This window comes from Saccostrea echinata, unplaced genomic scaffold, assembly GCF_033153115.1.
Source record: "Saccostrea echinata isolate AGI-Se365-2 ecotype Australia unplaced genomic scaffold, CSIRO_AGI_Sech_v1 ptg000047l, whole genome shotgun sequence".
NCBI classification, from domain to species: Eukaryota; Metazoa; Mollusca; class Bivalvia; order Ostreida; family Ostreidae; genus Saccostrea; species Saccostrea echinata.
The window spans coordinates 11034116-11106204 of record NW_026889796.1 but is presented as its reverse complement, the minus strand read 5'-3'; the positions used below and the strand labels follow the sequence as shown (position 1 = coordinate 11106204).

The 72089-nt window shown below is 31.5% G+C and overlaps 4 protein-coding genes across 5 annotated transcripts in view; all 4 read left to right on the top strand.

Moving 5' to 3' along the window:
• LOC133202426 (deoxynucleoside triphosphate triphosphohydrolase SAMHD1-like) overlaps nt 1-2888 on the top strand; it is a 3512-nt gene extending 624 nt beyond the window's left edge. The window contains exons 3-4 of the mRNA XM_061338244.1: nt 1925-2045; nt 2361-2888. Of these exons, the coding sequence (XP_061194228.1) occupies nt 1925-2045; nt 2361-2431 (192 nt within the window). The 3' untranslated portion in view covers nt 2432-2888. The remainder of the gene's footprint in view (nt 1-1924; nt 2046-2360) is intronic.
• Nucleotides 2889-7020: 4132 nt separating this feature from the next.
• On the top strand, nt 7021-19889 carry LOC133202364 (uncharacterized). The gene is made up of 17 exons (XM_061338179.1): nt 7021-7309; nt 8002-8153; nt 8353-8483; nt 11114-11249; nt 11544-11612; nt 12557-12675; nt 13060-13141; nt 13309-13476; nt 13563-13649; nt 13734-13828; nt 13998-14105; nt 16224-16284; nt 16700-16804; nt 17219-17283; nt 17449-17520; nt 17925-18094; nt 18846-19889. Exons 1-17 carry the CDS (start codon nt 7255-7257, stop codon nt 19064-19066), a joined length of 1896 nt encoding a protein of 631 aa, XP_061194163.1. The 5' UTR covers nt 7021-7254; the 3' UTR covers nt 19067-19889.
• Nucleotides 19890-26605: 6716 nt separating this feature from the next.
• Nucleotides 26606-44579, top strand: LOC133202360 (uncharacterized). The gene is made up of 17 exons (XM_061338169.1): nt 26606-26691; nt 27311-27462; nt 27651-27781; nt 29123-29258; nt 31298-31366; nt 32286-32395; nt 33509-33590; nt 33742-33909; nt 34002-34088; nt 34218-34312; nt 34766-34873; nt 35735-35795; nt 37021-37128; nt 43051-43115; nt 43264-43335; nt 43755-43924; nt 44251-44579. Exons 1-17 carry the CDS (start codon nt 26619-26621, stop codon nt 44466-44468), a joined length of 1905 nt encoding a protein of 634 aa, XP_061194153.1. The 5' UTR covers nt 26606-26618; the 3' UTR covers nt 44469-44579.
• Nucleotides 44580-48112: 3533 nt separating this feature from the next.
• Nucleotides 48113-55473, top strand: LOC133202363 (uncharacterized). Of its 2 annotated transcripts, none has more exons than XM_061338177.1 (18): nt 48113-48164; nt 48247-48318; nt 49063-49214; nt 49441-49571; nt 49858-49993; nt 50188-50256; nt 50580-50698; nt 51405-51486; nt 51686-51853; nt 51939-52025; nt 52141-52235; nt 52487-52594; nt 53094-53154; nt 53247-53351; nt 53987-54051; nt 54198-54269; nt 54351-54520; nt 54951-55473. In XM_061338177.1, exons 2-18 carry the CDS (start codon nt 48264-48266, stop codon nt 55169-55171), a joined length of 1896 nt encoding a protein of 631 aa, XP_061194161.1. In that variant the 5' UTR covers nt 48113-48164; nt 48247-48263; the 3' UTR covers nt 55172-55473. The 2 variants fall into 2 exon arrangements, with proteins under 2 accessions (XP_061194161.1, XP_061194162.1); XM_061338178.1 differs by having other exon boundaries at nt 48125-48164; nt 48260-48318.
• The last annotated feature ends 16616 nt before the right edge of the window (nt 55474-72089 follow it).

Below are 72089 nucleotides of genomic sequence, written 5' to 3'. Positions count from 1 at the left end.
CAAATTGAAGCAAATTTGCTATAAAGCAACTTTGGTTAAAGGGATTAGATTTTTTTAATGAATGGACACGACCGTCTCTCAAGAGGAAATAATTAAAATATAATGAAATTTAAAATTTAAAAATCTTCTCAAGAACCACTATGCCAGATAATATGAAACTGATGTGAAAGCCCCTTACATAGTTTAATTTCAAATTGGTTCAAATCATGGCCACTTCGGAGTTCGGTGGAACCACAGTATGGGATCAAAGTTTTACATAAGTCTGTATATAAGAAAAAAGTTTTAAAATCGTCTTTCCAGAACAGCAGGGTTAGTCATATTAATATCCGAGCATCCATTGGCCCTCCGGCTATGGATGGATCCACAATAAATGGTCAAGTTTAACATGAGAAATATAGCTAAATTGTTTAAAAATCTTCTCAAGAACAGCCAGACCATGAGCTTATTTCGGTCAACTAAATCGCCCAGGTGACCAATTGCTTTCTGTTTTTGTCCGCCGTCATGCATCGTTTTTGTTGTGCGTCGGTCGTAGGCTTTTCATTTCCAGCTTCTTCTCTCAAACTGTTAAACCACCATTAACCAATTTTGCTAAATTTTTGAATTTATAATGAGTGCATAAGCTTCATTCAAATCCTAAAAGTGATATTCTCTTGCCCCAGCGTTCAGGCCTCAGAGTGGGGCTAATTTTTCATATATTGCAATTCATGACACATTTGAGAATACTTTTCTTTAATTATGGGCATTTACGAGATAACTTATTTGCATGATTATCATGGTTATAATAAACATTTAGCCCTTTTCCTTTGTGAAATTCATGGCCCCCTGGCCCATGGTTCAAGACGCAACAAGCGAAGGGCTAAGCTGGTTATGCATATTGAAAAAAAAATATTTCAACTTTTTCTTTACCCATGGACATGTATCAGGGCAAATTGTTTGCTTGATTACAATGTGTACTTCAGCCTTAATGAAATTATAAATTAATGGCTCCTGGGTAAAGCATTCAGACCCTGTGGTGGGGCTTAGTGATCATATATTGAAATACGTTACACCTTTGAACATCTTGTTTACTGATGTAAATCTGGCATACTAGAAGTTTCTTTCTTTGTACTTTATAATGAGCCCTTTATCAAAAATTAAATGTTATAGCCCTTGGTCAAAGGTTCAGAGCGCAGGGGGGTACTGAATTAGTCATATATTGAAAGTAAATAACATGCATCTCTGATAGTCGTCCTCTTTACTTTACTCAAGGACATGTAGTAAGCAATTTGTTTGCATGATTATAATTAGCAAAAAATATATAACTGAGGCCTCCTGGGATCACGGATCGTATTTCAGGGTGCGGCTACGTTGGTCATATGTTGAAATTATCTTCTTTACTCTTGAACGTCTAGTAGACCATTGCATAAAAATGATAATAGTTACAGAGTCATCACCAAACTGGATAACTTTTGGCACAAGAGTCCAGACCAGTTCTCGTTCTCAAGTGCTCATGGCCTGAAAAACTCATCATATTTGGGTGACTGTCAAGGCCCATTCGCCCCTTGTTATATTTGATATTGATAAAACGATTAATTGGATAGCATTTGGTTTGAAACTAAGATTTTGCACTGAATAAAGACTATTAGATGAAAATGTAAGTATAGGCTTTGGATTCGACAAAACAAGTGAAGATTTTTTTCTCCATGTCATTCCTTTTTTGAAATGGTGCTTTGATTGTTAAAGTTTTAAGAATTTGGCCAAAAGCATCTGCTGTGAAGTCAACTTACTAGTACTGTCAACACAAAATGCTTACATGTATGAGGCAGTTTGCAAGGAATTCAACTAAGAAACACAATTTATATATATTTTTTTATTTTCACATAGTGTTTTACACAGTATGGAGTTTAAGAAAGATTCTGCTAGAATTCTATTTTCCTTCATATAGGTTTCTTTGATGATGCCGTCAACCTTTGAGCAGATTTATTTACAATTGCTCTGGAAGGGCTCAAGAGACGAACATTCCGAGCTAAAAGAGAAAATTCTCAAAACTTTTGAGCATTTGAAAGGTATTGACAAGTCATCAACAAGCATTTTTAACATTGAATTGTTATCTGTATTCAAACCACATACATGTACGTATGATTCAACATAGGTGTACTATATCGAACGCGGCCTCTAAATTAATTAGACTATTTGAGAGTAATTTGATCTTTTGAGCAAGCGCATGAAATAAATGTATATCGCGAAAGACCTTAACATTAAAATTGCGCTTCGGGGAATATCTGATTTTTGATTGTAACTTTTTATGATTACATCATAAACATTAAAAAGTGCAAGTAATTCATTTTTACATTTTTTTTACTGATCTCATTTTCTTGTAGAATATTCGGAGGATAATGCTGTTATTATTGAGCTGATCGACACAAGAAAATCTGGAAGACATCAGAAATGAAATTATTTCCACAATAAACATAGCGACCTTGCATTTCGTAAAGTTTAATTAATCAAAGTCACTTTACCATCATAGAGTCATCTGTTTATTTATATTTATTACATGCATGTTACATATGAATTATTAAAAGTGTATGGGATTTCGACACCTTTTACAGGAGATTTTTGAGGAAAAATTTGGAAATATTAGAAGCAAACATATATGAAATGTAGATTATTGGTTTGTTTAATTTCGGAGCCTTCTCATATAACATTTTGGACCATTATTGTGATGTAGTTATCCTAATTTATCATGACTGTTATTTTTCTTTTTACATGTAGAACAGATGACCACTTTTACAAAGTCTGTTGAATATCAAGTATATTTATAGCATATTTTCAAAATTAATCACTGAATTTTCTTTTGTGAGTGAGAAAGAGAATTGAACATTGAATTGAGTTTTTTTTTAAGTTAACAATTTTATACATCTCTGAGAAAACTTTCAGACGAATAAAAAAAATGAAATTCGAATTCGGTTTTCATTTTAATGTTATTGACATTTGCAATTGAGTTGATTTTTGCAGGTTTTGTTCTCAGTTCATATGTCACTAAACATCTGACCTTTCTTACATTCTTTAGACAAATAAGAATTTCTTCTTTTTTTTTCGATTTCGTCCTCTGATATTTTATTCATTTCGAAATTGATTTGATACATCGGATATATAATTTATATAATTATGAATCATTTATTTTCCTTTTGATCAGGATTTTTCTTTGTTAAAAACTCTTTTTGTAAGGACAGATGATGAAAAAAAAAACAAACAAAAAAAAAAAAAAAAAAAAAAAACTGCATGAATGCCTGGTTTGGTATTTATTTTTGAACCTATTTTGGTTGTTAATTATGCAATTATGAAATTTCTAAAATATCAAGAAATTGAAACTTTCTAAGATGTTCAAAATTATTCCTTTCTGCCACCTCTTTATTAATTTACACAATTTTTTGTTACTTGAAATCACATTATTGTAAAACTTACAATGAAAAGTTAAAATCTATGCGGTTAAACTTATTTATTTTACTCATATAATCATGATTTAAGTTCTTATGATCAAGGTATTTTGGTAAAAGTTTGTATGATATGTCCTTACAAATCGGTAATTGATACATGTTTTCATTAACATAAGTAATTTATCAACATATCAAACAAAATTCTTTTGAATCTTCTAAAGGACATGAAGAATGCTGATTGATCAATGATAGTAAAATCGGATTAAGCCGGTGCGAAGGTCCTTTAACTCAGCTTATTTTCCTTTCTCTTTAATGTATACATGAAAAAACCTGAACGAATTACACTGGTTTCAATTTCTACGAAGTGGAATGTCGGTAGCCCGAGGATTTTGATAATCTTCGAAAAAAAAGATAATCAGAACATTATCTTTACCTTCGCATGCCCCACTTCCATGAATAAAAATAAGAATTTAAATATTTTAAAATATTTTTTTGAAACTTAGTATTTATAAATATGTCATCTCGAATTAAATCGGGAGACATTTTATTGTTCCACCCAATTTTGTCTGCATGAGTTCCCACAGAAGGCTTCGGCAATCTTCATGATTTACATCAAGAATAATCACCAAATGTGTGCAATATTCAAAATAACCACTGACGGCTTGAAAAGAAGGGTTATCATCTCGGGGTGAGATATGCTTTTGCTTGCAAAAACAAAATATATTTAGCTGTCTCACATTTTTTGAAACACACGTAAAATTCAAAATATTTTGGATAAAAAGTTTTGAAAACAATTTGTAGCTTCTAGTTAGTTTATACTTGTCTCTCATGTATATCTAATTTTTCTTTTGCTTTGACAAAACGATATGATTTTTTTCTTATTTATTACTATGTTTAACCTTCATCACCCATAGTGCCCCTACCGCTGGTGGGTGGGGTGGGGCCAAGATTTTAACGAAATTGAATAGCAACACCAGAGAATGCGTGCATATTAAAATTCACTAATCATGGCCCTGCTCTTCTTCAGAGGATTTTCAAGGAATTGTTTTTCCTATATATTTTGTTTGAAATCACCTTTCCTCCAGTTTGACCTCACTCTACTCCTGGGGTGCATGATTTGAACAAATTTGGATCAGTACTACCTGCAGATATTTTTGAATACTAATATCATTTAAAATAATATTACTGTCCTGAGGAAAATTTTATATGAGATTTTTTCCTCGTAAAAGTTTTATCCCCTTTTGTGGTCCCATCCCATGCCTGGGGGTCATAATTTGAACAAACTTGAATCTGCACTACATGAAGATGTGTGAATGCTCATATTTTTAATCAAGATATATCTCTTTTGAGGTAATTTTTAAAAGATTATTTTCTCAATATATTCCTATGTAAAACTTTGATCCCCTTTTGTGGCCCCATCCTATGCCTGGGGCAATAATTTGAGCAAACTTGAATCTGCAGTACTTGAAAATGTGTGAATACTTATATCATTAATTATGATATTGCTGTTTGTGAATTTTTTTTAAAAAGATTTTTTCCTATGTATGTTCACATGTAAAACTTTGATCCCCTATTGTGGTCCCACTCTACCCCCTGGGTCTGGAAATTGCTACTCGGTCCTCGACTGACATTTATGTCTTGGGCTGATACAGAATGTAAGGTAGAAAAGTGTTTGTACTATTTTCTATATATCATTCTGACTTTTATTTTGTAAATAGAAAATAAAATTCACCAACTGTATAAAGAAATCCTGTTACTGCTCCCTATCATTTGTGCCAACAATTTTCATCGCCTTATCAAGCTGTAAAGGGAGCTGAAAAGGAAAAAAAAAAATTGTCAAAGCAATAGAAAAATCACATATACATGAAAGACAAGTAAAAAATAACTAGTAGTTATGAATGGTTTTCAAATCTTTTTAAAAAATTCAAATTTTTTACGCAAAATATATTAATTTTTACATGTGTTTGAAAAAATGAGAGACAAGTTAAATTTTTGCTTTTGCAAACAAAAGCTTATGTCATCCCGAGATGATAATTCTTCTTTTCAAGCCATCAGTGGTAATTCTGAATATTGCATGCACACATTTGGTGATTATTATTGATGTAAATTATCATAAATATTGCCGAAGCAATCTGCGGGAACTCATACGGACAAAATTTGGTCGAACAATAACAATGTCCCCCCGACTTCGTTCGGGGTAACGTAATTATTGATAAGATATATCAAGTATATAATTTAAAAAATACTCGTCTTTGTAACATTTTTTCTTTTGATGACGTTTAAATTTCAAAAAGTTTCTTAAGTGACTCTACATAATTATGTACCCCTTGAGCAGAACACATTAAGAGTAAGACAAATATTCGTGCTTTGTACATAGGTGCATATTTTATTAAGACGACCATAAAATAGTTTCATAAACATTTATTGGGGGGATTTAAAATACCCCTAATATGATCATGCATTTTCTTATGCGATTAATGGTAATATAATACATGTATATGTCCTTGAACGCTTACCAAACATTTCCGTAAGGCGTTTGACTTCTTTCAAAACAATTTCTGCCAGCCATTTGGACTATGAGTTTTGGCCAAACATGCAAAGCTGCATTTCTTTTTAGGGAAAAGAGTTAGAAGATCAAAGAACAGGGTTTACGCGACTAAAACAGTTTTCTGAGTATTTTTAATTCAAGTCAGTAGTTTTGAAACATTATCGCACTGTTTTAATATTGAACCTTCGAATGGAATGTAAAACAACATACAATCAATCATTCATTCATATTGAACCTTAACCTTTCCAAAAGGTGTTTACAGAATTTCTAATCTCAATTCCTTATAAAAATCAAACAAAAAAAAAAGAAGACCTAGTATCCGTTAAATCGACCAACAAAATTAACACTTGGAGAAGAAAGTTGAAATATTTAAGATACAATCTGAAGAAACGATTTCTGTAGAATTGAGAGAGAACAATATTTTTAATTCAATACCCTTCATTGATAATATATGTACTTAGAGATATGTCGATTTAGTTTATTTGCTTCAATCTTTTTTACGACCGGTCACCTCCTTTAAAGTCAGCATTTTGTAAGGTGTTATAATGACCTTGCTAGCGAATATATACCAAATATAACCAATCACTGAGTCGTATGTTGACTGAGATGTTTCGTATCAATTTTTAGACCTTTGTTTTTATACTGAATTTGGCTTTGAAATATCCCGACACCTGATCAGTATATAGGGCTTACGGTGGACGCTTATTCCTCCTATCTGTAGAGATAATTTAGCAGCTGGTCCCACCTCTGGAATTTCCGGGGGTACATGTTTTACGCCTTGTTCACAGATTTGTATTGTTTGTGGAATTTTATTAGATCGATCACTATTCGTTATCTTCAGCCTTTTTTTCATTATAAGCAATCTCTTTAGTTTTTAATTTTTATGACGTAAACCTAAAACGAAAACACGCATCATATATGTAAAGCCTACATTTTCTCTGCTCTGGTTCTGTAAATATGTACCAAAGGCACAACTGCAATCTTTGTGTCATTTGTGTCATTTAACATTTATTGATAAGCAAAGTTTACCTGCAAGTTTCTGTAGAAATTTTACAACCTAGGTATTTATACACATTGAAGGATCATTTGCTAATCTGATAAACTGAATAAAGGGAAGTCTGTTGTACAACCCAGAAATAGTGGAAAGGATATCACCAAATCCTCGAGAAGACTTCATGTAAATCGATCGCAAATAGGTCTTTAGAAAATTGTGATGATAAAATTTTTCTCTACATTTGTTTGAAGAAAGAAAAAAAAAATATTTTTCATGATTTTATCATTCGGGGGAAAATGAAATTGGAATGGATGTTCATTACAATTCTTCTGACAGTTCTTATAGACGGAGGTATGTGGTATATTTCATTTTCTTTACTCTCTGCTTTAATTTTCATGCTTATCTTACAAAACATTGAAGTTTAATTTAACTATTCGGTTTTGCGCTGTTTAAATTATACATTTTGCATGAATTTAACTTGTATGTACTAATATCTATAACATGTACATGTACATCTACTGAAGTTCATAACTATAATTTCTTTTACTATTTCTTTTTCGAAACACAATTCTCCTTGTTAAATTTTCAAGCAATTAAGATTTCATGTAACCTCAGCAATTCCTCACCCATTTATATAATGGTTTATGAACTAATATAATAAACTGTATACTGATTGCAAGAAAATTATGTACTAACTACAATGTTATCTTTCATTTAACAGTAAATATATAATTCTAGTTTTACAGTTTTAATGCAAATATAATTCGGAACCAAAAAATTAATTCATAAAAATATTTGATATGATATCGTTCTATCGACTCACATTTAGTACATTTAACAGTTCCCTAAGGCTAGAATTTAAAGAAAAAAGTGGTATCATCACAGGGAAATGAATGTAAACAACATTTTGGGATGTGATAAATACATGTATTTGAATTAGATAACATGTTCAAGAATGATATACTGCAAAGTAAATCGAAGTAATTCATGATAAAAATGACTCTGTGGTAAAAAACACAAAAGAGGATGTTTAATTTCCACAGGTGAATATTTGTCATCTAATCTTGACGACCTACAAAAAGAGTACGGAGAATGGCGTCTACAGAAATCTCCTGATTATCCCACTTCCATAGGCATATACAAATATAACGACCAAGTAGAGAAATATTCATATTCTGGATTTGATGAAGAATATGTATGTACCAAATCAAACCTGTTTATACTATTGTAAAGGTGGTAGATTTAGCTCTGATTTTTACGACATGAAGAGCTCGTTGTTTAAAATTGAATTGATTAGTATTGAATAAAGGTCTACGAATTCAGATAAAGAAATTAAATTCCTTAAAAATTATTTGTGGATCCTTTTCATGCCTTATCATTTTTTCTTAACGCAGAGGAAATATGTGAGCCTTCAAAGCCGTTTGAATTCGATTGTATATGACCAACTTTCACCGAAAGAAAAGACTGATTATGATATATTCAACGACACACTATCAACGCTTATTAGAGGATACAGATGGAAAGAGTATGTAAAAACTTTAACTCTGTCGAACTGTACTTTATTAACGAAAAGTCACAAATATTGTTTTAGAAAATTAAACATCTTATCAAATTGATAGGATTGATGGTCTCGAGTAGCCTGGTGGTTGAGAGCTTCGTGACCGGTGTTGTAGAGTGAGACTTCCCCTTGCTCAGACCCCCCCCCCCCCCCCCCCAAGAAGTCATGCTCTAGAGCGAGCCTTCCCCCAGAAGTCTGGCTCTAGTGTGAGACTTCACCCTAGGGGAATTCTGACTCCAGAGCGACAGGCAGGACCTTCGGGGTAATTTCACTCTAAAGTCACACTTCCCTTCAGGAAGACCTACTCTACTACTTGTTGTAGAGTCAGACTTCTCCCATAGCAAGTGTTCCCCTTTCATTTAATCTTGCTTTTACTAGTACTACAATCACCCTATAGAGATAATTCAGTTAACAAACCTTAAGGTCAAGATCTAGTAAATGACTTAAGACTGTCTTTTTGGTGCTAGGTCCATTATGACGTCATAATCAATTTAAACTTAATTTTTCCCGTACTTTACAGCTCTAATAGAATTATGTAGAAAATACATCACTTTTGTGGAATTCAATTTGAAATCATGTAAAAATTAATCCCGATACCTATATTCAATTTGATTTTATTTTAAAGAAAAGGCTAAGAACACACAGATTACCATTTTCTGAGAGACTGTAGGCAATCTGGATATATTTTATTTGTCTGATATGGAAAAAACTTCCATATTCGTGACTGCTTTTCTTAATTTTCATTGCAAATGACAGTTTAAAGTATGGTTTTTCGTCTTGTTTATCTACAAATTATGCCCCGGTACACCTTATTTGACCAAGCTATAGTTATAAAGCATCATTAAAGGAATTTATTTCTCAAATTTGAGAAATCTTTAGGCTCCTTTCATTTACTAGATCTTGACCTTGATTGCCCCATTTTCACTGAAAATGAGGGATATTAATTTGGGTCTGTCTGTCCGTTTTTCCGTCCGTCCGACCGACCTACTAGCTGTTACATGTATTTCATACTAATTGTTATAGGCCATTATTCTAATCGTTAAAATGATAATGTCCTTCGGACCCGGTTTAATGATAGAATGCGTTCTATGTATTTGGCAATGTAGCAAAACTTACATGAGCGATAACTCGAACTCATTGCATTTACCATGAACAATCCAGAGAGTTCCAAATGTGAACATGGCGTGTAAATTTGAAGCGAGTAAAAACCTATTAGAAAAAGTGTTGAATTCTTCCTTTATATGGATTAATTTTTTGGGTGAAAAGTTTCCACATCACAAAAAGGTTTTTTATGATTAATTTGATGGTTATTTTCCATGCAACTTCATTTGATTTTCTCCAAAACCGTTTCGGAGCCATTCTGCAATTTTCTGCTTCTTTGCAGGTATATGGGAGGCATTCTAATTTGGTGAAGGCCTGTCCCCGAAACACAGTTAGATTATTCTAACTAATCGTAACCAATTATTTATATAAATGTGTTAATAAAGAAAATTGTAAAAAGTTTTCTAAATTTAAGTGTTTGAACGTATATTGCCTAGGCAACCTTCGCTTCTGAAGGCCGAATTAGTAAATAAGTGAGATTATTATGCATCATTATAATTATTCTATACAACACGCTTTATGATTGGTTCTTGACAGTCAAGTGACAGAGCCAGAAAAATTCATATTTCCCTGTTGTTGTTCGGAGACCTTGTGTGTTTTCTCGAGCGAACCTCCTGAGAGCAGCACCAAACTTACAATAGTAGAAAGGTTTCAGTCCACCAAGCAGTGACGAATTAGAGATATTCTTTCCAAAAAGATGCTTTAAAAGAGTCAAAGAAATCGAAAATAATTGTCTATGAAGGGTTCAAGACTTCTCTTAAAACATTTAAGTGACTTCTTGAACTATAAGTGAATTTGAGAGCGGTGCCAAATTTGAACGTTTCTGATTATTTTTAAAGGCTTGTCAATTTCGATATAATAAACAATTTATTGCATGAATGTTTGGGAACTATGAAATTTATTCAACGAAGAAAAATAATTGTTTCTCTATAATAAACAACGTGATGTTCTGGAAATATGAAGATTTATTCGGCCAAGAAAAATCATATTCCTCTCGGGGGAAGACCTAAATCTTCATATTTTCATCACAATCATGCAGTGAATGTATGACAGGATTTGGTAGAAAGGGATAGGAAGAATCAAGCTTGTTCGCTAGATTTCCAATTAAGAGAAGAAATTAATTTTCGATACGTTTGCCTCATCTTTAGTCCACAGTATCAGAGAAACAGGAAATTCAAATTTTTGTTTGGTTTGTGCAATATATGTTTAAAATTAAGTCGAGAATTGGAGAGGAATAAAGCTAAGAATGTTCAGTCTGGAACTTTGCGAACGATACACGACATTCACAGACGGACAGGAACAGATCTAGATAGAAAGTGATACGAGTTACCTAAAACAATATCACTATAAACAATTCTTTAACTTTGGTTGTTAATCCTGGTAACGAAAGGAAATAAAAATTGTTTTAAAAGTCTTTTACTTTAAATAGAATGACAGAATATATACAATGTAATTCATTCACAAATTCACTCTATATGAAAGTTCTTACTTTATAGCTACAACATCCTAAACCCGATTAATTTCCTGGAAGGACCACAAATTGATCCATCTTCTCTTCCAAGTATTACCCCATTCGACACAGTAGGCGACTATGAAAACTATGTCAGGCGCTTAGAGCTGTATCCTAATCAGGTAAGATAATGTATGTATATTTTTGTTCCCAAAAATAATTTCATAATAATTGTATGTTATCTGTTTGTTTTACAAATGAATTTCTTAAATGTATATTCATGTTTACAAAATTAGGCATATGTCTTTTATTTGACATCACTTCATATAACAAGAACAATTATTAGAAAGTTCATTAATCAACACTTACAAACTGTATATCAATATGACATTTTATTTTTTGCTAAAGGAAAAAAACCATTGTTTCCAGTCGTTTGAGATTATTCTTTTAATATATTGCTGAACCTTTTCTTTAAGATAGGAGAAATGATGTCGTTATTTAATAAAGCAATAGAAAAAGGCCACACGTATCATAATGTTTCTGTGGTAAGTATTACATACAGCTAAGTATAATAAAAAATATGTGTTCGATTGTCAGTTTTTAATTGATTGACCAGAGGAAATGTTGGTATATATTCCCAGAGTGTATAGAAAAAATTCTACAAGAAAGGAGAGGATGGTTGAGATATTTTTGTATAAGATGAGACACATATGTAGGTATTTAAGGGGGTTGATTTGAGTTTTATTGTGTAAAACTTGCAAAAGAAAAACTCTTTAATTTTATTCCATGTGCAGCCCCTACACCAACTTCAGTGTACATGCAAAGTTTGAGGAAAATCTATCGTCATGGTTTTTTTAAGGGATCATTTCAAAATATATTTAATATTAATATAGGATTGTATGGGAAAATGCTTTTTCGCACTTCAAAGCAAGTTATAAAAATATTACAACACACATTTTGCTAGAATCACATGTGATGAGGAAAAAATATATTGTACAATATATGGATGAAGCATAGAAATCTACAGTCTTGTTTCCAGAGGGAGGATCTCAAAATGTCAAAATTTACGAAATTTTCCTTCTTTTATGGAGTAATACAAAAATATGACAGATGCTAAGGATTTACACAGAAAAAAAATACCAAAAATAATTGTGAGATTTTCAAATTCCTGTGTTTAAAATTTTAAGAACGTATTTTTTAAAATACTTTATGACCGCCTCTTTGAGAACTTAAGTTGATCACAAACACACTATATAAGGACGTCCGTCTACGTATCAGTTAGACAAATTGTTAAAAAAAAATCTTAAAAGATGTTATGAAAATCTTCACCTGTGACTTCTTAATTTTGTTAAATTTGATAAATTTTGTTTGAAATAATTGTTTTAAAACTGTAAATACACTTTATTTCCCTATTCTGGGCAAATTATTGCGCAAAGAAAACCCAGTCGATCCCATAAATTAATCCATCTATATTTTTCTTTCATTTTAGAAAAGAGTTCCTGATCAAATAGATGCGATTCTTACTAACGCGACTGCTGAAAACTTCCCTCTCTACAAACCGTTTCTCGAAAAATTGACAAATCTGACAACTATTGATGAATCTAAGAAGTAGGTTTTATTACGCTTAAAAAAAAACAACAAAAAAACAAGTCGTTTTACAAAACTTAACTATGGTTAAATAAAATGCTATTTATTACGTACTTGGTTAATGGATTGATGAAAAAAGTTGCGTTTATATTATACATTGATGGCATTATGGTACATGTACTTATACAGGGTTATTTTTGTCCCGTGCTATTTTCGCCCTTTAAAACTTGCAAAAATTTGTCCCGTTTTTAATTCGCCCAGACGCACTTCTCTTTAAGAGATAATGCCGTCTCCTTTAAACTGAATTTAAGAAAAAGAGAGATACTTTTTACAAGCCACTAATGTATGGTAAATACTCTTGAAGAGAATTTCATTACTCACTAAAATATCGGTCATAAATTGTAGAGCAGATATGAGAGAAAGGGCAAGGTCAGCTGTCCAAAACATGATCCAAAAATTTAGAGACTTAAAGAGATATTTTGAAACCGTAAGTGTTAAAATATGCTTGTTAGCATATGTATACAATTAGATAACTAGTTATAGAAGAATGATTTATTTGTGAGTATTAATACATTCTTAACTTTTAAATTTCAATATAAATTGATAACATTTAGATCAAATTGGCATACATATTGTATTTGAAAACTCTTTCAGGAATATTTTCTTCATGTAAGAAGTGGTTACGGGGTAAGTAGTTGGGATAAAGGAGGTGAATTTTACAAAGAATGTCTACGTTGGCACCTCTCTCTGGATTTAACACCAGACGCAGTCCATCACAAGGGTTTACAAGAAGTGGAGAGAATTTCTTCGGAGATGAGAAAGGTGAGAGCATATGTTTCATTTTAGAAAGCAAGACAGAATGGCATTTTTAGATTGTTAATTGTTTTATTTTCTCACTTTTTATGTAGATCATGATGAAATTAAATCATAAGGGATCTGTGAAGGAGTTTTTCGACAAGATCAAGGCGGATCCAAATAATTATCTAAATACTGGCGTAAGATTATTTCCATACATTCTCAGGTTTATTTTTCTTTTAAATCTTAAATAATGTTTTTTCAACTGTTAAATTTTTCAACAGGAAGAAATAATACAATGGTACAAGGATGCAATTAAAAATGACATTGAACCCCAATTGCCAAAGTTATTTAAAGACCTTCCTAACTTGCCAGTAGAGTAAGCAACTTAATTCAAATTTAATTGATGCCAAATTTAAAGATATAAAATATTCAAGTATCTTAAAGTTTTAGTATGAAAATCTGCTTTCAACCTAATTATATCTCATCTGATTTTAAACTGAAGGTTATTATGGTATGTGTCCCTTGGCTACAATCTATTTATTTAGTGTACAGCCGAATCCAATAGATGGGATTGATGGCCAGTATCTAGCAGGACCTCCCGATGGATCACGCCCGGGGGTATTCCAAGTGAACGTCTTCCATCCCAATAAATCGTATGTTTGAACTATTGAGTTATTCATTTAAAGAAAAATGAGACATGTATTTTTTTTTTTTTTTTTTTACAATTCACTACTTATTCTTCTATTATAGACACCTCACGGCTCAGCAAAGCCAAAAGTTTATAAAAAGACATAAAGTTATTTTGCTCCTCTGACTAACAGGACTCAGACTAGGTCGAAAATGTTGTGCCAAACTATATGTCCGTTGTTTATAATTCGTCGTGGACATGAATTCGTGGAACTCTTCATATCTCTTAAACAACGATATTAACCCCCACGAAAATTTGTGATTTCACAGTAGTTTATTATATAACTTGCTTGAAATGAGAGGACCTTTCGTACAATTATTTTTGGACTGGTTAATTCTGCATTTATCTTGTGTACCTTGGGATATTTTGTTATATTTGGATAATCATAATTAGTCTTCGATTTTTTAGGTCACCCGAGTCACTCAGGTGACCTATTCTATCTCTTTTCGTCCGTCGTCGTGCGTCGTCCGTCGTTCTTCGGTCGTAAACTTTTGAACATTTTCAGCTTCTTCTCTGAAACCAGCAAACCAATTTCAACCAATTTTGGCATATAGCATCTATGGGTGAAGGGAAACAAAAATTGTGAAATTCGTGGCCCCTGCCCCCCTGGGGCCTGAGGGGTGGGGCCAAAACCATCAAAATTAATGCAATCTTTAAAAATCTTCTTCTTTACCCCTGGACATCAAGCAGTCAAACTGTTGGCATGATTATAATAAGCATTGAGCCCTCCACCAAAATTGTGAAATTCATGGACCCAGGGTCAGAGGTTCTGGTGCTAGGGGGGCGGGGCTATATAGATCATATAGTGAAAGTGCATTATTTCTTTGAAAATCTTCTTCTCTACTCCTGGGTATTATTGAAAAAATTGAATACATAGTTATGATAAGCAAGGATGACTCTACCAAAATTGTGAATTTCATGACCCCAGGGTCAGGGGTTCTGGTGCTAGGGCGGGGCTATATAGATTATATAGTGAAAGTGCATTATTTCTTTGAAAATCTTCTTCTCTACTCCTGGGTATTATTGAAACAAATTGAATACATAGTTATGATAAGCAAGAGTGCCTCTACCAAATTTGTGAAATTCATAGTCCAAGGTTCAGGGGTTCTTGTGCTAGGGCGGGGCTATATAGATTATATAGTGAAAGTGCATTATTTCTTTGAAAATCTTCTTCTCTACTCCTGGGTATTATTTAAACAAATGCATAGTTATGATAAGCAAGGATGCCTCTTCCAAAATTGTGAATTTCATGATCCCTGGATCAGAGGTTCTGATGTTAGGGCGGGGCTCTATTTATTATAGAGTGAAAATGCATTAATGCTTTAAAAATCTTCTCTGCACCTGGGCATATCAGAGGCAAAAAGAGTAAACGTTTTAATAAAGAAGGGTGTTTTTTGAACATCGGGACCATTTGGTGAAGTGTTCTGGTCCAGGCTAGGGCTCTATTAATTTGTATTCTACTGAGAGGAGTTATTACCCTTTGCCATTTACTTGTGATAATTAATCACTGTAAATAATGTACTTGAAAGGCTAATAGAGTAAGAGAATTATGCAAGAATTTTTATTGCATAATACAAAAAGTACTTTCATAGTTTTAATGATCAGGTAGACTTGAAAATAATAGATAAATAAAAATGAGACAAAAATAACTTGTCTTATTAAATGTTCATCAAAGACCAAGAGAGACCAATGTAAGATATTTCAACAAGGAATTAAAAGAGTACAGAAGCACTGATAGTTTGTTTACATACTGTCTGGCTAGAGTGATAAATGGGGAACAGATTAGAACCTAATTTATGAACTGTTAATGAATACTAGACTAATAATATTGTTGATCCTGATCATACTATTTTTCTTGCTTTTGGGCAACACAGCTTCACCTTTCAGTTCATTTTATACTCTATGGATCCTTTAAATTGTTGTATTATACTCAGGTGACCGTTAAGGCCCTTGGGCCTCTTGTTTTAAAATCCATTATAACAAGCAATTTTTTTTTGAAATTTGGCTTGTTAAAATGTTTTTAATTATAAAGAATGGAAAGAGAAATTTTGTCTTATATATCCTTTTCATTGTACATTTTTAGTATTAAAATTGACTTTATGGCTCTTTTACTTCACGAGACAATTCCTGGTCATCACTTACAGGTAAGCAGATCCATGTAATATTTCTGTCATTGCATTACATATTTTCCATTAAATGATCACAAAGAGTATTTCTTCGTCATTTTTTTCTTCAAAAAATGGTAATTACACTGGTATATATATATTTACTGGTAAAATTGAATTTAATTTTCTGTGATTGACTATTTAAAAAAACGAATTGAAATGAATCACATATTATGAAGTATTATCTCTAAATTCTTGGCAATTACATGTATCAAAGTATTATTTTCAATGTAATTGCGTATTGTTTTCAAGAACAAACATTTTTATCCAGGTAATCCGTTGTCGTATCGTAGACATCATATTTATGATAATAACTTCACGCACCAACAATTGTTTGTTAAATCCATTATAATTAACAGTGTAACAGTAATTTAAATGTCCTTTTACATGACAGATCAGCGTTGCATCTACTGTCCAAATCCCTAGTTATAGAAAGCAGATGACTGGGTATCTCTACACAGTTCCATTTGAAGCCCCGTTTTACACAGCCTATGTAGAGGTAAAAGCATGTAATATTTATTAAAAGTTATTATGCATATAGTACTCATTTTCATTTTTTTGAACAATCAAATACAAATTCGACCGTTTAAACAATTATAAAAATACATCGTTTGATGCAGGGTGTGTGCAAATTTATCATGTTTGGCTCCTTAAATCAATTTGGCAGTGGAAATTTGTGACGTTTGTAAGATATTGAAAAGTAATGGATTTGTTTTCGTATTCCTAGAAAAAAAGATTCCAGAAATTAGTTTTGAAAAATTATGATGCAACGTCCTCGACCTTAGTGTTTTGGAATTGATCAATATCTTGAGAATTTTGTAAATACTATTCAAACTACTAATGATGTTCCTTAAAAAAATGGGGAAAAATCATCTTACTTTGCGTTAACCTTTCTCATGTTTACATAATGCAGGGATGGGCATTGTATGCAGAATCTTTGGGTGAAGAAATGAACGTATACAAAACTGATAATGATCTGTAAGGATTAATTTTATATGGAAATTTTAGTCAATATCAATTAACGATTTTTTTTAGTGGGTTCTTTATTTTATTTATAAATGTACCAATTCATGCAATCAATCATTATATTTTAACAGAGTAGAAATTGAACAAAGCACATAATTCAATTATGATTTCTTGTAGTATGGGAAGATACGGATCGGAAATATTTAGAGCCTGTCGTCTTGTAGTCGATACAGGATTGCATTACTTTAAGTTTGTATATCTTGCATTTAAATAAAACATGAAAACATATAACCATATCAATGGACTATAGCAAAATATCTAAGAGTCAATCTTTATATCTAAATACAATCTATATTTCTAACACGGAAACCGATACAAGTATTTAGAGATATTTGTATCTTATAACAATCTTAGCTCAAACTCAACCTAAAATATCAAATGTATTTCATTTTTCAATGGAAGGGTATACAAGGAACACATTTCTTTGAATGAAAGTATTTAAGATGTAATGCTTAAGATGTCTCTATTAAAAATTAAATACATGTGCAGTTTGGAATGATTAGCATTTTGATATATACCATAGAGTCTACCAAACTTTAAGAAGGTTAAGTAAATCGAATGCACCATTATTGTTTTTCCTCTTGTCTTTTCAGTTGGACGAGACAACGTGCCATAGACTACATGTTGAATTACACAGCGTACAGTGAAAACTCTATCACGACTGAAATTGATAGATATCTGACATGGCCGGGCCAAGCATGTGCATACAAAATCGGCGAACTAAAAATAAAGGAATTGCGGGAAAGGGCTAAAAATGCGTTAGGTATTTTTCTTCCCGTATTCTTTTCACCATCGTCGGATACCCACGGGTGATCTCCTCTTTTACTCATCAACCGTTGGCAAACTCGCAGAAATATTAATATATGTCCTATGTATTTAATATGCTCGGGTCATTTGATTGGCTGCTGTACAGAGTCGCGATGGCAAATCAACGATTCACTCTTTACGTATGTATGTTTGGTAATGACAAAGGCTTTTCCGTGGTCACACCGATTGCAAACAATTCCACTCACCATTAAGCAGTTTGAGATAGGTACTCCTATTCCTGACTGGTATTTGATGCCAGTGACCTGTATGACTTGTCGTTTTTTGTTTTAAAACTAAATTCGCACGTTTTTAACAGGCGTTACGATATTAGCATAAATAGCAAACTAATAAACGTATTTTCAAAATTGAAGAGTTCCAACTTTCTGATTGGTTGTCTATAATCGACAAATTTGGATATTTAACGACGATATTTCAGCGAGATTGCCCACGGATGATGAGTAAAAGACGAGATCACCCGTGGGTATCCGAAGATGTATCACATATTTCACTGATTATGATATTAAGTGTTTGAAAATCCATGCACGATATATTGGTGACTGGAACCAAAAAATGGTAATGTTATCATTTCATAGTGGATTCAAACCAGTCTTTGTTCTGTGATAAAGTCCCTGTCCCTGAAATATGTGTAAATAAAAAAAATCATCTTATTAAAATGTATAAAACTGGACTCTTGGTTTACTTTTAAGGGTCAAAGTTTGATATCAGGGATTTTCATTCCATTGTTTTGAAAGACGGAGCTCTTCCTCTGAACATCCTGGAGAAAAATGTGGACCAGTGGATCGCTGAAACAAAAAATAAACCCTCAAAAACAACGAATCAGTGCACCTCAGAGGGATCTACAAAAACAGCTAATTTAAAAATGTTGCCAACTATTTTCATATTACTTTTGTTAAAATCTTTCTGTTGACATGCATATCATGCATATATGTAAATGAAGTATTTACTTCATTCATGTTTTGTAATTCCATTCGTATTGTATATATAATTTGATTATGTACAATCAAAGACAGACAAATTTCAAAAAATATCATGAGTATTGTGTATCCGAGTCAAAATCGAATTTATTAAGTGAAATGATATATTTAATAACTAACCTAATATTTTTTTTTTGTTTAAAAGATACTAGATAAGTATATCTTTTAGCTAATGATAGAATTAATGATGGTGATATTTTTTATATGAATGCTGTATACTGTAAACCAATAATAATTCGCGATTTTTTAGTTGAAATCTATCTGCTACGAATAATTTTAGCGACTTAGGAATTATGCAATGAAATAAAGAGTTCACATACAGAAAAATTCAAGATTTAAAGGAGGTCGCACTACCCTCCTGGAAATTTCTCACACGTGAATAAAAGTTGGTTTATAGTACATGCCTTCTTCAGTTTTTGTGCACGTTTGAGAACATTAACTATTTTAAAGAGAAAGGTCTTTATTTTATAATTACCAAAATTTGCCCCCAGAATCAAACTTTGATGGAGAAGTCTATAATTGTGTTCTAAATCAAGGGGATATATGCAGACTTCAAAGCCTTAAATATATTCATTAGCCATGATGCCATGTTTTAAAAATGACCTTAATTCAAAATGTCCTTGATTTATATAGAGAAAAAGGTGTAAATTACGTCGATAAATTGAGTGAAAGTCAGCAGGCGCAGGTTTGCTCCAACTCATGTTTTGCTATAATGTATAGGAATTATAACATAAATGAAAAATGTTAATATTGTGATGGAACAGGTTTGCTTTATTTACATAGTCAAAATAACAAATTTTGACCTCTTTCTGAAAATTAACGCAAAATCAAAAAAAATTGCAAATACTTTACTTCGAAACTATTATATTTTTGTTAACTCAGATTTTCAAATAATGTATACAATTCAGCACACACAAGTTTTCAAACTTTAACTGTTATGGGGTCAAAAAATATGAATATACTGCATTTAGCTTTTTCATTCGTTTTGTAAAAAGGAAGATGCACTTCACCAGGACACTCAATGAAATCAATATCTCAGAATTAAACTGACGGTCTCATTTCTCTTTTAACAATATACATTAACTTGATTTCTTTGCACAAATTACTTATCTATTTTGTTGCAATTATTTCTTCAACCACTAATAGTCAGAAGAGGAAAGAAAATATCAAGTCAATTTTGTATGTGAGTACTGTAAAATCACGTATTTTTGTGGGGTCAAATTTTCGACGTTTGAGGGAAAATATTGATTTATGGGGATTTGATTTCATGGTTGGAGACGTGTTGCGTAGTTATGTATATCAAATTTTACATTTCGTGGTGGACAGGAATTTGTGAATCTCTTCAAAATTCGAAAACAACGAAATTAAACCCCCACGAAAAGTAATGATTTCTCAGTATAAGAAATGTTTCTAAGTATTTATGTATTAAAAGATTCTTGTTCCTTTTTGTCTTTGAAAGGATTCCAAGTCAGTATCAAAGGTATCCATTTCATTTTATGGAGCAATTGAGGCTATTTCTTGATATCAATGAAAGGGAGATCAGAATGGTCCGGTTCGATTCTCGTTCCAGGCACCACTTCAAACATTAGACTTTTCACATAGAAAGTGACTGTTCTTTCGCCAAGCAGCCAGTGTAAGAAGTGCTAGTCAGACGAGAACTAAAAAATCGAGGTCCCATACATGTCATGGGAGGTGTTGGCACGATAAAGAATCCTCACAGCTACATCCTGCCGTAAGCGCCATACATAGGTCAAATTTGGTGGCATTTCACCTAAAGCAGGTGACGTCTCTGCATGGTTAAAAAATTCTTGAATGGGACGCTTAACAACATGCAACCAATCAACCAAAGGAGACTAATATAGATTTCTTAGGAAACAAGGCAGAAAATTTTCTTAATAGGCCTCCACGAATGCATTTTAAATCGTACTTTTTTATGTAAAGATTCTTCCATTTTACCTTTAATCTTCCTGTGAAACAACAGTACTTTTTAGATTGATTGACTGATTGTATGTTGTTTCACGTCCCGTTCGAGAATTTTTCACTCATATAGAGACGTCACCATATACCGGTGAAAGGCTTCATATTTAGACCATTACCCGGCACTCAGGGCCATTGAGCAGTGAGAGTTCTTAATCGTGCCAACACCTAACGTGACACGGGGCCTGGATTTTTAAGGTCTCATCCGAAGGAAATGCAACTTTCACTTCAAAGTGCCGAGCGCTTGGCGAAGAACAGTTGCTTCCTATTTTTTATCGACTTAGGTCAGTCGTGACCGTGATTCGAACACAAGACATTCCGATCACGGAGCGAGCACTTTACCGACTGAGCTACCGTGACGGTTACTCTTTAGATGTTAACGTAATAACCTTACTTAGGCAAATTCATTTCTCCTGAAAATTTCAGTATTTTCCGTATTCAATCGATAGGACTAATATGTGATTTAAGATTTCAAATCAAAGAAAACGGACATATGTAAATGTGTCCCTATTAAATCAATCTAGATTTAGTTTTAAAGACAAAGAACTACTTGGACAGTATAAAACGTTCATGCGTTCGTATTTCAGGAGAATAATAAAACAAACTTTTGATTTATTGACTAAAACTGAGATTAATATTAGATTTATTAACAAATAAAAATTACATTCTTTATGAAAAATTATACATACTTCTAGATTTTTACTCTTTTTAGACTGAATATTTAGGACGACAGAATACTTTTAAATACTTTTAATAAATCTTGTCAAACGTTGTCAATATAATGCTTGTAGCATTTCAATAGGGAAGAGTAACGTTTATTAATTCATCAACACCAGAAAATTGGAGACAAAACCGTCAGTGTAAAGATTTTCTTCCGAAAACTCTAAAATAATAACAGATTTTACATTTGGATTGTTACTTAAAGTTTTCATTCTATCATAACAAAGTAAACTTATTAGATGCTTTAAAATACTTCAATCTTTGCTTCATGGGAAACTTCAAAATGTTAAACCTTGGTTCTTGAGAATTATACGAGTTTCCAGTTAGTAATCTTGACTGATCTTCAGCAGATTTGCAGCTTTTTTACAAGATAGATATATTCTCCCTATAAAATAAGGAGTTATTTGAATAAGTATTTGTAGTCCGTCTTAAAGAATTCTTTTACAGGTTGTCTATTATACAGCTATATATTCACTTGATTATATTCACATCAACGGAATATTTTCTCTTTACTTCTTATGAAAAGTGAATGCTGTTTATCAAGCAATAAACGCAATTTACTTCTAAACTAGTCGGATCTGTTTTCAGCCATACTGTATGAAATGTTATTAAGAAATGTCAAAGATCAACTTCTGCATAGCTCTTCTATATAGGTAACATAAGCATCCACAATACAATATTTTACGTATTTCCACCTTATTTAAAACAACTTATACAGAAAAAATGTAATCTTGTTTTATTAACACGGGTTTTACGGTTGCGATTATTGCAGAAAAAAAATACATAAGTTGCCTACGCTTACACGGGTTATGTTTTTCTCCAATATCGCAAGTGTCATCCCAGTATAAACAAACAATGGAAGCTTTTCATTCCTTAACTAAATTTAAAGAAAAGCCACAATTCTCGGTAAACTCGGGATTGTTATTTGTGAAACTTATTTTAATCTATTCCTATCGCTGAACGATCATCTGAGTTTTGTGGGTTTTCTCGGATGTGTAACCATCCCAAAAATTTGTCATTGCTGTATATCACACCATAATTAATATATTTCATAATAAAAATGTATTTTAGATGTAAAGTGGAATAATTCGTTGATTTTTCTAATATGTTTCGTATTTGAAGGTATGGATATGATGGATCATTTTATATTTAATGTTCATTTGTTCGAGGTATTTATACTTTTTAATTTGCATTCACATCATTTTACCTAATTGAAATCCATGAAATTAAGTACTTATTATTTAATTTTATGAATTTCGTTATATCGTCAAAGCATCAAAAAAAAAAGTAAAAAAAAAAATTCTGTATTTTCAAGATCCACTTTGCGGTGAAATGTGACGATAACGAACAGAGATCAATCTCATAAATCCAAAAATCAAAACAAATCATCAACAGGGCAAAAACACGGACATCTGGAAAGATAAGATGTTGGATTAGGTACTTAAGAGGAGTAAGCATCCCCTGCTGACCGGTCACACCCATCGTGAGCCTTATGTTGTCTTTTTGTATGATAAGTTCCGCCAAAAAAAAAATCTTCAAATAGTCTGCAATTAAACATGCTATTCAACAGCAGAAATTGTGTATTAGTTTTCCGTGACGTAGGTATGATTGGACAAAATTGTGTTTCATAAGGATATCACTTAAATCATTGTCAAAGATGAAATCATTTTAGTTAAAGCGCTTGTAGCTTATTAGAGTGAATTCTCCAGATGTCACGTACTGTCCACAAGAATTGATTACTGTATAAGTTGATTTGAACAAGAGACAATTTTATAAAATTATTGTTATTTTTTTAAATTATTCTCCAAGACTAGTGTTTTGTGTATAATATCAAAACTTTTTTTGACCGGTCGACAGGGGATGCTTACTCTTCCTAGGCACCTGATCCCATCTCTGGAATTTCCGGGGGTCCTTGCTTTATGTCTTGTTCACAGATTTGTATTGTTTGTAGCTTTTTTAACATTGATCACTCACTGTTCGTCATCTTCACCTTTTCATTCATTTGCATTTTTCGAAACAGGACACTGGGCACAGCGATGGCAGGTCAATCTGATAAGAAAGCATTGGATATGAAATATGTAAATAACTCGACTCGTTATTTGAAACTATTTATACATGCTTATGGTGTTATTTTCATTTCCAACTCAATAGATTTCTATTTTGAAATTGCTGATGTGAAAGGGATATTCAAACTATATCACAACAATGCTTGAAATATAAAAGTTAAGAAATCTTGAACATATACTAATCATTGTAATTTATGACTATTTATGACAAAATAATCGTTTTTAAACAGCACATAATTCACTATTGAAAAGCTGTAGTTTTCAAAATGTACAATTTGTTGCGTATATACATAAACGACTTATATACATTTAATATCATGTAGCATTCGTTTTCTTTTTATTTATTTATAGTATAAGTTATTACATAACGCAGAGCTAAGATATATGCGAGGGTTGTCCCATTAAAACATTTTAAATTTTTTCGTTTCACTTATATTATAAAGTTAAAAACTGGCATGCAATATAATAAACGATTTTACATAATTCACAGAAATTTCAATAGAATATCTCTATAAATAACATTTTTACTCTGATAAACGAATCATTCAAAATAGCTGCCGGCGCAACACCGACGACGTCAAAACGTAGCTCGTTGAGTTTTTGAATTTGTTCAGCAATCGTGCGTCTTTAAAAATTCGTTCGAAGCAGAAATTCGATACTGCATTTGATTTTCTTTTAGTTACCGACTTTCAATAGACAATTTCCCAACCCCGATCATAAACTTAACTGCTTGCATAGTTAACGGCTGTCTCCAGGTATGACTTCCAGCTCTAGACTTTTCAGTTTGTCGTCATTTTTGTTGGTCTACCAACCGTTAACCAGTCCATCAATCTTTAAACCTCTTTTACTATGTATAAACCAATGTTTGAAACATATATTTGTGTCGTTTCTTCGTTCCAGTTCTTTTCCCGTATTGACAGGAGCTATACCCTGCTCCACACAGTACTGAGTGATAATTTGGTGCGCCGCATTATCGCCCGGCGTCACCATTTTTGACAATATCTAACTAATAATGTTTGCTCTTATATATAAGGCCATATTTTTGTCATTTATGAAGTCAAAGAATAATTTTATTACACATGGGTACTCCAGATCGTACAGTTTCTATGAATGTAATTTTTGTCACATTATATTTCCGAATATTCTTGTAATAAAGAAAACATAGATGGCAAAGCTAATTTTGAAAGTCAAGAAATTGCCTTGCGCCGAACACCGATATTTATACCCTTTAAATGCTGTTTCTAAATGCATATGGCATTCCACCCTTATAGTAATTGGTCAAAATGACGAAAATATCATTTCCCAACATTGTGCAAAAAATGAATAATTTTGGTCAGGTAATTTATGAAATATTTAAACAGTTCGCGTTTTTCTGGGACAACCCTCATATTTTGCTGTAAAAGTAGGAATGTTCATTGGGGATTAAATTTTGTTTGTTTCGTAGATAACATTAATCAGGGAAATTAATTCACTAACACAATCTTTAAAAGTTATATATTTAATACTAGGCTTATTTTTGAAACAATGTAATGAACATATTTGAGAACACAAATCAAAGAAATTATATCGTCAGGAAAATTTCTGCTTCTATAATGTATGCTGAATTTTTGAACGCATTTATTCACAAATAACAAACTATCAAGGTAACTGCCGGAGTTCCCTCTTCATTCCTTAAACTGTATTGAAGCATATGAGCTAAAGAATGAAATCACAGGAGGATTTTACTACATCCGGAACACCTCGGGCCTTTCACAGAAAAACACAGTTTTTCTGTGAAAGGCCCGAGGTGTTCCGGATGGATTTTACTACTGCCTCAATTACATGTAGCATACATATCCTGAAGCATTATTTAAAACAACACCACTCGACTCTTGTTCACTCTTTAAACATTTAAAGTAGACCACCATTTTAGAAAGAATTTTTTTCGATGAATTCGACAGGTAAAAGTTTTATATGAAAAGATTGATTGATTGATTGTACGTTGTTTTACGTCCCATTCGAGAATTTTTCACTCATATAGAGAAGTCATCATATACCGGTGAAGGGCTTCAAATTTTGACCATTACTCGGCACTTAGGGCCATTGAGCAGTGAGGGATCTTTATCGTGCCAACGCCTGCCGTGACACGGGGCCTCGGTTTTTAAGATCTCATCCGAATGACCCGCAACTTTCACTTCAAAGTGCCGAGCGCATAGCGAAGGAACAGTTGCTACCCATTATTTATCGACTTGGTATATGAAAAGATATAATTATAAAACTTGATACAAATGATAAATTATTTAAGTATGCTACAATTCATAATAATTGTTACAAATGAGAAATTATTCAGTTTGTCGCAATTTATAATCCCCTCACAGTAGACATTTTGATATAGATTATAAATGTCTTTTCACCACTGGGTGGAACGCAAATAACTTTTTTTTCTTTTGTTTTTTTTTTCTCTTAATTTGCGAGTGCATGAATCTAGGACACCGTACCTGTATATATATATTATAATTTTATGCTTAAATGGCAATTTACTGAGGATGGCATCCTGAATATAAATGAGAATCGATTTACCGTTCTTGGCAGTGTTTACTTTTCACCTTCCAGTCATTTTATACGGACGTATGTAGTGCCTATCCTGAACTACCTTTGTGACAAACTTCTTTGTATATTTCAGTGATCGTTATGAATGAATGTTTCTAAAGTTGTGTAAAGAAATCTTTTACGTTTTTTTAAGATGTTCGTCACATTCGAGATGGAGGTAAATTGGAAACAGCCATTGATGTTCCTACTATTTTTACTTGGAGAAGGTGAGTGATTTGAAAGAATAAAACATGCCTATCATTGGAACTATGGTTAATTATTTCCGTTTGTTTTCTCAGGTTGAGATCGACAAATTATTGTACTTATTAGAATGACATAATTTTGCAGTCATTGTGTTTAAATGTCATGTATATTGTTCGAAATAAGTTTCCTGTATGGAGTGTTGTGTGTATTATTTATTTAAGGCTTTAAACTATTTTTACATAAATAAACTGCAGTGTCAACATGTACAAAACTAAATTAATGCAAAACTTTTTATTTCCATCATCGCTCTCGTTGACTCAGATAAAAAATCTTACATTAATTTTGCCTAATCATACATTGTTTGATTTTAATTTATCAAAAGTTAACATTGTTTGGAGAATAATTTGCATATCTATTTGCCATTAATAATTTTTATTTTAAAGAAAGTTGTCAAATTCAAGCTTACTACTGGAAAAAAAAATCACGCATCCAAATTATTTACTCTTACATAAATTTATCTAAGTCGGGATAAGAACATTCTTAGATATAATGTACTTAAAGGTTGGTCTACTTCTCTTGTTCAAAAAAATGATAAGATAACTAAATATTAACATACACCATTAATGACATTATTTCCCACAGGTGCATGTTTGTCATCAAAACTTGACTCCCTACAGAAAGAGTACGGGGAATGGAGACTTCAGCGTTCCCCCGAATATTCAACTTCTCTTGGCATATACAAATACAGTGACAAAGTGGAAAAGTTTGCATACTCAGGATTTAATGAAGAATATGTACGAAATTTGATATTTATTATTAAATATAAATATATAGATCTTCAATTCATCAAGCGATCTACAGAAAATTATTTTCAAATAACTAGATAAAATTCCTCAATATTCCAGTTTATTTCATTATTATATTATTTTACTTAAAATAATTTGAAAGAATTAACTGAATTAATTTGAGAATTTATTTGTAGACCAAATGCCTAAATCTTCTAAATGATTTGAAAATGATCGACTACAACCAACTTACACCGAAAGAGAAGACAGATTATGATATTTTTAAGGACACATTGACGACTATCGTTCGAGGGCACGATTGGCGAGAGTAGGTACACTTTGTTAAACAGGGTTACGATAGAAGCAAATAACTTCGTTGTGCAGGAAAAAGCAATTTACATTCAAGCTTATCTCCAAATTTTTAAAATATGTCAACTTTGATTTAACACTAGATGGTATCAAAAATCTCTTCTTTTTATTATACCTCCGCTTGAAAAGCGGGGAGTGTTTAGTGATGGGGTCCGTCTGTCTGTCTATACGTCCGTCCGTAAGGCTTTGGGGTACGCATCTCTTATCCGCGCAACTCCTCTTAGCCACTGAATAAAATTTAATGAGGCTTCTGCAGAATCTGTGTTACATAGTGTCATTGTGTACCTCGAGATCCTATTTTACTTTTTGATCGGAGACATATATCTTTTTGTTTTCCAATAGCAAAACATAGAGACTGCCATTCTTTCTATAATATTGAGGGTAATCCATCTCTTATCCACAACTCCTCTTATACTTAATTCAATTTAAAGAGACTTTCACAGAATCTTTGTTATAAAGTGCCATTGTAAACCTTCTTTTCTACTTTTTGATCGGTCATATATTTCGGTTTTCCAATAGCATGACATAGAGACTGCCATTCTCTCTATAATATTAAGGGTTACCCATCTCTTATCCGCAACTTTTCTTATCTAAAGACACTTTCACAGAATCTTTGTTACATAGTGCCAAGGCGCACCTCCTTTTTACTTTTTGATCGGACACATATTTCGGTTTTTCAAAGGCACAACATAGAACAGTGCCATTCTTTCTATAATATTAGGGGTACCCATCTCTTATCCGCAACTCCTTCCATATATATACCACTGAATAAATTTAAAGATACTTTCACAGAATCTTCATTATATACTGCCATTGTGACCCCTTGTTTTACTTTTTGATCGGACACTTATATCGGTTCTCCCTTAGCAAAACATGGACTTTTCCATTATAAACATATGGGAGGCGGGGGGGGGGGGGGTTATCATTTTGTGAGCCCAATGCTCACAGTACCTCTAGTTTAAATTAAAAACCTGTGCATTAGTAGAAAAGAATATTAACTAACATTCAATCTTACATGGAACTTCAAGATATTTTGTTTATTCCAAATATGTCATTGTTTAAAATACAAAAAGTGGAAATGAACATTATGGTTTTCTCAATAAAACTATCATTCAGATCGCTTTATCTACGATGACAATCAAATAAATCAGTTATATGCAGCTGATAAAAAGATTGAAATGGTACCAATAATAGCACGATATTTTTTATGCCTTGTCAGGTTCTTAAAAACATTACATATGTAACTAATGCATTCGCGTATGAAATGTCATGTTTTTCCAATTTTCTTATTTTGTTTTAGCTACAATGCCCTGAACCCAATCAATTTTCTTGAGGGACCACAAATTGACCCATCAGAACTTCAAAAAACAACACCATTTGACACAATTGGGGACTATGAAAACTACTTAAAACGGCTGGAATTATTTCCAAACCAGGTATGTTGATCATAAGCTATATTGATCATAAGCTATGCATTTATTTTTTTTTGTATAATGAAGGCCTTACGAATATAAGAAAAGATACAGTCCTTATTAAGTTTTCTTGTATTTTCATCATCAGAAAGTGTCCATGTATGACAATAATTTCCACAGAAAATAATTTCATGTCACTCGAGCTGAAAGTTCATGATCAGAAAGGTTCTTCTATTCAAAGTTTGTCCCTCGCTTATTTGTCTTCTACAATCATTAATATTTTTTTTTACTTTTTAACTTCTCCATAAGCACTTGGCAAACCAAACTTGGCACCATATCTTTCTCTTCTTTTTTGTATCATTCATACAGTTTTCGTGTGAAACAATACGCTTTTGGTGATTATTTTTTTTTTAAATATGCAAATGACGTCACAGATTGTAGAATCATAGTTTGTAACGTCACAGTAGGGTAAAATCACCATACAAATTCGTATAGATGATCGAAAAAAGAGACTTACTGCTTTAAAAGCAATGGATGATAATTCTAACGTATCATAGGTATTGATTTCTATTGTAGGCAAGAGTCTAAAGTTGTATTCATTGCATTGCAGTAGTTGTACATCAAAGTTTCAGGAACTTTCACAATATCCATGCATGAACACAAGCTTGTCATGAATATAAATACCCATTCTGCTTTGCGCATGGACAAGAATATACGAAAAAAGAATAATAAAAGAAAATTCAACTGTAAATATATACTATATATACTGCAGTCACTGTGTTCAGTACCATTAAGAATTTGTTGCTTATAAATCACTGAGTATCTATTGATACGACTGCGCTGTTATTTTCCATGTCACTAAGATAAATGAGTAACTTACTTATTTACTAACTTAAACTGGTCTCAAAAATGCTTGTGAACTGCGTCATAGGAAGCACAAACGGAAAGGGGACAGTGGCTTGTTATGAGTTTTCCTGTGTTTTGTTATCATGTAATAAATATGTTATTTCAAGGACACACAAGTTATATTCTCTATACATTATGATTTAATAAAATCTGTTTTATTTTTTATAACGAAAATTCAGATTAAGGAGCCACGGATATTATTATTCATTGGTAAATATGGAAGGGGGTTGGAGATAAAAATGTAAGGGGTGTTTTTCCGTATCCTCGGTGCTATGATATTGCCACACCAGGTTTAAGATAGAGAATCTTTGTAATTGTTCCAAAGCTTTAACCACAAGCTTAAGTTAGGCTAGGACCTTATAGTATCAGATTTTAATCCTCCTTGATTTCTATTTTAAGATTTTCATCCATAATTGATTAATGCAGAATTGTTATATGTTTTGATATACATATTTTATTTGTATTAGGTTTACTAAAATTTTTTGCCAAAAATCATTTCACTAAAAATATTTAAAACCACGAATTCTATAAACGTCTCTTGAGTGTGTCTATATTCCGTTATTTGATTGTCCAGAAGCATGGAGACCTTGTTTAATGTGTATTTAGGGCATGTATATCATTCTAAAGTTTGGTAGTTCATTTTTTTACTCAAATATATTTCCGGGGTTCGTGTTTTGTGCCCTGTTCACAGATTTTGATTGACCACTCGTCGTTTTCTTCACCTTTTTTCATATAGGGAGTATAAGTCCTTTTGAAGCCTCGGTGAATAAGTTTATCATGATAATAAATAAGATTTTTTTTTTAGAGCAATGAGGCTATATTTCGCAAACAAATCACCACGTAGTGTAATGTCTTGTTTAAGATTTGATTTATGATAAGATGAATATATGAAAATTGTTCCATTTTAAGCAGGAATATTATATAAAAATTTTTTAAAAGAATTTTTGATTAATAATTTTTAATTCAAGAAGAGCAGAGATACATTATCAAGCATCTCCTCGCAGTACAAATTAAATGTTTTCAAGATGACATGGGTTGAAAAAATTGAAGTCATGCATAATGCACGGCTAAAAATTGATTATTTTTAATTATTTGTTTAATTATTTACTACTTACAATGTATATTTGTTCTTCTTTAATTATTTTTTTTTATTTCAGATAGACGAAATGATAGAAAGATTCAACAAGTCCATAGAAAAAAGACACACATATCATAACGTATCGGTGGTATGTATAAGCTAAATAAGGCCATCTTTAAAATAATGTTTGCTTGCCCTCTCCCGACTCAAGATGAAAAAATTAGGTCGGTAGGTAGGTAAGAAAATTTTTTTCTCAGCAAATTTCAATTTCAATGCTAAATTTTTAAAAATTATTATCCAGGATACATAAAAAAAAATAATTGCTTCCTGGAGGTTAAAAATAGTTTTGAGTCGGGCCATTTTTAGCCAGTCGGTCGGGAGAGGGCAACCAAATAATTTTTTTAAAGATGGCCTAATCTACATTGTACATAAATTGATAAGTTCACATTCTCGTGTTAAAAAACATAAAAAGGGAACTCCTTATCTACGTCTATACTATTACATATTCTTTAAATTTAAAGTTTTTATAAAAAATGAATTTCAATATTTAAAGATCTTGAAGGTTAAAATTGCTTAACGTATAATTTGTTTCATCATACTTACATTTTACATGTATGCCAAAAGCTAGTGGCAATTAGCTAAAACAAATCAAAATACAAAAAATAAAAGAAAATCAATGCATATGTAGTTTTACATAAGGATTCACTCACACGACTTAGTATCAGCTGCAAATAAACGGATTCGTCATTTACAACCTCGTGCTTAAAAGATTTATCAAATCAGACAATTAATGTTTTGTTCCTCGTTGCAAGGACGAATCTCATTTTAGTTAAGCAAATAAAGGTTTGAGTATTTTTTTCTTGGTTTGAAAAAATATGTACGTACTTGTAGGACCCATTTTTTACAACATTTTACGGCCATATTTACGTGATTTTCGTTTATCTTGTTTAATGTTTGCTGATCCGAATCATGATTAAAAGTCAATACATCGGTAAACGCGCATACACGTTCAGAGAGAGACAGAGAGATGTGGAAGAGTAATTATTTTTTTTTTACTTCCATCAAAGAACAGGGTTCCAAAGCAGATAGATGACATCCTTAAAGATGTAAATAATACAATGTACAAGCCATTTCATAAACAACTGACAGATAAGAAAACAATCTCGGATACAAGAAAGTAAGATTTCATATTAAAACCTTAGAAGTGATTATTGACTGTAAATGAACATGCAGCCATCCTCTTTATTCGGTTGACATAAAATCGGATTTGATTTTTTAAAGCCAGTGGCAGACCCCTGAATTCCGGGGGGGGGGGGGGGGGGGGTTGGGGGTTGAGGTCCAAATTGGGAGGAAATGGTATGGGGGTTTCCGGGGGCCTCTCCCGAGACTTTATTTTTTAAATTGCTCTAAATATGACATTTCCACCATTTTAGATGGAATGTTTTTTTCTTTCTTGCTTGATTTGACAGGGCTTTTACTGGATATATATATATATATATATATATATATATATATATATATATATATATATATATATATATATATATATATATATATATATATATATATATATATAATATATCCCCAATACCAGCTTTCCCTGGGGAAAGATCTACTGTTTAATCAGATTCCGAGGAGAAAAACTACTATAATTATAGTCAGTTTTCCGGGAGAAAGATGGCTATGGGTAAGGCTAGTATGTAACACCGGTGCCAATATCCCAGGTACTGGCATGCTTCTCATGCATGCACATGTGAACATGTGTAATTATTTTTTCCTTGTAATTTAAATATTCAAAATGTACCTCTTATTAGTTTTCAAGTTTGTTTCAGTTATTATAATGAATTTGAGTTTGAAACATGTTTTCGGTCAATTCATAATACATACCTTCTAATACTTTACAATCGAATATATGTACAAGTTGAGAGCCAAACCAGGTAATAACTCAAGTGTCACAAATGCATTACGCCATATAGGTGGTATGGTATAAGAAAAGGAATTTGAAAGAAATATTGCGGAGAAAGGCGAACAGACACAGTGTATAAATCAAGTCGTACAAGGATGATCCGTATTGAAGAGTTCATGTCAACTTTAACTTTGCTTTAGGATTGTACTTCCCTCTTACATGATAATTCACGATTATAATAATGTTTTGCCCTATATAACCGTTATTAAAGTCAAGTCAAATACCAATCTTTTGTTTTTCCATTAAATTTTCTTTGCATAATTTTTTTTCGAAGATTGCATTTATTCATGATTCATTATTCATATTTGTTATTTTGTTCGTCAGAACAGATATCAGATCCAGGGCCAAAGAGGCTGTTAATAACATCGTCCAGAAGTACAGGAACCTCAAATCGTATCTAGAGGATGTAAGTGGAGTTTCATGTTCTTTGCATGTATATTTTTTTCCAAATTATTTTTTGTTTACTATAATTGTTTTAGATAATTGGGAACTTCTTTTAACTTATCTGAAAAGTGAATAGTGAATAGTGAAAGTGAATATTTTAACTATCTTTGAAGGTGTACTTTAATCATCTAAGACCAGGATTTGGAGTAAGTACTTGGGATAAAGGAGGACAATTCTACAAAGAATGTTTACGTTGGCACCTTTCTTTGGATTTGTCTCCGGAATATGTGCACAATAAAGGATTACAAGAAGTTGAGAGAATTTCGACAGAAATGAAAAAGGTTAGATAGATTTTATAGGGACAAAATTAAGAGATCTTTTTTATGAAGTTTTTCTTTCATTTTACATGCAGTACATTTTGCTTTTGGTTTAGGTCATGATGAAACTTAATCATCATGGTTCTGTCAAGCAGTTTTTTGATGACGTTAAGGCAAATTCGTCTTTTTTCCTGAAGTCTGGCGTAAGGATTTTGTGAAACAATACAGTAACGAATGATTCAATCATTTATCTTTATAAGATTTAAGTTATTTTTCAATATTGCATATTATTTTATGTTCACTTTTCATCAAGTTAATGATAATTTTTGCAGGATGAAATAATTCAATGGTATAAAAATGCAATTGAAAAGGAAATAAAACCAAAAATACCAACTCTTTTTAAAAACCTTCCAAATTTGCCGGTAGAGTAAGTATATTTAAAACATCTTTTGTTAGAGAAAGTCTTTTTTTTTTTTTTTTTTTTTTTTTACATATTTATCGATAAACATGTCAATTTATTTTATTTTTCCATTAGTCATACTGGGAGCTTGGGAGTTGAGTTTACAAATAACGAAGCCAATATGATCTTGATCATCAGTTCATAAAGTGATACCTCATCATTTTTTAAAAAAAAGTTAATAAAGTGACGTAAAGCATCAAATCGGCCGATTAGTCGATATTTCAAGATTTAAAAAGTAAAAATATGAAAACAAACCATCAGTAATTGTTTCACTAACGAAAGGAAATGTTTAAATGCTTTTTTATTTACAGTCAGGCACGTTTCTGAGCCAAAATGACGACAATTTTCTATTTTATGTATACATTTGTAAAAACAGTTTTAAAAATTATTCATTTCCCTTCTGTTGCGTTGTTTTCTTAGTGTTCAACCGAACCCAATAGATGGGATTGGAGGTCAGTATTTATCTGGACCCCCAGACGGTTCACGCCCCGGAGTCTTCCAAGTCAATGTTTTTCATCCGAATAAATCGTAAGTTTATGTCGCCATATTTAGGGAAAATCCTATTATTTTTTTTATGTCGCTTATGTCAGAGCAGAGCTTCTTATGTATCAAGTAAGATTAACGTTAACTTAATTTTAAGCTCAGTACTATTTTTTAAAGCAAGAATACTGAGCAGAAAACGATAAAATATTTGTATTTACTAATGCTTATTTATTTTTAGTAAATTAGAGTACTGTTGCTATAAAACAAAACTTCATTTTTTATTTGTATACACGTAGGTCCACATGTACTTATATTAAAATTAGAAAAATTGTTATTCAAAGGACAGATATTGCTTTATTATAAAACCATTTTCTGCGAATGACACTTATCATGGTCTAAAAGAGATTCAAATTTGTGGCTTATGTTCCAATCATCCTCCCTCAAATACACCATAAAACTAACACTTACTCTTTAAATAATCATTAACATTTCTATAAGAAATGGCATCCATTACGTATAATTTATGTTTAAGTTTTATCCATGTATTTTTTTACGTTCACGATTAATAAAAAAAAAATTAACAACTGCTCTTAATTATATTTATTTTTTTTGTATTTGTTTTTATTTATCTTATATTTTTATTGTATTTAATTTGTTGCTATTATTGTTTGTTTTGCAAACATAAATTGCATTCAATTATGAAGATGATACAAGTAATATAACATAAACAAAAAACCATGATTTTAGTGCATTCTCTTATTTGCATTATATAACTCTTTGAGAATGACATCAATAAGTTCAAATTTATTTTAACATCATCTTACTCAGAATGCAAAACAATTAAATGTAACTTAAATACTTACAATTCAAAGGGTATTTACATTAATATTTGTTTGTCGGTTACAGAGTAACTATAGACTTCATGGCTCTATTGCTTCATGAAACAATACCAGGTCATCATTTGCAGGTAAGAAAATTTATCATGAGCATTTCAAAAACTACCTGCCCTTTTATAGTTCCATGGCACCTGATCGCACCTCAGATGTTTTTAGAGGTCCGTGTTTGCTCTGCTCCCGATTTATATTGTTTTAATGGACTTTTGAGCTTGATAACTGTTCGTTATCTTCATATTTCATCTAAGAAAATATGTTTTACACTCAATTTTTTATTCTTGGGAAAGGGGTTATTTTATTTTTACTCAAGTTTGAACATTAATTAGAGTAATTTGAACAAGCATTCTGAAAGTATTGCATTAGTAATAGTAGTCCCCTACCGGCAAGTTTAATCTGGTTCCCGTAAAAAAAATGAAAATGCCATAATTCCGTCAAAAAGCAATGAAATGGAGTGAAATGCAAACTTTATCTATAACTAATCAAGGTAGAGTCACATACCAAAAATCAGCTCAATATCTGCAAGCGTTCAGAAAAAAAAATTGTGGAAAACCCTGAAAAATTGAAAAGGTCGTTATTCCGTCAAAACTCATTGAAGGTAGAATCACATACCAAAAATCACCTCAGTATCTGCAAGCGTTCAGAAAAAAATTGTTGAAAACCCTGAAAAATTGAAAAGGTCGTAATTCAATCAAAAATCATTGAAGCGGAACGAAATGCAAACTTGATCTGTAACTCATCAAGATACACTCACATACCAAACATCAGCTCAATATCTGCAAGCGTTTAGAAAAAAAAGTGCGGAAAACCAAGTGGGACAGACTGACAGACAGACAGAGGGACAGACAGACGGACGGACAAACTCAGAAGAAACCTATAGTCCCCTCCAGTTTCACCGGTAGGGGACTAATAATTTGTTAAAGAGAATCATTGTTACGGTTTTAGAACTTAATGTTTTGGTGACTTTTTGTCACTTTATTTGCCTTTCTTATACAGATAAAGAAATATTTGTACCCTTGGACGAAGATGAAGATATTTTATATTTTAAAGTGTCTATAAAACAAATTAATGGACTGATTCTGTAAATCTTCTTTTCAATATTGAACATCAAATAATGTTATGTTAACAAACTAACATGAAACAAAGGGAGGGGACTTAAAAATACCATGATCTTTCATTTTTAAATACGTCCTTCTTGATTTTTCTCTAATCGATTTATCGGATTTGAGGAGGCGAGCAATCTTCTTCCTCGTGGTCAATTATTAGTGCCTAACAAGTAAAGTTATATTTTTTCACCCTCAGGGCAGTATCCAGTCCACTCAGGCTGGTCCAGCATACCGTAGACAGAATCATGATGACAAATATTTCCAACCCCCGGCACTTCCTCCTTTTTATACTGCTTATTTAGAGGTGAGAGTGAATCTGTAGTGATACTTAGCAGATAATTCTTAGTCTTAAGATATATATACATATAGATGTAGCAGTTACAATATGTATTACATTTTGTTTTAACTAGCATTTAAATGTATTATTTTGTCCCGTTAGAAACTTTTTTTCGAGGTCAAAACAAAAGATTTTTATACATGCAGTCTGTAGTGAAAGAAATTGCACATTTAGTAGAAGTGTTTTTGGTTTATCTCATAACACCCCAGTCATATTTCCAAAAGCGACCAACGGCCGACGGTTTTTGAGGCAAAAATAGGATTCTTCGGGCGACAATCGGCTATTCATCGGCCGTTGTCTTGCCCGATTTTGAACTCTTTTTTCGTCGGCCGACCAATTCTGTGTCTGTCGGGCCATGTTATAATTTTTTCTGCGTCGGTGGCCGATTCCTTCAATTGAAGCAGTCGTTGAATAGTCTGTCGACCATCCTCCGATCATCGTCCGACCATCGGCAGACAGTTCCCTAAGTCGGTCGGTCGACATTTAGGAATTGGGTTTTCGACGGTGAAAATCCAACTGCGACTTAGCGAACTATGATCGGGCGACTGTTGGCCGACTTTAGATTATTTTAATATTTGAAAATTATCGGTGTTCTTAGGAATTAATGTGACTGCTCCGCGTCGCCCGATACTACTGTCGGCCGATCATGTTTTTCAGACGACGATACGAGAAAAATTTGGTCGCCCGACCATCGGCTTAAATGTAACCTAGGCATAAGGGTAACATTTTCAAGAAACATTATTTGACTAGTATCATTCTAAGATCTTGGATTTTTTCAACAATCTATGTTCTCATGTTAAGGAGGAATGCCACAACAGAATTTTATTTAATAGATCTTTCAGACATCCCTTTTTAACTATGGTTTCAGCATTGAAAGACCGATATTACTCTTTAATTCTTTTATACAATTTTTCGGTCATTTTATCAGAGAAATTAAAAAAAAAATAATGTGCAAATAAGATACTTTACACAGCAAAATGTGCCACGTACGTATCACATACGTTAAACGTATGTGATACGTACGTGACTTCACGTACGTATCACATGAAAAAAGCACCACGTATGTTAAACGTACGTTTTCACACGTATGAATATCATGCGTGACACGTACGTTAAACATACATATTGACTACCATACGTTACACACATGTTGCACACGTACGTTATTCATATGGTTCACGTATAAATAACGTACGTGCAACGTGTGTGTAACGTATGTTTTTAGAAACATGCGTTTAACATGTTTGTTAAATGCACTGCTCATATGATAAATGTATAAGTATCATACACAGCTAATTGTGCCACGTACGTGTAACGTATGGTAGCACATATCATATGTTACACGTACGTGAAATGTATGTAACACATACGTGTATTCCAACCGCACGTTACACGTACGTGGTATAACGTAAGGATAACGTGCGTGTGACAACATACGTTTCACATAACGTACCTGAAACGTGCCGTTCGAATACACGTACGTGTTACGTACGTTTCACGTACGTGTTACATATGGTATGTGCTACCACTAGTTACACGTACGTTTATAAACGCATGGTTTACATGTTTTGTCAACCACACGTTACACATACGTTAATGAACACGTGGTTTACATATGTATTGTCAACCATACGTTACACATACGTTAATAAATGCACGGTTTACATGTGTATTATAAACCACACATTACACATATTTCACACACAGGGTTTACATTTATTATCAACCACACGTTACACATACGTTAATATATGCATGGTTTACATGTATTAAAAACCACACATTACATGTACATTAATGACAAGTTTGAGTGTTATCAGCTATGTTACATGTAGGTTAATAAAAATTGTTTTACATGTGTGTGAAAAGCTGGCTGTGTTTGAGAAAGCTGTATATTTTCTATATTAATGGTACTTTTACATACATGTACAATAAATGTAGGTCAACTATAATTAAATTCAATCCTTTTTAATTCGTTTAATTAATTAGTAAAATTATCATTTAATTTTTGTCAACAAGTGAAAAAAATCCCTAAAAGTTTTATTGTTGCTGGGACTATATAATATTCTTAAATTGGTGACATTTTCAAATACTGTAACAGGATTTTTAGTACAAAAGTACACCTCAGACCAAATACTTTTTTTTACTTAATAGTTCAGAGTGAATTTGGAGAACTAATCAAGATAATGTTTAACAATCAACAGGTCTGGCACAATCTCTTGATTAAGCTTTATAGCTTGAAATAGCTATATAGCCTTATTAAGCTATTCAAAATAGCTTGATAAAGCTATTTATATGCAGGTTTTCACAAAATTGTTATTTGTACAAAATAGACAAAACGTCGCAAGTATTTGACTATTCATATATGTAATATGGGTTATCAAATCAACAACCCAAATCAAAGATAGTTCTAACATTGCAGCATTTGAATACTTTTAAGCAAAAGATGAATTTCCATTGTTTGGGTAACTGTACACTACCTTGTGTGAGTTAAGGCATGGATAAGTATGATTGCTTCTCATTGTACTGAATTATTACCAATCAATTATCTTGTTGACCATAATTGGCCTCCTTTATAATTTCATTGAAGAGGTAACTGTATCAATTGCTTTATATAGCCCCCAAAACTTTTAGAACTTTGAGTACAAAGTCTCTTAAGGAGACGCAATTTGATGAGTGATTTTTACATGCATTATTTTCATAAGAGTTCAAGGTTGAATATCATCACTGCACCAAGGTGCATACATACTTGGAAACTTGGAAAATAACACATTTGAGAAAAAAGTGTGATAAAATAGCTAAATCAGGCTATTCTGAATAGCTTAATAAAGCTATATAGCTAAATCAAGCTATATAGCTTAATCAGGAGATTGTGTCGGACCTGATCAATAACCTGTAATTCATGAAACAGAGTATTGCGACCAACTTGGTCCAAGTATAAAATCCCTCTTATAACGGGACCCTAGATCATAAGTTGCGTGGATTTTAATCATTATACTGTAATATATTTTCAAGATTTAAGGGGGACCGACCCTCTGATAAGAGAGATAACTTTCCAAGTAAGATATCCTAGTTTTACTCATAGTTTACTTTATCAGATTTTAATTATCGAGACCTTTGAGCAGTCAATTCAATCAAACTTAACCTATGATGGAAACATTACCTTCTATTTCCTTTGACTGTACTTTTCAAATTGTCTTATTATGTTTGACAAAAAAAAAAAAAAAAAACAAAAACAAAAACAAAAAACAAAACATTTAAATCCAATTTTAAAACCTTTAAAAATTGAATAAGTTCTATCTTTTTAAGGATCATTTTAAAAATGGTTTAATGTATCAAGTACCAAATGTAGCATTTTTATCAGTATTACATTTTTTTCCATTGAAAAAAATATTTATAAGAAAGATAACTCTTGTTAACAGATGTATTGTTTTCTTACAACCACATATAACATTGTGATATTCTGACTTAGGAAGCAGCGCTTCATTATGTTTTCTAATATGAATTTAGTAAGTATGACACTAAATATTATTTTCATATACACCGCGTATTTCTAATTTTATGTTGTGATAATAAATTATTACTCTTTCTTATCTCTGTGTTAAAATTTCTTCATATTATGATCTGACATAAAAATCATTTATGAAAAAATAAGCAGCGCTTCGTACCTCATACTATTTTTCATTTGATTTTGATGCTATAGCTCTTGATGAAAATCAATGTTGGGAAGTTTAAAAAATTTTCGTGAAATTTGGAGCAGAGGGTCATTAGTCCTTAACTATTTTTTTTTCAAAAAAATAATATAATATCATGATCTATGATAATGATGATTAAAACCCAATCATCTCTGAAAGCTTACAGGTGTGTGCATTGTTGACTTGTGCGTGTTTTGCGTCTTTAATGTTCCAATTTATTTCACATTGTTTACCTTACATGTACGTCCACTTGCATGTCTGACATGGAGTAATCAGTTCGCATTGGTGTATAATTTACTCTTAGAGCAGTAAAACATAGTCTGCAGGTGTCATAACAGTATTTCACTTGAGGTTCACGTCAAATCATGGCTGACGCAAAATAATTCCTGAACCTTCCCTTCCGATTCGGGCATTTTAACACGAGACTGGAGCTGAATTTTTTAATGAGATGAAAGACAATATTTAAACTTCCTATATTGACTAGATTCATTAAAATTTAGGGCGTGCTGAATTTTCTATATACTGTATTTGAGTGGGGAGTGATTAGGTACTGGACTTGATTTTCAAGCACCTGCTCGACTTCGAGCGAGACAAACTTGCGTGCCTTGCTGGATGGCTATGTATTTTTTGGTACTAAAATCTTTATAAAGAATTGTTTTACAAGATCTGAAAAGGAAACTTCTCAGAAGTTTGTTTTCAATTAATACCACCTACTCAAAGTTGCGCATTTTTGGTAAGAATATATAGCAAAATTTAATACTGTTGTGCAACCTGCAGTAAAAGCAGATTTTATACTTCGAAATATTGTAGTCTATAATTTAAGGTTTAATTTCGTGAGTTTAGACGGAAAATGAGAAATAATGGCATTTTTTGGCCGTCATTGCTGTTCGTTCGCGTTTAATGGAGCATAGAAAATTAGTCCAGATTTCCTCTAAAATAATTTATCTTGACCACACAAGGGCCTGATTTCGATGTATCGGGTTGAAAGAAATGCATGAAAATTAGAGGATACTTTAACAAATCCCTTGCCATCACACTCGTTAACATTATTTACTCATAAACAATTTCAAAATCTATAAATTTAAAGAATTTAGACTAAACCCGGAGCAAAATAAAAAATCTGAATATGTGTAAATATCCGTTGATTTGGAACACAGTGGTAACAGATAAAGAAATCTGGTTCGTAAAAAGAATTATTTAGGCAAAGCAATCGTAATTAAGCAGAAAATGCCATGATATTTCAATAATATGTATTATTTCAATGCTCTTTTTAACCCCACCCCCCTTCCTTATGACAAAGACTACTTCTTTCGCCCTGTTATAAACAGCAAACATATTTTAAATAATTTTTAATCCTTATGTGAATCAGTATGCATTAATTAAAAATTTGAGACCAAAAAACAACAAAAGTTCAATGCGCAAGATCATTACATACAGTTCAACTTTTGCCATATTTTTAGAAATCCGTGTTCACCGCGAACACCCCTGTCACCGAGTGTCGCCAATATTTTTCCTACCTTGAGACGGATTTTTATGAAACTTGCTTTATTACATTGCATATTCATTACAGATCGGGAAAATAGCATTATTCTGGCAAGCAAAAATTTTCACTCTTATTGCAGGTGTCATAACAGTATTTCACTTGAGGTTCACGTCAAATCATGGCTGACGCAAAATAATTCCTGAATCTTCCCTTCCGATTCGGGCATTTTAACACGAGACTGGAGCTGAATTTTTTTATGAGATGAAAAACAATATGTAAACTTCCTATATTGACTAGATTCATTAAAATTTAGGGCGTGCTGAATTTTCTATATATTGTATTTGAGTGGGGAGTGATTAGGTCCTGGACTTGATTTTCAAGCACCTGCTCGACTTCGAGCGAGACAAACTTGCGTGCCTTGCTGGATGGCTATGTATTTTTTGGTACTAAAATCTTTATAAAGAATTGTTTTACAAGATCTGAAAAGGAAACTTCTCAGAAGTTTGTTTTCAATTAATACCACCTACTCAAAGTTGCTCATTTTTGGTAAGAATATATAGCAAAATTTAATACTGTTGTGCAACCTGCAGTAAAAGCAGATTTTATACTTCGAAATATTGCAGTCAGTTCTCGCCCCTGGTGTGATTATGAATTCTGCCCTTGTTATGGAAATTTGTAATGATGGACATTTTATTTTGCATTGAAATGCAGGGATGGGCATTGTATGCTGAATCTTTGGGAGAAGAAATGCACTTGTACAAGACTGACTACGATCTGTAAGTGGAGTCCTTCAAGCTAAGATCTAGAGGATTCTGAAATGAACAATTTTCATAATTGATTTTTTAAATTAATTTCTAGGCCTAGCAGTCAACTTATTCTATTAAATTATTGAAGACGATTTCATAATTTCATTTCTATTTTCAGAATGGGACGATACGGATCGGAAATTTTTAGAGCATGTCGTCTTGTTGTCGATACAGGATTGCATTACTTTAAGTTTGTATATATATTTCACATTTTTGGCGATGGTATACAAAGCAAAACCAGTGTGGGTTTTCTCAAAGATCAAATTTCCAGTATTGACAGGAGATTTGCATTTTTAAGTTTTTGTGTGACAGAACCACCTAATAAGGCGTGTCAAAAAAGTAAAGAAGTAATATAAATTAAAATTTTTGTAATAAATTTGCTCATTTTTATTTAAAATAAATGTTAAATTGCAGTAAAAGGAATCGGGGAATTATGAAACAAGCATATTTTTAATTTAATAATTTCTTTCTATTTAGTACAGTGTCAATGAATTTTAATTATTATTTCTTTCTCTGTTTTCTTTGTGCTTTAACAGACATATCGCTCATAAATCTTGATAAAATTTTTAAAACTAGATTTTGGATCTTCTGATATTTTTTCCATTGAAGTTGGACAAGAGAAGAAGCCATACAATATATGCTGAATTACACAGCATACAGTGAAGGTTCTATTACGACTGAAATCGACAGATATATTACGTGGCCAGGTCAAGCATGCGCATACAAGATAGGTGAACTCAAGATAAAAGAATTGCGCAAAAAATCACAAAACGAACTAGGTAATTCAATACTTAATGTGTACAAAGAAAGTTATTTTACAGTGCACCTGTTTTTTTCTATCTTGAATTTATTTTTATATTGAGAATATATTAAATTATATTAAGAAGCAGACAATATTGTTAAGCAAAAAAAAGAAAATAAATAAATAAATAAAATTAAATTATGGTGGAATTAAAAGTATTTTATAAATGCTACCAAATTATTAAGACTTGCTTCAATGACATAGGGTTTTCCTTTCTTATTAACAAAGGAAAAGAAAAGATAATAATTGGCTATAAAACTTAAAAGTCATCAATGTAATTTGGTATTTTTTTTACTTTTAAAGGTTCAAAATTTGACATCAAGGACTTCCATTACGTTGTTTTGAAAGATGGAGCTCTTCCCCTTAATGTATTGGAAAAGAATGTTAATCAATGGATTACAGAAACAAAAAACAAACCTGCAGAAAAACAAAACCAGTGCACTTCCGGTGGTTTTAGAAAGGAAATCAGTTTTAAATTTTTGCTAGTTATTTTCATTAGTATTTCTTTTCTTTTGAATTAATCATCTGTCCTGCCTGAACGTTCGGATCTTGATTTGTGTTATTAAGTATGGGTTTAATGTATTTTATTTTACCAGTGTAAGTAAAATTTTAATTGATCAATGTATATTACTTCCATTAAAATCTTTTTTTAATTGTATTTGATTTTATATCAGTTAAATATTTCGTACTTTTTATATGTGTCTTATTAAATTTTGGTTATAAAATCCTTTTTTATGCATGTAATTATATAAGCAATAAAACTATTTTCAATGATAGACAATGGTACGAGAGATAAGTAATGTGCAGTCCTCTCACAACTTACATGAATAGTCGACTGCATATCAATTCTCTAGCATTTATTTTAATAGATTATGTTAACGATCAACATTCCAATTCACAAAATCCACTGCTTTAAGATTTTTTGATTGTATAGGGAGCCACTACAATTTACATACAGAATCGTTCAGCAATACACATGTTTATGTAATGCGAAATAATTTCATTTTGTTTCATAAATTCATAAATTTTTTCATAATAAAAAAATTAACGTTCAAACTCATTCGTTTAATTTCTGGTAGTTGCAGATTGGGAGGGGTCATTTTCTATAAACATCTTCTTCTTTTTTTTTTAAAATTTTGTTTACATTTTATTTAGTTTTTTGTTTAAACAACATAAATTTGAATGCATTTTAAAATTTCAACGATTTATTTTTTGTTAGAAATCAATGTACATTTTACATATTTTTTTTATTCTACTGACTTTTTAATGTAAAGATGCAATTCAATGTAAAACTAAAGTCTCCACAATGGCAAGAAATTATTCAAGGCAAAAAATAGTTATTTCCTGGAGATCTATGTCATAGTGTAGATAAAGTAAGAATTTTTCATGTGTTTAAAATTTGTTTATGAATTAACCGGAATTATTTTTAAGCCTGATTCTAGTGCATTTAATATTGATCACTGCCAATGTATAAGTCAATAATATATTCTATGTAAATATAGTTAACGCTTATTCATCATTATGCTATCTATAATTTTTCAATAAAATAAATATGCTCAATATTTTGAATGCATAGAAACCATATAGGCTCTATATTTTAAATACACAGAAATGACATATATCCTACCTCAAACAAGGGTTTTAAGTTTTCAACAATTAACTCAGTGAAAAAGATGAAGATAACGAACAGTGATTGATCTCGAAAAAATTATAAACAATGCAATTCTGTGAAGAAGGCATATAATACGGACTCCCGAAAATTCCAGAGGTGGATTCAGGTTCCTAGGAGGAGTTAGCATCCCCTGTTGACAGTATACACCCCCCTTATCCGAAAGACCCCGCAACTTTCATTTCAAAGTGTCGCGGAAAGTAGACGATGGAAAAGTTGAAATCATCTCATTTGTCAAACAATTTAGTTCTCAGGTGGCCCTTATCGTCTATAGTCAATAAAACATCCAAATATGAAATAGATGTGTCAGACTCTGTGGTATCTTTTATTAAATTCACTGGGATATATCAAGTCGACATAGGAATGAAAGAAACTATTTTAATTGATAATACATCGTCGATATATTTAAATGTTGAGATGAAGGCTATAGAAAAAGTTTTTGAATAAATCAAAGAATCCGATTAGTGAAGAATCGAAAAATTTACAGCAATACAAAAATATATTATCAATTATCAGATGATATCACAGCTACTGAAACAGGGTTCGACCCCCTTTCATTGATAAAGGTTTTTTTTTTTTTTTTTTTTTTTTTTTTTTTTTTTTTTTTGCAAAAATAGTAAAAGTATAAAAATGTTAGTACGATGAAGATATTGACTAAAATTTCTCAAATTGAGTTGTGGGAGTAGTAAAAGTTATCATTGGTAACAAATAGTGACAAATATTTCGAGTAATATTTTGAAATGGTATCCTAAGTATACGGAAATGAAAATAGGAAAATGTGTGTACCTATCATTTTGTTCACAATAAATATACACTAAATGATTTTCAATATACAGAATCAGAGAGTGCCCGCTTAGGGCTGTTGTTGGAAAGTTACAACTGTACTTAATTCATGTATGTTTAGAATTAAATATTGTACATAAAGATGGTAAGGTGACATGTCAAAAATTACTTATATGTGTATAATAACTACAAATCTTAAAACATAATCATACATTAATCAAACATACAGACAGATAACCAATACGACTTTTAAATTTATAAATACATTTTTCTCATTGTAAATCATTTCTTTAATAAAATTCTAAAACGTTACAATAAAATCTAATGTGTCACAGAAAAGTGTTGATAGAAAAGCAGACAAATGGACAGACCACAATATTCTAAGGTTTCTTTTTCATTTGGTTAACTCCTTGTGCATAGATCATTTTTACGATGAAGAACATTTAACCTACCATGTAGCATTACTCAAATATATATTCGGATGAAACATACGTTATCAGGTCTTGTATCATTTGTAGGTCATTTTTATGACTTAAAGATTGTTCTTATTTTGCATGATATTTTTAACATTTAGTTTCTTGACTCAGAGCACAGTAAACTCAATATATATTAATGCAATAAGTATTTTGATACCCAAGGAACCCAAAAAAGTGTTTTGTTTTCTGTTCATAATCCTCTTTACACTAAAACACAATGTTTTACCCTCCTACAAAGAATAAAAATCCTCTAAAACAGTTTTTCATGTTTTGCAACCTATATGACATTCACTAATTTGCTTGAATTTCTCCAAAATTATTATAAAGGCATATAATTTAAACAGTTACAAAATATAAATATGGGAAATAAACGAGTTTTGTAAAGGGAGATAATCCAAATTACACATAATTAAAGCTTGGACTTAACAGAAAAACTATGAAAATTGCATGACCGTAGGAACCGGGGGTGCACGGTGGGCCGTGTCACCCAATAATTTTGCCGATATATAGAACACTATATAGAATCAGCTACTAATATACTTTTGCACCCTCAATAATAATGACTGATGACTTTTTTTTTATTTTGCTCTTAAGGATTTTTGGTAGTTGATAGTGCCCGCAACTGAAAATGTATGCCCCCCCCCAAGTGAAATTGCTTATTACGGGCTTGAATGGGTCTGAAAACACATACAAATATAAATTAACAGCAAGAAAATTTGGTGAAGGCGGGACGGATAAAGGTAACTTACAATTTTTTTTTTTTTTTTTTTTTTTTTTTTTTTTTTTTTAGAAAAGTCCATCCTCCAAGGCTGTAGGCGAGAAATGAGGCAGGTTGACGCGCTGCGAGGCCTTAGTTTTAATTTTTAGATTTTGTTTGGTCAATCTCTGCATCTCCTACGACATGAAATAAAATAACCATTATCAGTCATCGCCATATAATCTTTCAGACTTACGTACCTTCTATGAAGTTTTTTATTGATTGCTATAAAATTCCTAAGTAAGCATAAATTCATATATTAGTGCACATAGGTCCAATAAAGTTGGCCATGTACCGATATGCAATTGTAACTTTGTTATAACTTCAGGAGGAAATTATAGACACTGTTTTCTTTCAAGATTTTTAAAGATTGTACGAGAAGATCGGATCACAATAAAATTCTTTAGGTAAGTACGTTCAGGTCCAGTAAATTTTAAAGTTTACCTGGGTTAGAAGGCCTCATTTAGCATATAAATCAACAATAACAAATGCCCTTTCAATCTCTTTAACTGGGACAGGTCATTGTTTATAGGTAGGTTTTCATTTATTTGGACAACAAGTGTTTTATTGTGTTTACAAAATGAGGAATACTTTCGTAATGTAATTATATATAGTTTTTACTTTCAGAAGAATGAATGTATATTTGAGACTGACGGTGTTTCTCGTGCTATTTTTCATAAAGGGAGGTAAGAGTATTTTCTATTTATTGATATAAAATTTTCTTTCCAGTGATACAAAATGTGGATCGATTCACAACATAAACATGTGAAAGATACTTGAATTGAAGTGATCTTTGTTGTTCTGAAAAAAAGACCATGGCCTCCGAATGAATTTTTAACACCGTTCCACTTCATTTATTTACAAAGGCGAATCCAGCACCGGTGCGCCCCCCCCTCCCCGTTTGATTTTTTTTTTGAAATTCTGCTTGTATAACAAGCATTTTAAGCTTCAATGCAGCCCCCAGATCTCCGCCTTCTACTGCCCCCCCCCTTCCTGGATCCGCCACTGATTTTCTCTATGCAAGATTGTTTTTTCTTCATCTTTAATCAATGAAAATGTTTCATGAAGTTTTTCAGAATATTTTATCACTAGTTAAGGAAAATTTCACATAATAAAAAAAACACTATTTATTATCATTGAAATTTTGTACATGTATTAATTTATAGTAGGTTTATCAATAATTTCGTTATCTGCAGATTTTGGCATTATATCATAATAGTTAAAAATCACCTTTTAGAACACATATTTTAACCGTCTTTTCGTTTCATTAATTTCGTCACTTTTGTCATCTTTTCTAAATTATGAGCATAAACATAGAGTTGACTTATCTAAAGCACTAAGGAAAGATATACAGTAAAATCAATGGTAATTTTTTTTATTAAATTAAAGATAACATGTATAACGTACATGAATTTGTTTTTATTTTCAAGGTGAAGGTTTGTCATCTAATCTCGATGACCTTAAGAAGGAATTTGGGGCTTGGTTACTGAAGCGTTCCCCCGAGTATTCTACCTTAATAGGCGTTTACAAATACAATGACCGGGTGGAAGATTTTTCATATGACAGGTTCCAGAATGAATATGTAAGAAATATTTTAATGTATCCTTTTTTTAATTTAATAGAAATTAAGAACTCTTTGTGAAACATTAATTTTACAAAATGTGAATGTGCAAGGTGTGATATTATTAATTTTATATTAAGTTCACAAGATAAATATTTATATCATAAATACTATTTTAAAGTAGCGTGTGAATTATCTTGTATCACCATTTACAAAAGAATAATTATTAGTAAAATGTTTAATTTAGAACAAATACGTAAGTCTTCTAAGCAATTTGAAAAAAATTGATTACGATCGACTTACACCAGAGGAAAAGACAGATTTCGATATCTTAAACGACATATTATCAACGGTTATTAATGGATATGATTGGAGAGAGTAAGTACTTTTTACTACATATAGAACTGGAATAAAGAAAATTAATATTTAATATGCATTTTAAGGAAATTTAATCATATTAATTATTTGTTCTTGGCAGATAACTGGCATCAAAACAAAAACCCGAAGTTCTAAATTCAATTCAAAGCCAATTAAATGCATAATTTGATTTTTTTTTCAAAACATCCATTTTTAATACAATTTATGTTCAAATTATCTTAAGCTTCAGCAGACTTCAAATTTTATAATTCTATTCTTTGTATTTTAATTGTCTTATTAAATTTAGTTACAGTGCGTTGAACCCGGTTAACTTTCTCGAAAGTCCACACGTATTGCTACCATATTATGTACAAATAACACCATTTGACACAGTGGGTGACTATGAAAACTACCTTAATCGACTGGAAGCATATCCAAATGAGGTGAATTTCTGTTACTCTTATCATTATATAATTTTATGAATAAATATAAGGCCGTCTATTCATCACTATGAATTGAATTAATTTTTTTTATGACAATAAGTATCAAAATATACACTGAAAAGAATTACCTTGGGTATAAATGTTTACATCATTATCAATAAACATTCAATAGATAAAATCGTTTTACATTTCAGATGGACCAATTGATAATACGATTTAATAAATCAATAGAAAAAGGACACACATATAATAATGTTTCGGTGGTATGTATAGAAAAATCGGATCATTCAGCAGTATTGTTTAAACATTCAACACCTGATGTATATCCAGTCGTAAAAATTGCTTTTAAAAAATTACAGAATTACGTGTTACACAACCTGAAATATAGTGTACTAATATGATTTTGATTTAAATTTAAATCTTAAAATCTTCATGAATTTAAAGAACACAACGGAAATAAAGGAAGAACATCAAAGTAAAACTTTTGGCCAGGCAATTAATGAAATTAAATTGAAAAAAAAAGATTTTGAGATGATTTTTTTTTAATTTAAATTTTTACCATTATCTGTCTTCTTTTTAATTTCAGAGCCGTGTCCCAGGGGCTATTGAAGGCCTTCTTAAAGGTGCAAACAATACCAACTTTATTCTCTACAAGCCATTTCTAGATAAACTGACAAATCTAAAAACCGTGAATGATTCCAGAAAGTAAGTTTTTTTTGAATAATTTTAATCTATATAAATATCAAATATTCTATTTCTTTTATCACAATTCTTAAAATATATTTTAATTGGTTTTTAGACACAAAATTTAAAAATAATATTTTAAAAATAAATTTCTTATATGATTCCTCGTTAAGTTTTGTCTGATTTTATCTTATATATTCATGTGTATGGTTGCATTTTTTAAAAAACCTTTTTTTTTTTTTGTATGCTTAGAAAGGGGTATTCTAGAGTAAAGATATGTTCTGAGCGCCTTCCTAGAGAAAAGGGCATAAGAAAAATAGTAATGCCTGTCTCTTAGTTTTCTATTAATGAGAAGGCATTCTACCATATTCCTGTAATCAAAATATACTAACTAAGATTTCTGTATTTATTTTTATAAAATTTCTAAATCAAATAAGAATGTAAGATTTGTAAGAAAGACTACCAAGCCAGGGATGTTGTAGCATATTTGGACATGCATTGAAAGGCGTTTCAACAGTAAAAATTTTAACATTAAAAGTCTCAAAGGTGAAAGGCACATTGAACGACAACAAGGAGCATTTGTCTTTTTATCCCAATACATTTTTTTCTTATATCGACAGACATTTCAGAAAAGGAGAAGGGTTCTTGGTCTGTCTTAAAGCCCTGACTGCCTCAACCTCATTAAATTTTTAAACAGCACATAAAGACACATTTTTTTCTATTACAGAGTAATACTTAGAGACAGAGCGGAGACGGCTGTTCAGATCATTATCCAGAAATTTAGAGACTTAAAAAGTTACCTTGAAAATGTACGTTACTATACAAAATAAGTAAAATTTGACATTTTTGAAATATATCCCGCTGTTCGCGAAAATATTATGCTTCACATTTGTTATTTGATATTGCTTGTACCTTCAATTTTCTGTTCGTTTATTTGAATTTCAATCAATGAAGATTCTCTGTGTTGATTGCAATAAATTGCTCTCGCTTCTAATCTTATTTCAAAAGGTGTATTTTCAACATGTAAGAAGTGGTTACGGGGTAAGTAGCTGGGATAATGGAGGTGAATTCTACAAAGAATGTCTACGTTGGCACCTCTCTCTGGATTTGTCACCAGAAGAAGTCCATCACAAGGGTTTACAGGAAGTGGAGAGAATTTCTTCGGAAATGAAAAAGGTGAGTCAAATTTCGAACATCAAAAAATCGGATAGAAATTCATTTGTACCGAATTATAAGAAAATAATATCTTTTCTTTTTCTAGGTCTTGATGAAGCTTAATCACCAGGGCTCTGTAAAAGAGTTTTTTGATGGCCTTAAGAATAATTCTGCGTATTATTTCCAAACTGCAGTAAGAATACTTCAAAATATATATTTCTAAATGGTCTGTAAAAGCAGAGTGATTTTTATGACATGTCCTGAAGTTATTTTTATTTTAGATAAAATACATAATATTTCAATTTTAGGATGAAATAATACAGTGGTACAAGAATGCACTTACAAACGAAATAAATCCCAAGTTGTCAACATTATTCAAAGACATTCCTGATCTACCAGTTGAGTAAGTATTTTATATATATATATATATATATATATATATATATATATATATATATATATATATATATATATATATATATATATATATATATATATATATATATATATATATATATAGTGTGTATGTGGTATAGTGTGTGTGCATTTGTGTGTGTGTGTGATGAATATATATGCATAAGTTTGAGCATGTAATATTTCCACTGGATACCTTACAGTTAAAATGCTTATGTATTTAACAATTTGTTTTTATAGTGTGAAGGCAAATCCAGCAGGGGGGATAAGTGGTCAATATGTTCCGGGGCCGGCAGACGGATCACGCCCCGGAGAGTTTCTTGTCAACGTTAATCACCCGAATAAATCGTACGTTTCTTTTTTATTTAGTAACCTGAATAAAATATCAGTTATAAAATTAAAATACAACAGATCTCCAATTTTTAATAATTTGCAAAAGTGGGTTAACTTTCTGTAACAGTTTTTCAAATTAAAGCTTAAAGGAATAACTCGGTTTGAAAGAAGCTTCCAACAATTTTCTCTACTATACAAAATTGAAACTGTTTTTTCAACACTATTGTGAGTTTTCTCTCTGTCCTCATTTGCAAAATCATATTTTTAAGCACGTACTATGATAATTAAGAAATTTTTTAAGATATATAAAATTAATATCTATGTTTTAGTGTCATTGAATGTTTCAGCTATAAAATTGCATATTATTATTATATAAATATGAGTAATCAGCTATGCAGAGACAGAGCTTAGGGTTATGAAATTTGTTCTATGTTGCGGCTGTAAACACATGGTAGAGTGGTCTTTAAAATTGCTATGTATTATATGAATTCTATTTTTGTTGCTTTCTTTACAGACTTTCGATCACATTCATGGCTTTACTTATTCATGAAACAAATCCAGGTCATCATTTACAGGTGAAACATATTGCTTTAGAAAATATTTTTGTTTTCTTTCCTGTTATATTATAAGAGAGTAAACTTTATTTACCTTTTTTGCTTTTTTTAAGATAAGTGTTGCGTCGAATGCCAAAATCCCTAGTTATAGGAAATACAAGGATGCACATTTCTACAACATTCCCTTTGAGGTCCCTTTTTATACAGCATATATTGAGGTATCATAGAGATATTTTATTTAATTATTTAATGTCACTGGGGAAAATACGTGCCTACATTCACTGCACATACGGTGTATTGTCCTCCAACCATTATGACTTCCAGTGATATGAATAATGATGATGATGGTTTCAGAAATTATATCTTCAGTTTTTATGAGATCGCATGTTCAATTAATGACAAATTGGTGCTTTTCTGAACACAGAATTACCATTTTTAACTGCAATAAAGCATCTGCAATGAACTTTCATATTTCATGTATAATTTAAACTGCATGTTAAAATTTTTTCTTTGTTTCGTGTGTTTCTTTAGACGACAATATGTGTTGTGAGATTAGGTACGTAATAATATATCTGGTATGCACTGGGTAACAATATTGTACAATCACAGTCCTTTTAATTCTGAAACGTATAAAGTGATGTTGATGAAAATGATATAATTGATATCACCGCTTGTGGTTGAAAATGCAAAAATTATGTGCTTGTTCATAATATTTCTGTCAAAATTGTATTCAGAATATGTTTCAGTTCTTCTTTAGTTCTTTTTTTTTTGAGCTTGAAACTATATATGATATTATATTTATTACCTTTCTTTCATTATTAACTATTAAATATATGTATCCCAATGTTTTCAGGGTTGGGCATTGTATGCAGAATCGCTGGGTGAAGAATTGAATTTATACAAAACTGACTATGACCTGTGAGTATGTCTTATGTTATAGAAAGTCATCGAAACAACACCGATATTTTTTTTAATATTTGAGAACTTTGATGCAACTGCTGAAAAGAAGCCGCTTATTTAATATGTTCATGGAAAGTTGTCTTGATTAAACGTTCTTATTTCAGCATGGGAAGATACAGGACTGAAATATTTAGAGCAGCTCGTCTTGTTGTCGATACGGGTTTACATTATTTCAAGTAAGTTAATAAGAAATAATTTTCTAAAGCATGTCATACAATACACACGTTGAAATTTAAAAAAAATATCTTACTTTGTAGCTGGACACGTGATCAAGCAATGCAGTACATGCTGAATCACACCTCGGCTGATGAGATCATGTTAGCAAGAGAAATTGATCGATATATAACATTGCCAGGCCAAGCATGCGCATACAAAATTGGGGAGCTCAAAATAAAAGAATTACGAATAAAGGCTCAAGATGAGCTAGGTATAGTTTATAATGACGTTTTATACATTAAGGTTTAAGAGGAAAAAAACTCTTCTTGAATTTCTAGAGTTAAGTGCCGTGAATATTATCAGAACTTCATAATGCTATAAAATGGTTGAATACATTCTTCCACATTTTTAATCTATCAATTCAACTTGGCTATAGTGAAATAAATTTTAAGTAATTCTTAAAAGAGCTAATTTTTAAAATGTTTTAAGATTAAACCATTTTGATTAAATCTAAAGTCTTTGATTAATTTGTAAACTATATAGAACGAGATATAACTATACATATGTTCACAAGTATTGAAATATTTGCATACCTGCTTCATTCATTATGTATTTGACATTTTGTAGATAGGGTATTTTGTTTGGGATATCACTATAGTCATTTTAATGGTTCAGCATCAAAATATTTTTTTTCATTTAAGGAACCAAATTTGATATCAAAGATTTCCATTCGACAATTTTGAAAGATGGCGCCCTTCCTCTAAGTATCCTGGAGAAGAATGTCATTCAGTGGATCGCGGAAACGAAGAACAAAACTACGGAAACAAAAGAGCAGTGCATTTCCGGTTCCTCTGCACTACTTACTAACTTGAAATTGTTTCTGATTATTTGCTTTGCTTTAACAGTTAAATCATGGATTTAACCCCAACTTCCCTTTTCGTCGTTTAATATGCATATGCTGCCATATTTTCAAAATGCAATTTCTCATTATAATTACATTTCGTAATTCACTTTTCAATTTTATCCTGCCATAGATTCACACAAAATCAATTACATTATTTGACATTACATCAATTTTCCAATAAGCAAAAAATAAGAATTTACAAAGGCTTTTGCAATATATTATTGACAGTGTCATGATGTTGCTCAGTTTTGGTTTATTTAATTTTCTATTACAGTTATATTTTTCAAACATTCAAGATTATTTTGGTTTCCTTATTTAGTTACTCTACATTTATATAATTTAAAAAAAAAATAAAGAATGTCAATTCACATTTCATACACTCAAGGATAAAATGAATATTAATATTGTTATAATCTTTACCATGCAAGTGCTAAATATTGTGGTTACTCTGTACTAATGTCTTGTTTATATTCCATTCCGATTATCATCGCTAATTATCTTTACCTTTATGATACTATACTATTTTATCTGTGTATCTTTAATTAAAGATTTTTTTTTTGGAGTCCTTAGAATTTACAATAGAGTCAATTTTTTGTGTCAGTTACTAGGCAGTCACTAGGCTGGATTTTTATAGGCACACTACCATCACAATAATGTTGTCTTACATATACACCTAAAGTTTACATATAGTTTATATATTTACATTGTAACATTTTAAATAATGTGTGTGTTCAATAAATTCAAATTGACAATTATTATCCAAATAAAGTACATCTGTTCTTGAGAAGATTTTTTTAAAGATTGAATCATATCTATTCCATTGTAAAACTTTGAATCCTTTTTGTGGCCATGATAAGAAAATACTTATATCTGATCTTCCAAGACATATGCTGCATATAAATACGAGGATTGTTACAACGCACTTTGAAAAATTACGCACTTTGAAATTTTTTTTCAAACTGCGTTAATTTTGGGACAACGTTAACGCACTTTAAAAAAAAAAATCTTTTCAAAGTGCGTTAATATCGACCATATTAACGCACTTTGAAAAAAAAATGTGCACGGCTTGGTCAATATTCTTGCAAATTTTAGGTATCATAAAAAATTACATGTATTTGAACCTGGTTGGATAACTTTTCGGTGATGACGTCAGGATCTGAGATATAAATGTTTTAAAGATTTTTAGGAGTTGTCTTTTTTCCAAAGGTAACTGTTATAAAAAGGAAATGGGTCTTGGAAATAATGGAGGAATGATTGTTTAATAGAACAGTTTCGTTTCTTTTTTTCTTTTCTTTTTTTAAAATTTTATCCAGTCTCTAATACGTTCGGTAGATGTAGGTGTCGATAAGTGACTTAAAACATCGCATTTTTCTTAGGGAAAAGGGGGCAATTATGATTTTTTCCATATCATGAAAATTATCTCTCTCCCTCTCTCTCTCTCTCTCTCATCTATTTTTCTAGCTATCATATTCATCTATCTATCTATTGTGAACATATATGAAACAATGGTTGACTCATTTATTTGAAAGTAAAAAAATAAACCTTAGCCACATTACTCACTCGACTGAAATTTTTACCTCGTTCACTAAAAAACTTTTTCTCAAAAAAATTATGCAGTCAGATTACTTCTAAATCTGTAATTTGATATCATAAAAACGCTAGACATGTCAATTAGCATGTTTTAATTCCCATGCAAATGCATTTTTCCGAGGAATCATTGTGGATACATTTTGAATAAAGGTTATGCGGCTCTCTTCCTTTATATAATAGGGTGCGCAATTTTTTTTTCAGGAAAGCTTATCTCAATTTCTTCATCTATTTTACGTTACCTCAAATTTATTGAGAGAAATAATAATGTCATACCAGTTATGTAAATACATATATTTATGTAGGAAAGATTGAGTGTTGGGCTGAGGGACTTTCTACCTGTCTTCTCGTTCTCGATTAGGGTAGATCATACATCAGTTTTTCAGAAGAAATATAACAAATTAATGTTGTCTATTATTAAAATCTAAGTCCAGAATTTTTGTTTTATACATATTTTTTTCAAAGTGCATTAAGTGTCTACATGGTAAAAAATGTTGATGTACACTCTTAACGCACTTTGAAAAATTTCTTCAAAGTGCGTTGATTTTGTCCCAATTTTAACGCACTTTGAAAATTTTTTTCAAAATGCGTAATTTTTTCAAAGTGCGTTGCCACAATCGTTCAATAAATAATGCAAAATGCGATCTAAAAATAAGAAAAGCACAAGAAGCAGTTTCTTTATATCTTTGATTACTCAAAGTATTCAACTACATAAATATTGTTAATCAGAAACTCAAGCATCTTTTTGATATGTACTTCAGAGTACTTGTGTGTACAATCAGAATGTTTCTTAACAAAATATTGCAAATTGACCAATGACTAGATAAGTAAATATACGAGTTCCATTTTTATTGAAAAAGCAGCTGTCTATGATGTCAAAAAGCCTGAATTTTAATTTATCGTGGCGAATGGTTGTATAAAGTGTTGAAAAGTCGTACGTTTTGATGTTATTTTTGGTAGAATTTTGTGATTTCGAATTTTCTAAAAAAAATTTTGAAGTGTTTAAGTATCCATATCTGATTTACACCGCTTCTGGAATATTTTGTTTTACAGTACTCCAGAAGTTTCACCTTCATTGCTGTTAGTATTTTAGTGAAGAGTAATGTATTTAAGGTACATGCATTGGTATATATTTAATATTTTAAAGTTTTAATAATGATCAATGTGCACCGCGCGCGCGCTAAGAAGTCTCCCTAGATTTGAAACTTCTCCCTAAATTTTTCTCTGAGGACGAAGTGATATCTCCCTTGCGGATTCAGGTTGGTTGGTTCCTGGCAAGCAATCCTTCGTAAACCTCTAAGTAATGATCCTAAGCGACTACAAGATACCATGATGAAACTCAATCGCTATGACTTCATCTTCAAATTCTTAAAGGGAAAATAACTTATGATTGCAGATACATTAAGTAGAGCTTACATGCAAAAAGTTGATCTAAGAGAAAATCATCCAGATATATTCGAGATATCAATAAATGAAAAGCTGAAAAACTCTAGAATACAAGACTTTAGAGAGGCGACAATAGAAGACCCTGATCTACAAGAAAATGATAAAAATAATCGAAACAGGATAGCCAGCAAGTAAGGATTCCCTGAAAGATTACTATAGACCTTACTATTAAATTCGGGACACTCTCAGTGTGTATCAAGTAATTGTTATCAAATGGGAAGCAATAATGATATCTAAAAGTCAGTGACAAGAAATGTGCGAAGGAGGGACAGTGTTAGTTTGAGGCACTCATGGAGCAATGGAATATGCCCTGCCCAGAAACAGGACACAGTTCAAATGAAATGCTTCAAAGACCGATCAGCACACTGATTTCAAAATTAAACCAAAGGGGGAAGCAAACAAAATTCACGACGCAATAGGAAAAGGGGAACTAGATGTATAAAGAAATACCATGATGAAAAGGCACGAGATCTACCTTACCTACAAATTTGACCAAATGTATATATAGGAAATAACTGGAAATGTTCATATTTGGATATTTTACTAGAAAAAACGTTAATGGTAACCTAGCAACGAAACTTTATGATAAACATGATGACTTCAATTTTCCAATCGTCAACTTCCCTTAATTATGTAGTAATATACCTTTAACACCTGCATATGGTTTTTTTGTCTCCCATTTGATTCAATGCGCAAGAGCATGCTCTACGTATGAACACTTTCTAAAATGAGGCAAGCTATTGACAAACAAGTTGATGAAACAAGAATATCAATAGTCTCGTTTGAAGTCATCATTTCGCAATATTTATGGTCGATACAATGATCTTGTCATCAAATGCCACCTATCATTACGTCAAATGCCGCATGACGATTTTCATACTAATTGTTAGGCCATTATTTACACACTGTATTATCTACGGATTTTTCTGTTTTTACAAAACCTGACAAGGAGCACAGGACGGGAGTGCTCAGTCTGCAGGGATTGCTTCCTCCTCTATAGCAGCACTTGATTCCACCTCTGATGTTTTTAGAGGTTCGTGTTTGCTCTGCTCCTGATTTGTATTGTTTCAATGTACTTAGAGCTTGAATACTGTTCATTATTTCCATATTTCATGCCTGGTGACTACACTTATCTTGTACAGTCACAAAATGGAGGTTAATAGAGAGGTTAAGTTACAAGTAACGTAACAACGTGTATGCGTAATTTTCACGTGCACGTTATATTTGACGTACACGTACATATGTGAATATGTGCATATCATCGCTAGAAGGGAGTAAAGTAGATTCGTGCTATAGTGTTTAATGTCTAATTCTCGTAAAAATAGAATGTAAATGTAAAGTTTTAAAACAAAGGATACCCAGTACTAGAGATATCATGTACAATGAATTATTTTTAACATTTTAATTTTCGTTGAATTATTATGAATAAATAATGTTTACACTTCATGAAGTTTTGTTTGTTTTTTGTTAAACATCCCTCCCAAGAATTTTTCACTCATATGGAGACACCTTCATAGTAACGCATTGAGGCTGCTTTGTTTGTATTCAGTATCTCTACAATTCAAACTTTTCATGCGTTTTAAGAGTAGGAACATCCATAAAAATAATTTACAGAAATTGAAATAAATTAAAACAACTATATCCCTTCCTCAAGATATAAAGCGTTTCACAAAACTCAAATTCCTCAAATCGGTGGGGGTATTCCCGACAGGAAAGTTATTCAATACGATAACATGGAATGGTTCGATTATAATGCAAAGAAAGAGGCCGATACACAAAATCTGTACAGTTAACAGAAAAATACTTGTCAGAGCATCCCCCGGTCATTTTAAGTGCCTGCTTTTACATGTTTTGATATGTATGAAAATTTGTAACTTAACCTCCCTAATAAACCTTAAACAATTATTTTAAAAAAATCACTTTAAGGAATAGTCTCTTACTGCTTTATGATCAGAAGTATATACCAATCTTAAAGTGAGAAGGAATAAAAAGCTTTTTATCATCCTGAAAGGCAGAGACGTTAAGTGTATGTAAAAAGACCTCTTCCGAACTACATGCAACGTATACGGAAAGTATTTCGCTCCTTCGGTATGTTGATAATATGATGTACATATTATAGTATGGAATATTTAATGTTCATGAGAGTTTAATTATTAGAAGAAAAAAAATGAGTGGTTATTATTGATGAATTTTACACATAGATTTACAGAAAGTAATGTAACTTTAAATATGTTTAGAAAAAAAAGAAACTTTAAATATGCAATGAATTCATACTAGAACTACTGTGTGCTAGTATATTATTTTATTTCCTTAACGATCGAGTTTATATAAAGAAAATATTTATTTGCAAAAGTGAAATGCATACGGAGTGAAAGGTGTAAGAAAGAGTTTAAAAAATACTATAGTTTTATGAAGAATAACATTGAAATACACAAGAGAAGTTTATAGTGCCATTTGAGGGGCCTTCTCCTGTAGGCAGAATAAACATGCTGCTTGATATTAAACTGTTGAAAGTAAGAGATATAGATGTAACATTTTGCACATATATTGCTTGAGACTATTAACGACCTTGACCTTTAACCTACTTTTCAAAATAGTTCAGATACAGCATATTTTGGACATTTTAGAAGCAAGTAGCTATTTAGTATGTAAACAGTTTGTCAGAAAATATTATGAAAAATGCCAGCATTACAGATCACATTACTTTGACCTTTGACCTACTTTGCAAAAATAATTTAACTTAGCCTTCATGTTTTGGATTCTTAGAGGTAGAGTTTTGATAATTAGCATTTATACCACAATTTATGAGCTTATGACACTGTACTTTTGAAACTGTATGATATACAGTTACCACACAATCTGAAATTTAAAAATATGAAAATAAATCGTGATAGGTATACCGAAATGGATGGCTGTAAATTGACAATTGCAGTAAAGATAGTCTGAAATCTCTTTTCGAGGATTGTTGGATAAAAAACATAGAAAAATGATAATCAGTTATTTCTTTCGATTTTAATTTCATTTATTCATTTTAGCTTCTGGGGTTGGGGATCGGAATTACATTTCTGATTCTATCACAGTCTTATTATCCGTGGATTTATTTTTTTTTTCAGGCAAATGGTAGTAATTATATATAACAAATAAATAGCTGACCACCATAAGTAAGTTTTATTGCAAATGATTAATTTGTTCAGTTTTTAGATATGTAATATGCAAACGCTTTTCCCCTAATTACGTTTTCTTTTAGGATCTTTAACAAACACTATGCTGAACAACGTCATTGTGTTTAATACATCTACATCTCAGTGTTCATAGCTTGCATAGTGGAACAGTTCTTAAATTGTATTCCCGATCTCTCCTATTCGATAAAACATTTTTCTTTCTAGGCTTTTTTAACTTTTTACAACAAAAGTTGAAGAACAAAGTCCAGGAATAAAATCAATGCTAATGGCCTACTTAAAACAGTCATCCAAAAATATTTACTATTTATATCGCTCTATAGACAATTAAGACTAGAAATAAATCTTTTAATCAATATATAATCATTGATGATGAATCATCAGTCATTCATATTCAATCCGTTTGTCAAAGTTCCACGAATCATTTTTGCTCATTTTTGAAAAGCATATAAAGGGTAAAAATTGGTTCCTGAAATGCTATAGAAAAAATTACAAAATATTCCTTCCTTTTGTCTTGTGATGAAAAGTAAACTTCTTGAGGAATAATTTCTTGAAACATATCTCCCTCATATGTGATATTTTGCAGATTCAGGGTCCTGAGGCTTCAAGACCTTGAGTGTTGCACTTTTACTTAATGACAATAAGAATACAAATAATTAGAGTGCCTCTAACAATAAACTATTCAAAGCTGAATTGGAAATTTAGTACTGAGTGAGGATAATTTGGAATGCCTTTCTATTCTCAAATGTCTAAATATAGAGATACATGTACTAAAACAGATGCAAAGAATACGCATTGTGAACCCAACCACAGACTGGGACATAGACTGACATTCTTTGTTAGCTTAGTATAAAATATCTATTATCTATAATAATATTTTTTGCAATGTTAAAGATAGGGCGAGAATAAAACCCTCTATACAGTATATATTTTTGGAGATAAGTCCAAATTGGTATATCATTTGATTCCCGTTCTGCTAGAGAACTTTCATTTTAGTTAGGCAGGGCAAGAAAGAACCAAAACACTGAGGTAAAAATATTCACATTTTAAGAAGATGGATAACATTCATCGATAATTGTTTTCACAATTAATATGCTAAAAATCAATATTATACATTTGTAAATACCTTGTCCATGTGGTGTTGTACTGCTTCGTATATGTAGTTGTACGAAAAGTTTTTTTTTTAATCTGTTAATTTTTCTTTCTTTTTTCTTTTATGAAATGATTATTCTATACAATGTAGTTGTTTTGCGTTAAAATTTTGCTGCTTTGGTAGACCAATCCCCCTTCGTTTGCACACCACAGTTCTCTCATTTACAGAAATGTTCATAGTAAATGAAAGAACTCGCCATTGATATAAATCCTGCATAACAGGTGTAAATTCCAAAAGTATAGAGTTACAGACGTCCTGATAACTCATTAAATATTGTTTGAATGATTTGTTTAAACTTCGATCCATTGATGACGTAAATGACCTAACATTGAATATCGTGTCTAAATTTAGATCTTTTTTCCACGGAATGTTCTTTGTCCGCCATATTGGTATGCTTGCTTAAAATGTTTTGGTAATGTAAGTATATAATTAAGGTTTTCAAATATCACAACCTGCATAAAGTCTTGCAAAATTCGCGTAATATTTCTCTCGTTCTCTGTTTACCTATGAGTATTTCACCATAACAACTGCATAGTTAATGATAATATTGTGACAGCCATGTGTAAAAAATCATCGGCCATCGACAAGCTTTAGATGTAGTAGTAAGACAAAATTTAATAAGTAAAAAAAACTCAATCTTAATTATGAAAAAAGGAATCCTAGAGCAACTTGACTTTTTTAAAATTTAAACTTCTGAATAAAACGTTTATTTGAATTTTCTGGTTTAATTTTTAAGACACTTTCATTTTCCCCCACTCAAATCTCTGAAATTTAAAAGATCCTTGAAGTTTTCTTAATCAATAAAAAAAATGTAGAACGTTCTAGTCACATCCCCTTTTTAATTAAATGATGACATTTCAGAAGCTTTTCAGAAACAAATATACTAAGTAGACTGTTGTGCGATTAGATGAATTCCTAATATGCCAAGTAGATAAGCTGTTTTTTTTTTAAATCTATTTCAATGTATGTCTTCATGCAATTGAATTAATTTACGATTCAGTCTTTTAAATATGCTCATAAATGAATCAAAATAAAATTCACTAAAAGCTCACGTTTTCTTATTGAATTTATAGAAAAAACTAAAAACGAGTGAATTTCATTCACCTGACAGCGAAAATGGACAACAGTGACATTAAAATAAACCAGGATAATGAAAAGGATGAAAACGAAAAAGAAAGTAATAGTGAAGATAAGGATATATCTAGATTATTATGCAGAATTGGGGAAGAAAAATTATGCCAAACTTTTAGGAAACAAAAAATAACCATGGAAATCCTAATGGAGATGAACCACGCTGATCTGCGTGAAGCTGGGGTACAAGTATATGGCCAAAGACACAAAATTCTGAAAGAAACAGCACACTTCAAAGCAAAAAAAGGTACAGAAAGCAAGTTATTCATGTACACTAAGCAAGTACTTGTCACATTTTATTTTCTCTAAAGATTGGAACTCTAATCTTGAGTGTGCATATTAATAAATCTTTCAGCCATAATATATGTAATTGGGGAATCTTTTAAAATATCTTTGGAATGATAATCATTCAATAAAGAGAAATCAAAAATTAATAATTTTCTTAAAAATAAATAAAAACTACCGTTGAGAAATACTTTATATGGCGTTAATCGACGGGTTGAAATTTTTTGAATATAATAATATTAAAATTATGTAAGTTATATTTCGATTAATCCTGTCAACGTAGTTCGATCTGCTCTGAAGTTATTTTGTGGGCTCATGAATCAGCTAATGGTTTGATGTAGGAGGGTTGATCCAGAAGTTCGTGGAATTTCTTTCTAAAATTCTTATGTGATGAGATTAATGCAAAAAATAGACATATCTATAAAAAAGAGTCATTATGCAACAGAACTGGAATGTTCACAACGTTTCAATTATTATTAAGGTCACATGAGCTTTCTTAACATTAACGGTTTTAAAATCCGGGGGAGATTTTGACGTAACGTCAAGTTACATAAGTCACGCCACGTTCTAGGATCATTTCACCCTCACGTTCAAATTGACTTAGAAATTCTTCAGAACACTGATTTTTTTCTAGATTTCCGCTTTCAAGAAATGCGTGGGTACCCATCCCGCACCCACTTTCTTCATATTACGGTGATATTCCAAAATAAGCTTCGTCGTTCCATATTATATTCCGATTTCAGTAGTAATGTCCAGCACAGTACGTCGGCGGTTCACTTCCATTAAGGAGGTTCGATCCTGAGCTTTTGAGCAGATTTTGATCTGGACCTTTATTTATAAAATTCTGCATCATTTTTAAGTTCAAACATTAAATCTGGATTCTACAATGCAAAATAAAATATATCCAATGAAAAAACCGTGATTAAATTCCATTCAAATAGGATTAAGCCAGGAACTATATTTTGTGGCGGAAGGTTTTTTAGGAGAAAATGATCAATTTTTCCCTTTTGAAACATATATAGAACTAATAAGTTTAGATTCCTATTTTTCCACGCTGGTTGCACACAGAGCTTTTTTTTTTGTTTTTGTTTTTTTTTTTCTGTTTTTATTTTGTTTTGTTTTGCAGTGAAATGTTTTATGCTGGTTCTGAAATATCTATTAAATTATTTCTTATGAGTTCTTTCATTATATTGTGACAAATATAGTAAATTTATTCTGAAAGTCTGAGAAAAAAATTATTCAATTTTAACATAAAATTAACACTTTTTAGTAATATTTAAAAATTTACATCATAGACCCCCACTTTTGTTTTTCTTTTCTGAATATTTAAGATAACTTTGATCAATCTGCTTAAATTTAGCAAAAGTTTAAGACTTTTGAGTAATTTTCTTACTTGTTAAATTTTTAATGCCCGAAAAATCATTTTTTGAGTGCAGAAAGGTCAAATAATTGATTATGCGAAGTAATTTGAAACTTTGTCTTAGTCACAATTTTAAAGTGTCTTTTTTTTTTAATAGACTAATAGTTTATTTTGTACCATGATTTATTTGGATAAAAACATTGGAGGGAAAACGTCGAGGATGTGATTTTTGATTAAGACACAAATTTCGGTGCAAAAAGGTCATATTAAATGTACTGTAGCACCAAAAGAAGCATATTGACCCCCATTTTTTTGTCTTGATTTTTAATAAAGCTATGTGTGTAGAAACTAAAAATATACTCGACAAAACAGTTTAAGACTTTAAATATCAGGATCCAACCTTGTTATCGCTCTCAATTTGTCTATGAGGAAAAAATAACCTTCCAATAGGCGAACAGACTTTTCATACTCCTCCATGGGAAATTCTATTTTCCTTACATTTATGAAGCCACTTGAAAACCAGTTGCTTACTACACTTTTTTCCTGCCTGTATCATAAGTATATGCGCCCAAGTCGGAGTGTTCAGATTTTACAAAACTTATTATCTGACCAAATTCTGACCTTTTTTAACAATGTCATGATGAACAACAAATCATTAATAGAAATTACTATATATCCAAGAAAAAAGATAAAACTTCACACACAAAGATGTATAAGAATTCAAGCAATCATAATTTTGACATAATTTTCGTTTCATATGACACTAAGCACATTTTTTGCTAACACAGTATTAAGAATTGAAATGATATATGAACATATATATGTCTCCCCCGCATTTTCAAACATTCATTTCTATGGCAACTGCAAAAGCGTTAATATCATGAGTTTTGAAAATATTTTTTTTCTATTAAGAAACAAGAGTATACATTTTCAGTTGAAATTTTCAATCACTTCCATTAATAAATAAATGAAATACAAGAAAATTCCACGAACTTTTGGATCAACCCTCGTACATGTACGATATATTAAGGTCTTTCAACTTCCTTGAGAAAACCTTATTGTCTATAATTATAAGTATTCCCTTTTCATAGTAAAACGTGATTTCTCGGGAATTAGTAGACCAATTTCAAAGACTTTTTTCAGGAATGATGCGTAACAGAAAAATAGAAAAATGCAAAGAGCCAGATTAGAATTCAAACACCGGGCCCCCTGAATCATTAGTCGGGCGCTCTATCAACTAAGTTTTCTGGGCACCGGCGATCGAACCTTCTGACGGTACATATTGTCGTCGGCGACAATATGCACCAATCCTTGCTGCACATATTGTCGTCAATATTGTCGCCGGCTGAAAATTATACATGTGCATATTGTCGTTGGCGACATTATGTACCAATTCTCACTGCACATATTATCGCCCCCACAGTTAGGGTTTCTTGAGGATATTTTTTGTAGTCATGTTAATTTACTTGGCAAGTATATCACACATTCGTGTCTCATAGGGTTTTTCATTCAGCGCGATTGTGATGATACATATTGTCGTCCTGTACAAACATGTATTGTTCGCCGGCGACAATGTATACCTACGTGTATAGCTACAGAACTGAAGTTTTCTGGTTGAGAAAAATCGGGCAGACAAACCAGAGGCTACAGATCCAAGAATTGTAAATCTTTCGATTTACAGCGACGCTTTTTTTGTCGCACGCTTCGGCTATTATTTCTTGTATGCATTCCCCCACCAAAAGCATGGAATTCATTATTTATCTGTATATCTTAGTCATAATCTTGATACTTGGTTTACCTTTCAACGGACTCTTACAGCATGACCCCAACATGAATGCCATAATAAATTATTTTTTTGAACTGACATTTCAAAGCAACATAGGGATGTTTGGGACCGTTGAAAGGTAAAAATAAATAAGATAGGGGATAAAATATATGGTTAATTGATGGATACCATGTTTTCGGCGGGGGAACGCTTACAATACAAGAAATAGTGGCCGAAGCTTGCGACAAAAAGTGTTACCGTAAATCAAAGGTTTTCACAATGCTTGGATCTGTAGCTCTCTGGTTTGTCTGTCCGAGTTTTCTCAACCAGTGAACTACAGTTCTTCAGCTACTACATGTACTGTCACTGCACATATTGTCGTCCATCGGTATATATTGTCTTAGGAGGCAAAATTGTACATGTACATACTATCACTGGCGACAATATGTGCCTACTCTCACTGCACATATTCTCTCCCCATTGTTAGAGTTACGGTTATATTGATGATGATGATGATGATGATGATGAACACAATTATAACGAAGAGGATGATATTAAAAGTATGCAAGCCATTCAATTTTCTCGAAATCGCTTATATGTCATTTTTTAACTTCGGCAAAGAAGATGCAATTACCGCTATTACTGTGTCGCCTGCAGAGCAGAACGGCTCTAAGGGATCGCTTTACCCGGTGTCTGTCTAGCTGTCCGTCGGTCACACCCTATTATAGTATATTAACTAAATAATTTAAAAATGATTTGCAAATAATAGAGCATATTAAACGATGTTCAATGAAAAACAATCATTGAGGCCATCAAAAAATTAAGGACCACAACAGGTGATTGGTCACTAATTACTGTACATACACAGCCATAGGCGATAACAGGTGTTTACATTTGAAGATGACGACACGCTAACTACTCGTATGCATATTTAATTTATTTTTGATAAGTTTTTGATAAAAATATGTACTTTAAAATAAGAAAAAATACACATCCGAGTAATCGAGTACCATTTTTAGTATTTGATACTCGGACGTTAGATCGAGTACCCGGTTAACCGCGTACTTGTTGACATCCCTAATATATATATATATATATATATATATATATATATATATATATATATATATATATATATATATATATATATATATATATATATATATATATATATATATATATATATATATATATATATAATTTGCATATAGAAAATCGACAACGAAAACAATCCATAATCCATCGGTAGTAATTCCGGTATAACCCGTAAATAGTACGATGCATGCAACAGGGCGGTGCAGTTACTGTTGGTTGAGAACACCGTAAGTGATGTGCCAAGAGCACTGAATGTCCACAAGTGCACAGTATCTCGAAGTCTTCAAAAGTCTTAGACTGACTGGTACTACTGGCCGCCCTCGAAATGGCCAACCGAAGGGTACAGCGCCTCGTCAGGGTCGTTTCATGAGGTTGCAGGACTAGCACAATGTTAGAACTGCACAAAAACTGTAAATAGGACACCGGGGGACAAATAATTCAAGAATAAACCGAGATATTGTGCTGAGACTTCTCTGCTCCTATGACATCAAGAAGCGTCACGTTGTAGTGGAAATACCTCTATAGCGTCATCAACGTGACGTCAGACTCCAATGGTTGCAACGACCCCGTCCAAATGTGTTTCCAATGAAAAGATAGCACCATGTACTCATTTATACATTCCATAACATGGCTACTTTGCGTCTGAATTCACTTTTCTTCTTTCACGTTCTCGCTTAACAAGCTTGGGGGACTTAGGTTTAAATAAGGAAATAACTGTTTTCTATTATTTTGATGTGTTTTAGTTACGTGAAATGCATCACGAAGGGTTTTGTTTTTCCGTCGTTCTCTTATAACGTCACAATCATAGTTAGAATATTATTTTACTTTCCAATACATGGATGAAAATGAAAAAGCGAACCTACATCGCATACACAGTAAATGATTGGCGCAGATATGAATTATCATTGATAACTAAGATGATTATTTTTTCCTTTTCATTTTGAATAATTTTGATGAATATCTTACATTTCATTTAAAGGAAATGATTGTTTTCATTCCAGATGCACATTCTGCGAGAAAGAGGAAATGCAACAGCACAAGTACTTTTATATCAAAGAAACTGAGAAAAAATGTGAATAAAGGTAAAGAATGGCGTACCTTTAAAAAATACAAATAATTTACAAATCTTGTAATAGAAAGTATGTTTTAACAATACAAAATGAATTGTGTGTATTTGGTATTTTAAATAAATACGGCATCAAAGAACTCCGATCGATTTTTATATCCTGGTCGTAAATTGCACTGTGCTAATTTTTAGCTCTACTGGTCAGAAACCAGAAGAGCTTCTGCGATAGTAGGATGTCCGTCATCCGTCCGACTGTCTGTTTGTCTAGTTGTCTGTTCCTCTGCTTGTCTGTAAACGATTTTTCAAAACCCTACTCCTCCTACAGATTTGGTCAGATTTCAATTTCATTTTGTACAAAAGTAGATTTCACAAAGATAAATGACTGTTTTTATTGTCTTTTTATTTCGATATACAGTGTTGCCATGGTTGCTAAAAATAAAAATTTCTTGATTTTTTTAAAATCTCTACTTATCCTAAAGTTTTAATCCGATTTCAGTATGACTAGGTCCACAAATAGACTAAACTAAGATAATTATTATATGATTGAATAATTCCTCTCTCTCTCTCTCTCTCTCTCTCTCTGATTAACTGAGATCCTACATTATAGACAGCAACTTAAGTAGACTTTAAAAAAAATCCAAATCAATATGACTGGTAATGTTTATTTAACCTTGAATTTCTCCTTGCGTTTGGTTAGGACTTCAGGAAAGGTAAACAAGTAAGATGGTTTGAACTGCTTAATAAGTTTGTATCATTTAATCATTGAATTCATATAATAAAACAATTATTGCTATTTTTGAAGTCAATACGATGATTAAGCCACCTTCGAAGTACAATATTCACCTCGCTTCTCGGGCTCGGTGAATATTATACTCCTCAGGTGGCTAAATCGTCGTATTGACGTCAAAAACAGCAATTATTGTATATAAAATTAATTCTGTTTATCGGTTTTTGATTTCGATTAACGGTTTGAAGATGGTTACTTAAAATGGAAATTTCTGTGAAAATCTTTCAAAATGCTACTCGTCCCACTGTTTTCGTCACATGTCAATATTACTGGATATAGAAGTAGAGTACACTAAGATAAATAATTATATATATTTGATTTTCATATCCATGAGCTGGATTGCCATGGTTACATTGTATTTAAAAAAAATACATTTCTGTAAAATTCTTTCAAAACGCTGCTCCTCCTACAGTTTTGATTCAATTTCAGTTAAACTTTCCATATAAGTAGAGTACACTTAGACACATAACTCTTTTTATCGGTTTTTTATTTTGATAAACATTTTTGCCATGGCAACTAAAAATAGAAATTTCTAACAAATTCTTTTTAAAAATGCTAATCTTCTTAAAGTTTTGATCCGTTTCCAATAAAATTTTCTACACAATTATACTTTACTCTGACATATAGCTCTACTTTTCATTTCTTGATTTCGATGACTATCGACGACTTCTAATAGAAAATCTTTCATAATGCTACTCCCTAAGGTTTTGCTCCGATTACAATAAAACTTATGATTTTTTTTCAAAAGGCTGCTCCCACTACAGTTTTTGACCAATTGCAATTAAACAATAAACAAAAAGAGACTAAACTAAGAATTACTTTTTAATTTATTCAATGTTATAATATCTCCACTGATTTTTTACTATATGAGAGCAAATTGATATACATGTGTATTTTGCTGATTCCGTGAAAATCACCGTAAAAAGACTTAATTCCTTGCAAAAGGTGTGCCAGTTTGATGAACTAATACACACCTATTGGGAATACCTAGCAATTTCTTTAAATAATATGAAGAGTTTTGAAAAGTTCCATATAAAATTATGAATATTCATAACGCAGCTCAGTTTAAGTTACATATTAGGAGGGGGAAGGCTTTAATTTATACGGTAACTTGTTAATGTGACGTCGACATGGTAAATTAATTATACTGCACAAAGTAAATAACTGTGCAATTATACCCTTTCCATTTAGCTATCACGATTTGATAACACTGAAACTACAAGTAGATAATATACAAAAAGGTCCATGGTAGTGGACAATGAATCAATTTAAAAACATTAACAAACAAAGATTTTCGAAAAACATTTGCTAAATTCTGGGAAAATTAAAAGAAGAGTTTTGACAATTGTCAGGATATTCTATATTGGTTGGATTTAACTAAATATATGATTAAAACATTGTGTATTGAGATGTCAACAAAAATTCAACGTCAATAAATAAAAACTTGCGAAATAAGAAAAAGGATTAGAAGAGCGATTAAAAAACAATCCTAAAAGGGATTAAAAAAGTATCAAAACGATCTTGGGCAAAAAATTAGAGACATCTACATGTATATAGATAATACAGAAGCTGCAATGATATGATCTAAATGTAGGTGTTTTAAAGAAGGAGAAGTTCCTCGAAATATTCTTTTTAATTAGAAAATAGTAATGGAGAGAAAAAAAAAATGTGGAGTAGAATTAAAGCAGAAAATGGTACTTATAAAGCTGCCATTGATTCAATTATTGAAGAGCAAATAAATTTTTACTACAAATTACTAAATACGGAGGGTTGGGATAGCGAAAGTGGAAAATTATTTTTTAGCGAAAGTACAATGTAAGTAGATGAGGATGATGTAAGCACGCTCGATTGTGATATAAATGATAATGAGATTATAAAGCAGTTATGTCATTAAAACCAAAACAATCACCTGGAGAAGATGAGATTTTATCAACTTTTTATCCGATATACTGGGATATAATTAAAACCGAATTTTCGAAAGTTATTAAACACATTTTTCATAAGGCTACACTCTGTGAGTCACAAATAAAAGGAGTCAATTCATTATAATTAAAACATAAAGGAAATGAAAGAGAAAATAAA

Bases quoted from the DNA above. Each gene is read 5' to 3' on its own strand.
- LOC133202364 (XM_061338179.1), top strand. From the start codon at position 7,255: ATGAAATTGGAATGGATGTTCATTACAATTCTTCTGACAGTTCTTATA. The intron at 8,484-11,113 runs GTATGTAAAAAC...CTTACTTTATAG, and splicing joins AGAGGATACAGATGGAAAGA to CTACAACATCCTAAACCCGA. The intron at 12,676-13,059 runs GTAGGTTTTATT...CATAAATTGTAG, and splicing joins ACTATTGATGAATCTAAGAA to AGCAGATATGAGAGAAAGGG.
- LOC133202360 (XM_061338169.1), top strand. From the start codon at position 26,619: ATGTTCGTCACATTCGAGATGGAGGTAAATTGGAAACAGCCATTGATG. The intron at 33,591-33,741 runs GTAAGTGGAGTT...CTATCTTTGAAG, and splicing joins TCAAATCGTATCTAGAGGAT to GTGTACTTTAATCATCTAAG. The intron at 37,129-43,050 runs GTGAGAGTGAAT...ATTGAAATGCAG, and splicing joins TTTATACTGCTTATTTAGAG to GGATGGGCATTGTATGCTGA.
- LOC133202363 (XM_061338177.1), top strand. From the start codon at position 48,264: ATGAATGTATATTTGAGACTGACGGTGTTTCTCGTGCTATTTTTCATA. The intron at 48,319-49,062 runs GTAAGAGTATTT...TTTATTTTCAAG, and splicing joins GCTATTTTTCATAAAGGGAG to GTGAAGGTTTGTCATCTAAT. The intron at 52,236-52,486 runs GTAAGTATTTTA...TTGTTTTTATAG, and splicing joins ATTCCTGATCTACCAGTTGA to TGTGAAGGCAAATCCAGCAG.